General features: G+C 44.9%; 1 protein-coding gene, 1 long non-coding RNA gene and 2 pseudogenes across 2 annotated transcripts in view; 3 read left to right on the forward strand and 1 right to left on the reverse strand.

Moving 5' to 3' along the window:
• Positions 1–5,993: 5,993 nt before the first annotated feature.
• On the forward strand, positions 5,994–7,202 carry LOC142656279 (UDP-glucuronosyltransferase 1A1 pseudogene; annotated as a pseudogene).
• A 7,146-nt stretch (positions 7,203–14,348) lies between these two features.
• On the reverse strand, positions 14,349–42,891 carry LOC142655442 (uncharacterized). Its single transcript, XR_012849491.1, has 3 exons — positions 42,841–42,891; positions 17,728–17,856; positions 14,349–14,402 (listed from the first exon to the last, which is right to left on the reverse strand). It is a non-coding gene; the product is annotated as an uncharacterized LOC142655442 (long non-coding RNA).
• Positions 42,892–49,024: 6,133 nt separating this feature from the next.
• Positions 49,025–49,918, forward strand: LOC142656576 (UDP-glucuronosyltransferase 1A1 pseudogene; annotated as a pseudogene).
• A 7,853-nt stretch (positions 49,919–57,771) lies between these two features.
• The window catches only part of LOC142655441 (UDP-glucuronosyltransferase 1A1-like), a 10,852-nt gene continuing 9,962 nt past the window's right edge, over positions 57,772–58,661 (forward strand). Inside the window, exon 1 of the mRNA XM_075829595.1 lies at positions 57,772–58,661. Within this exon, the coding sequence (XP_075685710.1) occupies positions 57,801–58,661 (861 nt within the window). The 5' untranslated portion in view covers positions 57,772–57,800.

A 58,661-nucleotide genomic window follows, 5' to 3' on the forward strand; every position in this document is an offset into this window, starting at 1 on the left:
TTCATTCACACAAGTAGACCCCACAGGGGTTTATCATATTTTTAGACAGTCCAGTTTTCTTCTGAAAGTTTCTTGAATAAGATGGAACAAAATAAAATCAGCGCTTTTTTAGCAAATGCGTCAGTTTAGGCTAGCATTTTTCACACACGGTATAGACCACGGACAAAATTCATCTCCTTTCACATTCTTCCACTTCTCCCGTGAATGGGGATACCAAATATGTGTGCCTTATTCACTGTGCGGGCATGTGCCAGGGCTTGGCATAAAAGGAGGCTTTTTGGCCTTTTCGGTCCAGGAATTTTGCATTTGATTTTATAGCCGCATACTGTTTTCTGGGGGGCCTAATGCTGCTGAAACATTAGAAACACCCCATAAATTACTTCATTCACACAAGTAGACCCCACAAGGTTTCCTTCAAGGGGTTTATCATATTTTTAGACAGTCCAGTTTTCTTCTGAAAGTTTCTTGAATAAGATGGAACAAAATAAAATCAGCGCTTTTTTAGCAAATGCGTCAGTTTAGGCTAGCATTTTTCACACACGGTATAGACCATGGACAAAATTTATCTCCTTTCACATTCTTCCACTTCTCCCGTGAATGGGGATACCAAATATGTGTGCTTTATTCACTGTGCGGGCATGTGCCAGGGCCTGGCATAAAAGGAGGCTTTTTGGCCTTTTCGGTCCAGGAATTTTGCATTTGATTTTATAGCCGCATACTGTTTTCTGGGGGACGTAATGCTGCTGAAACATTAGAAACACCCCATAAATGACTTCATTCACACAAGTAGACCCCACAAGGTTTCCTTCAAGGGGTTTATCATATTTTTAGACAGTCCAGTTTTCTTCTGAAAGTTTCCTGAATAAGATGGAACAAAATAAAATTAGCTTTTTTTTCACAAATGCGTCAGTTTATGCTAGCTTTTTCACGCACAGAATGGACCACGGACAAAATTCATCCCATTTCACATTCTTCCACTTCTCCCGTGCATGGGGATACCAAATATGTGTGCTTTATTCACGGGCATGTGCCAGGGCTTGGCATAAAAGGAGGCTTTTTGGCCTTTTCGGTCCAGGAATTCTGCATTTGATTTTATAGCCGCATACTGTTTTCTGGGGGGCCTAATGCTGCTGAAAGATTAGAAACACCCCATAAATGACGTCAGTCACACAAGTAGACTCCACAAGGTTTTCTTCAAGGGGTTTATCATATTTTTAGACAGTCCAGTTTTCTTCTGAAAGTTTCTTGAATAAGATGGATCAAAATAAAATTAGCAATTTTTTGCAAATGCGTCAGTTTATACCAGCATTTTTCACACACAGTATAGACCACGGCCAAAATTAATCTCCTTTCACATTCTGCCACTTCTCCTGTGCATGGGGATACCAAATATGTGGGCCTTATTATCACATAGAGAAGTAGGAGGGCGGACGATAGAAGAAGCTTATTTCACAAATCGCTTTTTTTTTCAAAGCTGGTTTTACAAAACTCAACAGAGTTTCTATAACACTTCCAAAATATTTGCTCTTGAAACAGAAATCCCAAAATATTCATCTAGGGGTATAATGGGAATTTATTTTTGGGGTTTTCTAAAATAAGAAATTGCAGGTTTATGCAAATGGAGTTATTCAGCAGATGAACTTTAGCAAACATGACATCCACTCCCCACCCATTCCCTCCCTCACCCTTGGAGTAAAATCAGGGGAAAAATAAAAAAGTAATGTAGGGCAAATATATTTTCAACGAATTAACTAAAATCTAATAATGCAGAACAGTGTGGTATTTTTTAAAACATGGCTCAATGCACAGGCCTGGTTGCGAGGGACATGATGGACAGAAATATCGGGAATCTTTGCGGTGCCCGTCTTTTCTGCAGACGCGGCACTTTTTCTGGGGGTTGCTTCTGGTTGGTGTTGGGGGAATCCGACTGATGAAGTGTCTTTCAGTCAGTCGCGTGACATCCTCAGACTGGGGGCATTCTCGGGTGTCCTGAACATCAAAAATGAGGCCTTCAATAATTTTCTCCTGGAAATCCAGGTATGTGTCTCTGCCTCTGTTTTTTTTGTAGAGCACACATGAGTTGTGGATGGCCACCTGTAACAAATAAATGGCCACTTTTTTGTACTAGGTTTTTGTTTTTCACTTTACTAAATAGGGCTGTAAAACCTGGTCGCTTAAATCCACCCCCCCCATGTACTTGTTATATTCGGACACGCTCACTGGTTTGTGCTTGTCCGATGTTGCCCCTCTTTCCCTCACTACTATTGTTCCTGCGGTATGAATCGTGCTTAGCACATACACGTCTTTGCGATCCCTGAACTTGACCGCCAGCAATTCCTCAGATGCATAAGCACAGGAGTCCCCCTTTACCATGCGCTTCCCCACTAATTGCTGTGGAAAACTAATTCGGTTTTTGCGCATGGTACCACATGCCCCAGTCCTTGCAGCATGCAAATGCCTAAACAGGGGCACACTCGAATAAAAATTGTCGCAGTACAGGTGGTACCCCTTGTGAAGCAGAGGCTGCATTATCTCCCACACAATTTTGCTGCTGGTGGAAAGATCAGGGGGGCATCCAGGAACATTTATTGAGCGGTCCCGCCCTTCATAAATCCTGAAGGCGGTGGTATATCCTGACCCGCTTTCGCACAGTTTATAAAGCTTAACGCCATATCTTGCCCTTTTGGAAGGTAGATATTGGCGAAAGCTAAGTCTGCCATGGAGGTTGAGGAGGGATTCGTCCACACTTACATTCTGCTCAGGGGTGTAGAGTTGCAGAAATAAATTATTCAGGGAATTTATTAGCGGTCTTATTTTGAACAACCGATCCCGGTTTGCATCGGTACTTGGGGGGGCCTGTGCGTTGTCATTGAAGTGGAGAAACCTCATTATTGTCTCATAACGAGACCTGGTCATTACTGCAGAATATACTGGGGTGGCTTGGGCGGGTCTTGTTGACCAGTAAGACCCAATGGAGGGCTTTTTGACAATACCCATATTTAGGGTGAGCCCCAAAAATTTTTTAATTCCTGCAAATTGGTGGGTGTCCAATCTCTGGCATGGGTGGATGAAGGTTTCTGCCTTATATATTGAGTGGCATATAAATTTGTTTAGTGGATAATCTGATTTAGGATGTCGTCCGTTATAAATAAATAGTAATCCATTTGGACAAAATTTGTATTGTTCACGGTTATGCCAGGAGTGGCAGTAAATCCGTGGATTCTAGGCCCAAAAGATGGGGCAGGAGCCCATACAAGAGCCTGGACTGGAGGGACCAGGCTGTCCCGTGCTACAGCGCTACTTGGCCCTGCGCTTTCATGTTCTGCAGTTTCAACTGCATCAGGGACAACGTCCCCTGAAGATGAACCTGAAATGACGCTGTCATCGTCACTGCCCAAAACAGTTTCCATCTCTGACGCCATCTCTGATGCGGTCTCCGACTCAGACCACAGCATGGCGTATGCCTCCTCGGCGCTAAACAACTTCCTCGCCATAACGTCACTAAGGGCGGGTTCACACATAGCGGAATTTCACTTAAATTCCGCTGCGGACACTCCGCAGCGTTAATCCGCAGCGGAGCCGTTTCTCCATTGACTTTCACTTTAATTTAGCAGTGTTCGTTTACACGATGCGTACAATTCCGCTGCGGAGCATAGGCTGCGGAGCGGAATTTGGTGTCCGCAGCATGCTCTGTCTGTTGCGGAGCAGTGGCGGACTGGTTGCGGACTCATGGCGGAATTTCTCCATTGACTTCAATGGAGAGTCAAAATTCCGCAATGAAGTCCGCAGATGTTATGTGTGCTACGGAGCGTATTGTTTTTACTACCATGACATTTCTTCATTCTGGCTGGACCTATGTATTTCTAGGTCTACAGCCAGACTGAGGAAGTCAATGGGGCTCCCGTAATGACGGGAGCGTTGCTAGGAGACGTCTGTAAATAGTCACTGTCCAGGGTGCTGAAAGAGTTACGCGATCGGCAGTAACTGTTTCTGCACCCGGGACAGTGACTACCGATCTCAATATACATGTATCTGTAAAAAAAAATATAAGTTCATACTTACCGAGAACTCCCTGCGTCTGTCTACAGTCCGGCCTCCCAGGATGACGTTCCAGTGTAAGTGACGGCTGCAGCCAATCACAGGCCAAGCACAGGCTGCAGCGGTCACATGGACTGGAGCGTCATCCAGGGAGGTCGGGCTGGATGCCGAAAGAGGGACGCGTCACCAAGACAACGGGCGGTAAGTATGAATTTCTTTGACTTTCACTAGGGAAAGTGCTGTCCCTTCTCTCTATCCTGCACTGAATAGGGAGAAGAGAAGCACTTTTCCTGCAGTCCGCAGCGGCCAGTCCGCATCAATTTTCTGCACATTTTGTGCAGATCCGCTGCAGAATCTGCAACGCAGATTCTGTGCGGCATTGATGCGGACAGTTGCGGAGGAATTCCGCCATGTGTGGTCATGCCCTAACACTAACTAAACAAATTATATTTATTTTTTATAAAACACACAAACTAACTGGTATGTATATATATCTACACTACCGCTAACAAAAAAATAAACCGCTATTGCTATATATATTATATATATGTGGATATATATATAATTATATACTCCCTACCTGCCTATTCTAATAGAATAAAAGAAAGAAAGGTAGATAGATAGATAGAAAAAAATATAGATGGATAGATAGATTGTATAGATAGATAGAAATCTATCTATACAGAGAATGTTTTACAGTGTAACACTTTTTTTTCACAGTATTCTTCTGGCAGCAATTCTCTCGAGTCTCTTCTTCTCCTCAAACTGAAACAATGTTTGAGGAGAAGAAAACAGGCAGGAGATTTGCTGCCAGAAAAGTTAAAATAAAACAAATGTGGTCGCTGTGATAGGTTTTCACAGAGACCACATGTTCAGGGACCATCAGATTGGTCCCTGATACTCTGCCCAGTGCCCAGAGCTGTTGGTAACAGCGTGGGCACAGGGCAGTGTGCACGCGATCGCGTGCACACTGTTTTATACACAGAAATGCATGTGATCGCTGTGATTGGTTGTCACAGCGATCACATGTTCAGGGACCAAAAGATTGGCCCCTGACATTCTGCCCAGTGCCCATGGCTGTTAGCAACAGCCAGGGCATAGAGCTGTGTGCACGCGATCGCGCGTGCACAGTCTCTGAAGTGCCGCCGTAATTAGTCTATACGGCGGACTTCAGAGACCCTGACCGCTGGCCGTATAAATACAGCCAGCGGTCGGGAACCTGTTAAAATAAGCTCTGCATATGCCTCTCCTTACCATCCTTGGTACAGCTATATTTCTTAATATAGTAGCTACATGGTTACTATTATGCCCGGAACTTTTATTGGCTTCTGAAGTTCAGTGAAGTTCACAAAACTACTGTTAATATGTATGTGATTTCCAGGAATGGACGAGTGCCAAGAGGACTAATCACAATTGTACTTATTACCAGATATGACTCAGCATTGTATATTTGACATGAGACCTGATTCTTACATGAAACACTGTATTAAAATCAATGCATAAATAATTACCCCAGACAAAGTCTTTATTCTTGCTCAGGATTGAATACCCGTTGTCCTGGGTGTAGACCACCACAAATGTAGAGAAAATTAGGTACTAGAGGATTACAACTATAATAAGGGGCAGTGACTTACATTTATGACCTTAATAGCTGAGGCTGGGATTCCATAGGGTATTTTTATGGTGTTTTTCTTGCAATTCTGGCGATTGTTTTTAATGTGCTACACCTCTAAAAGCCACACGTCAAAAAACTGCGTTGCAAAACTGTGATGATTTGCAGTAAAACACATGCGGTTTTTCCAATGCGTTTTTTTTCAGCAATTAAGAAGCACATAAAACTTGTAACAAACTTCTATAAAAACGCAGTTAAACCTCCTGTGGAATCCCAGCCTAATACAAATAGTAGAAGTCTTTAGTTGAGAGCTCAGAGTGCAGTGTCCTGTTATATGGCTCTGTGACGTAGTACAGGCTGTTACAGATTAAAGTACAAATGTGTAAACGCCTATTGCAGAAAAGTTTTTTCTTTGCTCAGATACGAAGAAAGGACATGGCTCAAATGCAACTCTCTTTATTTTTCACGACTACTATTGTGTTGTTTACTTCTGGACATGTGGGATTTGTTAATGCTGGGACATTTCTTGTGGTGCCCGTAGATGGCAGCCACTGGCTCAGCATGCGCCCTGTGGTAGATATATTAACACAGAAAGGACATCATGCTGTAGTTCTTGTACCAGATATTAACATACATCTTCAGACATCTCAAGACTGTGAAGTAAAGTTTTACCCAGTATCTTACACATTTGAACAACTACAGGACAGTTTCTTTTCTTTCGCATATGAGGTCTTCACTCAAAGACCTTTTCTGGAGAAGTTCTTAATGCTCCAAAAAAAGATGAAAAAAGGAAGTGCCCTTATGATAGACGCTTGTAATCGACTGTTGAACAATTCTCAGCTAATCCAGTCCTTAGAGGCGATGACTTTTGATGCTGTCTTTACAGATCCTGTGCTTCCCTGTGGTCAGATACTTGCTGAGCATTTGTCTGTGCCCTCTGTTTTTTTCTTGCGTGGCTTACCCTGCAATCTGGATGCTAAAGCTTCTCAGTGTCCAATACCATTATCATATGTGCCAAGGATGATTACCAGCTTGACGGATCATATGAGTTTTCCTCAGCGGGTGAAGAATTTCTTCTTTGACCTAACTGAAAATTTTATGTGTAATATGATTTACTCTCCCTATGAGCAGCTGGTCACTAAGTATCTTAAGAGGGATGTTAGTTTGAAAGAAATTCTCAGCCATGCTGCCATTTGGCTGGTGAGAATGGATTTTGTCTTCGACTTTCCAAAGCCAGCGATGCCCAACATGATCTTCATAGGAGGAATCAACTGTGCTCAAAAAAAGCTTCTAAATCAGGTGCAAATTTATCATTTGTCTGTATCTAGAATATATGCACAGTCGATTGTTTGGGCATTATTATGTTTACATTTTTTAATGGTTTATATTTTGTTCTTTTATGATTCATGACTGCTATACATGGACTTCTGTGCCTGCCTTATCACTGCGCCAAAAAAGGCATCAAGATCTGATAACGTGTTTTCCAAATAGAAGATGTGACAGAATGTCACATTTATGTAACAATAATTCCAGTGCAAAAAACAAAAATAAAATTGTGCCATTAAAACTACCTCAAAGTTCACAGTGTGTTTATACATATATTGTGGGTTGAGCACCGTCCGCAGCAGGTGTCAGCTGTATAATATAGCTGACACACTGCTGCAACAATTTGATTAATAATTACTTTGATCACAGCCATGTGACTCCTCATATGCTATGGTCAATAGCAACTATGGCATCTAAGTGGTTATACTGAGGGAGAGGGCTCCCTCTGTCACCCCATGGGTGCCCCCATAAAGTGATTGTGTGGGTGCCAATGAGTTGCCACTGCATCCAGAGGCCTAAAGAAGGCCCCCAGGTCTGCCATGTGTGTATGCCTATGTATGCCTGTATGGTGGAGGCAGGACCTAATAGGCTACCTGTCCATTTTACACTGACAGGCATAATACACTGAAATACAGAAGTTATGCAGAGTATTATGTAAGCGATCCAACGACCGCATGTCCAAGTCTCATAGTGGGACTAAAAAAAAAAGGTAAACAAAGTTAAATACAAAACAAAAATCCAAAGTAAAAAAAGAAAATCACATTCTTTTTTCCCCACGTATAAAATGCTTTATTATGGGAAAAATGAAAATATCTAAAAAAAAAAACTGCATATAAATACTATAGCCACAATAGAAAAGACTTTAAATAGAAAAAAAATGGCTAAATTGCAGTGTTTTGTTCACCCCCCCCCGCCCAAAAATAGCAATAAATATTAATCAATACTGGTACCCAAAATGGTACTAACGAAAACTACAACTAAACAAAGACAAAACATGGCTTTTATAATGTGGGGACACAAAAACAAATGATTTTTGTTTTAAAAAGAGTTTTTATTATGCAAAAGGGCTAAAACATAAAACAAACTATACAAATTTGTCATTACAGTAATCATACTGACCTGCAAAATAAAGTTAACATAATTTATATCACACAGTGAACACGAATTAAACAAAACACCAAAAACTTTTGCAGAATTGCTGTTTTTTTCCATCCCCTCTCCCAAAATAAAAACTTAATAAAAGTTTTTCAATGCAAAATCGTGCCATTAAAAATATAACTTGTCTTGCGAAAGATGAGGCTTGTCTTGCTGAGGCTGGGATTCCATAGGGTATTTTTATGGTGTTTTTCTTGCAATTCTGTTGATTGTTTTTAATGTGCTACACCTTTAAAAGCCACACGTCCAAAAACTGCATTGCAAAACCGTGATGATTTGCAGTAAAACACATGCGGGTTTTCCAATGCGTTTTTTTCAGCAATTAAGTAGCACATGAAAGTCGTAACAAACTTCAATAAAAACGCAGTTAAACCTCCTGTGGAATCCCAGCCTAATACAAATAGTAGAAGTCTTTAGTTGAGAGCTCAGAGTGCAGTGTCCTGTTATATGGCTCTGTGACGTAGTACAGGCTGTTACAGATTAGAGTACAAATGTGTAAACGCCTATTGCAGAAAAGTTGTTTTTTTGCTCAGATACGAAGAAAGGACATGGCTCAAATGCAACTCTCTTTATTTTTCACGACTACTATTGTGTTGTTTACTTCTGGACATGTGGGATTTGTTAATGCTGGGACATTTCTTGTGGTGCCCGTAGATGGCAGCCACTGGCTCAGCATGCGCCCTGTGGTAGATATATTAACACAGAAAGGACATCATGCTGTAGTTCTTGCACCAGATATTAACATGCATCTTCAGACATCTCAAGACTGTGAAGTAAAGTTTTACCCAGTATCTTACACATTTGAACAACTACAGGACAGTTTCTTTTCTTTCGCATATGAGGTCTTCACTCAAAGACCTTTTCTGGAGAAGTTCTTAATGCTCCAAAAAAAGATGAAAAAAGGAAGTGCCCTTATGATAGACGCTTGTACTCGACTGTTGAACAATTCTCAGCTAATCCAGTCCTTAGAGGCGATGACTTTTGATGCTGTCTTTACAGATCCTATGCTTCCCTGTGGTCAGATACTTGCTGAGCATTTGTCTGTGCCCTCTGTTTTTTTCTTGCGTGGCTTACCCTGCAATCTGGATGCTAAAGCTTCTCAGTGTCCAATACCATTATCATATGTGCCAAGGATGATTACCAGCTTGACGGATCATATGAGTTTTCCTCAGCGGGTGAAGAATTTCTTCTTTGACCTAACTGAAAATGTTATGTGTAATATACTTTACTCTCCCTATTAGCAGCTGGTCACTGAGTATCTTAAGAGGGATGTTAGTTTGAAAGAAATTCTCAGCCATGCTGCCATTTGGCTGGTGAGAATGGATTTTGTCTTCGACTTTCCAAAGCCAGCGATGCCCAACATGATCTTCATAGGAGGAATCAACTGTGCTCAAAAAAAGCTTCTAAATCAGGTGCAAATTTATCATTTGTCTGTATCTAGAATATATGCACAGTCGATTGTTTGGGCATTATTATGTTTACATTTTTTAATGGTTTATATTTTGTTCTTTTATGATTCATGACTGCTATATATGGACTTCTGTGCCTGCCTTATCACTGCGCCAAAAAAGGCATCAAGATCTGATAACGTGTTTTCCAAATAGAAGATGTGACAAAATGTCACATTTATGTAACAATAATTCCAGTGCAAAAAACAAAAATAAAATTGTGCCATTAAAGCTACCTCAAAGTTCACAGTGTGTTTATACATATATTGTGGGTTGAGCACCGTCCGTAGCAGGTGTCAGCTGTATAATATAGCTGACACACTGCTGCAACAATTTGATTAATAATTACTTTGATCACAGCCATGTGACTCCTCATATGCTATGGTCAATAGCAACTATGGCATCTAAGTGGTTATACTGAGGGAGAGGGCTCCCTCTGTCACCCCATGGGTGCCCCCATAAAGTGATTGTGTGGGTGCCAATGAGTTGCCACTGCATCCAGAGGCCTAAAGAAGGCCCCCAGGTCTGCCATGTGTGTATGCCTATGTATGCCTGTATGGTGGAGGCAGGACCTAATAGGCTACCTGTCCATTTTACACTGACAGGCATAATACACTGAAATACAGAAGTTATGCAGAGTATTATGTAAGCGATTCAATGACTGCATGTCCAACTCTCATAGTGGGACTAAAAAAAAAAAAGATAAATAAAGTTAAATACAAAACAAAAATCCAAAGTAAAAAAGAAAATTACATGCTTTTATTCCCACGTATAAAATGCTTTATTATGGAAAAAATTAAAATATAAAAAAAAAACCAAACTGCATATAAATGGTATAGCCACAATAGTAAAGACTTTAAATAGAAAAAAAAAGGCTAAATTACAGTGTTTTGTTCAGCCCCGCCCAAAAATAGCAATAAATATTAATCAATACTGGTACCCAAAATGGTACTAACGAAAACTACAACAAAACAAAGACAAAACATGGCTTTTAGAATGTGGGGACACAAAAACATTTATTTTTTAAAAAGTGTTTTTATTATGTAAAAGGGCTAAAACATAAAACAAACTATACAAATTTGTCATTGGCGTAATCATGCTGACCTGCAAAATAAAGTTAACATAATTTATATCACACAGTGAACACGATTTAAACAAAACCCCAAAAACTTTTGCAGAATTGCTGTTTCTTTCCATCCCCTCTCCCAAAATAATAACTTAATAAAGGTTTTTCAATGCAAAATGGTGCCATTAAAAATATAACTTGTCTTGCGAAAGATGAGGGTTACATCAATTGAAACATTCAAAAGTTATGGCTCTCTCACACGCAGGGTGTAAACAAATTTGCAACCAATTTTCTTTATTGTTCCAATACATTCAAAATAGAAAATAAAGCAACTTTGCAAAAAGTTTTGATTAAAAATCTTTTACAATTTTGTGCAAACATCTACTAGACAGACCTGTGTCTACATGGTTATAAACTATAAACAATCTCTGTGTGTAGTCTAAGGCCCAGTTCATACAGATTTTTTTTGGCGCTGATTCTGATGCGGAAACCACGTCGGAATCAGTGCCAAAAAACATCCGAAACCGCCTCCCATTGATGTCAATGGGAGGCGGAGGCATTTTTTTTCCCGAGCTGCTCGCGGGGAGAGAAAAGCGGCATGACCTTTAATGCCGCGGTTCCGCCTCTGACCTCCCATTGAAATCAGTGGGAGGCAGAAAAAGCATTTTTCGCTGCATTCTTTGCCCGTGCCCATTGACGGGCAAAAAATGCAGCAGAAAACCGCGGCAGGAAAGTGCAGGCAGGTCAAAATCTCCCTCAAAATACTCTGTGTGAACAGGGCCTTAGGGTCCTTTTACACCCGCCAATTTTGGTCATCACAACGAACACCGACCAACGAGACAGCTCGTAGACCTGCGCTTGTTTCCTCCTTTCACATTTCCATTATGTTGACAGCACATCTTCCTGTTTACACATCGACAACGATAATATTTTCTGCTGCATAAACGACACGATCAGCCGATGAACGAGCATTTGCTCGTTCATCGGCTGATCGTTGCCATATTTACACTGGGTAATGATAGGGAATGAGCATTCATATGAATACTCGTTTGCCTGATCATTGGCCCGTGTAAAGGGGCCTTTATTCTGCAGTCTTCTTGCTAACTTACATACAGTGGGAGAGGGGGTAGATGGAAGAGAGTAACACATGACTAAAGGATCAGGCTACACTCCGGGTTCGTTTGTAGTCTGTAACCATGGAGACACATATGGCAGTATAAGATCTGTAAACACAAAATGGTAGATTTTATTTTAGGCAATACTATTTGGAAAGTTGCTTATGTTATCATCAAAGGTAGACTACATCACAAACGCAAAAGATATTTGCATTACCTTTTTCACTCTTTTCAACATACACAAAAGATATACAAGAATCTAAATCTTGACTGAAACTGACGTTGCTTTAAAATACAATTAATCCTTTTAAAGGTAACCATGGAGCATTTATCTTACTCTATCTCATATGTGATAAATTGCTGTTAGAGAAGGGAGTGTTCCATGTTTGAGTCATTCATGTACACTACGTACTATTAAAATCGTTTTTTTTTGCCTTACTGGAAACTAAACTTGTAAGAAAGCATTTACAATTGATTCTGAGAACAAGGTTAGCTGGACTTGCCAAGTACTTGGAAATGGCACGGATTTTCTCTTCTAATGTGGGTCTTTGGATCTACGTGGTGTTGAGTCTCCCTGCTCTTGTGAAGTGTGGAAATTTACTAGTAATTGCCCAGGATCCTGATATCTGGCTGGACATGCGTAGCATGGTGGAGAAAATACAACAAAAAGGACACAACGTAGTGTTGGTCATACCCAAGAACAACCTGATCATGGATTCCCCAGAAGGGCTCAGTGTCAAAATGTTCTCAGCTCCTTTTCTGGAGCCTGGACTTAATATGTATATGGAACATATATTCGATCAGTCTCAGATGGGCAGCTTGCTGAGTGCTATAAGTACAGAATCCAGAAGGATGACTTACATAGCATCTGTCCTTTCCCATACTTGTTTGCATCTACTAGATGATAATGTTTTGATTCATTCCTTGCAAAAGAGCATTTTTGATGTTGCTATAATGGATCCATTCTTTCCTTGTGGTCCAATTCTTGCAGAACAACTTCACCTGCCATCTATTTATTTTCTGCGAAAGTTACCTTGTGGTTGGGGTAACATGGCCACTAGGTGTCCAGACATCAATTACTACAACATAAATTATGTACATGGTGTTTTGCAGCGTATTAAGAGTCTGCTTCTTCATTGGATAGAATACATAGCTTGCCAACAAATTGAAAAAGAATATACAAAACTGGCCTCACAATACCTACATAAAGAAGTAACATTATTTGAGCTGTTTAGCCGGGCTGAGGTCTTTTTCTATAAATATGATTATGTTCTTGAGCCTTCTAAACCACTTATGCCAAGCATGATATTTATTGGAGGACATAGCTGTGCTCTGAAGCAGAAGTTAAACAAGGTGAGTCGAATTATATGTTTTTTTCATCCTGAAGTCATTTCCCATGTGTATAAGCCAATGAAGCTCTTCTGTGCTTCAGATTGTGTACAAAATACATCGCAAGCCATGTGGTGAAAATTTAATTTTAACAGTGGTTGATATTGCATGTACGCAAAAGTCTTATCTTCCTCAAGTCTAGGAGAATATTTCTAGTTTAATAAATGAAACTGCATCAAATTTGCATCTGTGAATACAGCCTTATTGTGGTAAGTCCAAAAGTCCCCCAGCAGCAGTGAAAATGCAAGAATTGTCATAGCCTTATTCAATTAATTATAAATTCATGTTTGATTGCAATTAACTCCGGTGTCCCATTTCCCCCATATCCAGTTTTTCATTGATATCCCCAATTTTTTTGTCTGGAAATTGTCTCCATTTCCCCCATGTCCAGAAAGATTAAATTGTATATGGTCGGCCAGTTTAAAGGGGTATTCCCATCTCAGAGATTTATGCCAAATCCATGGGATATGCCATAAATATCTGATTCCACATTTGGGACCCAAATAAATGCTACCAACCTTATTATAGCTACCTGTGAGAACTTTCTCAAGAATCAAACTCTCATCAAGCATTAGGAGAAAGGGCAATTTTGATTCTATGCAGAGTGATCCTGTTTTCCCATGTGGAGAAATGATTGCTGAACAATTTGTTATTTCTTCTGTATTTTTCATGCGAGCAGCTCTATTTTCAGTGGATCAGGAAGCAGCTCAATCTCCTAGCCCACCTTCCTGTGCCCAGATTCTTCACTACCTATACTGACCCGATGGCCTTCAGCCAAATAATGATAAACCTACTACTAAGATCAATTGAATCTATTACCTGTAATGTATTCTATGCTACATTTGTTTACATTGCATATGAATTTCTGCACAGGGATGTCACCATTTTGGACCTTTTCAGTCGTACTAAGATATTACTTTTTTAATTGCCTGTTATGCCAAATATGATTTTTATTGGAGGCATCAACTGTGCCAACAAGAATCTTCTTAACCAGGTAAAAAAAAGCTATGCTAATTGTGTTACTCCGAGCCGCCCAATCTTGTTCTGCTTGCAATTTCCTTAAGAGATTTTTTTAGTTTAACTAGACCAGTGTTTTCCAGTAGTAGAATATGAGAAGTTCAATATTTTTTTTACATATTTATTACATAGAGTTCATACAAAATATGTTAGTTACGTTATAAAGATATTATGTGCCTTACCTTTGATTCTTGGAGGAAAAAGAAACATAGGAGCATTCTATTTACACATGAAATCTGTTTTTGATGAAAGACAAGACAATAATTTAGATTTAATCCCAAGTGAACACCATAGTGACTTTTAAAAATACTTGACTATACCGCTAAAGTAGTAGTAGTAGCAGCACATCAGACTTATTCAGCATTATTTAAAGAAAAACTGTCATGAGAATATGCTTTCCTATTTGCATGCAGAGCTATTATTAAAATGTATTCAGAAAATATTGTGTTATTTGTATAATAGCCAATATCTAAGAATACAGTGGACACATAGTTCTGAGTCCACTGTATATATGAGCCTAGCTCTCACCCCCCCCCCTCACTAATGATTGTTGGCCGTGATGTGTAGTATATATACTGTACATCAATGGCTGCGCGCCATAGAAAGGAAAGAGTTAAAACATTCTTATTAGTTGAATGAGCCCAGTAACATCCCCACCACTAAGTTCACACTGTGCGCTTTTGTTGCAGTTCTTCACATGCATTTTTTTATTTTGTTTGATGAGCTCCCAATGAGAGACTTGGCAAAATATCAAGAGGGGCCCCAAATTTAAAAATAACGTACCAACAACTTAGTTACATTCAGTCAATTCGGTAAATGAAAACAAATATGCATTTGCTATCGCTGTAACCGTATTGACCCACAGAAAAAAAGTTAACATGTCATTTTTACCGCACGGTGATCGCTGTAAAAACAAATCCCCCCAAAAATGGAGGAATCACAGTTTTTTTTCACATTCCACCCACAAAGAATGTTTTGCCAGTTTCCCAGTGCATTATATAGTACAATAAATGGTACCACGAAAATCTACAACTCGTCCCACAACAAACAAGTTCTCATACGGCTAAATCGATGGTAAAATATAAAAGTTATAGCTTTTGGAAGGTGGGGAGGAAAAAACAAAAGTGAAAATCTGAAAAATGGCTGCGGAGGGAAGGGATTAATCAGGTCCCCTATTCACATTCACTGGTCTGCAGAACACCAACCACTTCTCTTCCATTACTTTACTCTGGCTGCATAGTATTAGTGCAGTAATATACTAGTATATTCATTCCATAGATAATATATGTCACAATAACAGAGAGTTTTTAAAAAAAATATTCAGACCCCAGACCAGACAACTGCTGCAGCCAGGCCATATAGTACTTAAAGGGGTTGTTCTAGCACGGGCAACTAATGACCTATCCACAGGATGGGTCATCAGTATATGTTCATGGGGTTCCGACACCCAGACCCCGCACTGATCAACTGTTACGGCTGCCTCCGGTCACCGGATGTTATGCAGTGTACGGAACCAGTGCAGATGGCTCCGTACACTGCACAGCGGCCGTGCTGCAGAACTGCAAATCTGCTCCTGTTCACTTAAATAGGAGCAGAGCTGCAGTACTGCAGCTCAGCCGCTATTCTGTGTCCGGAGCCATCTGCTGTGCCCGGAGGCAGTCAGAGCAGCTGATCGATGCAGGGTCCGGGTGTCAGACCCCCACGACCATATACTGATGACCTATCCCGTGGATAGATTATCAGTTGTCCGTGCCCGAACAACCCCTTTAAGGCCTTGTTCACATCAGCATCGGGCTTCCATTTATGGGTTCCATTAGACCTTTCCGTCGGAGGAACCGATGAATGGAAAGCCAAACAGAAACCATAGCTTTAGTTGCAAATGGTTTCAATTTGTCCCTGTTCCATAAGGTTTCCATTCTTTTTAGTGGAAACAATAGCGTAGTCGACCGCGCTATTGTTTCCGCTAAGAAAAGGAAACCTTACGGGATGGAAACCAACTGCAACGAACGCATTACCATTGAAATCAATGGTAATGCAAACGGAAGCTATGGTTTCCGTTTGGCTTTCCGTTTATGGGCACCCCCGATGGAAAGGTCTAACGTAACCCATAAACGGAAGCCCAATGCAAATGTAAACGAGATCTAAGAATATATATGCAGCTCTCAGTCTTTAGCACTATATGGCCTGGCTCCATAGTATTATTGCAAAAACATGTATTCAGATTCTGTATGAATGTAGCACACTGCCATAGAATATTATCTCCAAGGTCTGATATTTTTATTTTATTTTGTGGTCAAAGTGACTTAAATCTGGGGTTTGATTGTGAGCAAGGTGGAAAGTCATAGGATATGTGTATGCTACACACATATTATGTGTACCTCCTCCTTGCTCAGAATCAAACCCCAGATTTAAGTTACTTTGTCCACAAAATAAAATAAATAAATCAGACCTTGGAGATAATATTCTATGGCAGTATGCTGCTGCTTATGTATAAATGTACCTCCTCCACTCCTGCTTGCTATACTCCCTCTGGGCGCCAGTTCACTGTGTCCTGACGCTGCCCAGCGTACACGACGTCGTGATGCTGACAGCGTCAGGAAGACCTAGTGTGCGTGCCAGGACTCGGAGGAGACATTCAGGGAGAGAGTCTCTCCCATAAAATCAGCACAGAGGAGTGCTGCGCCGCTGGATTGCCGATATTATCAGTGATAATATCGGCGATCCGGCAGTGCTCCACGATGCTGATTCTTTGGTAGAGATTCTCTACCTGACAGTTACTGCTTTTCATCTACCCGCCCGCTTAATTTCACGGACGGGCAGATGACCAGCAATGCTAATGGAGTGGGCCCCTTTAGGGATGGGGGCCCTGGGCAATTACCCAGTTTGCCCCCCCCCCCCAACGCCGGCCCAGTGTAAATCTAGCCTACCTTTTTGCAGGGCGTGGATTTTTTAATTCTATCATTTTTAAAACCCTTAGTTTAGAGGCAACAATGAACAGCGGCCATCAATTTATTAGTGATAGGGAGTTCAGGGGGAACTGGACTTATTAATACAGTGGAATGCTGTGAGAAAACATATATAAATATAGAACTCGACACTCGTATAACTTGCTTTTTGCAGAGGCGTAGCTAGGTTCTCCAGCACCCGGGGCAAAGATTCAGTTTGGCGCCCCCCCCCCCCAACCTCTTTCCCGACATCTCCTTCCCCCTCGCCGTGTTTGTTTTCTCTACCAATCGACGTGTCATTTCTTTTTATGTAACGCGAGCATAAAATTATTTGTACATTTCACAAGCAATATGGTTCTATACACAACACCAGAACCAAGCTCAGTACATATATACAGTCCCAGAACAAATACAGCTCAATTTAGTGCAACCCCTGCCGTATAGGTTTGTACGGCGTAAAACTACAGCTCCCAGCATGGCCCGAACAATGGTAAGGATATGCTGGGAGATGCCGTTTCACAAAAAATAAATCCTATCATAATCATCTCGCTGCAGATCATACAGTGACTACATTACTGATTAGAGGCAGAGTGAACATTTACATTGAGTGACTCACCGGTGACGTCTCAGATTCTGGTTCTTTTTCTCCATTTGGTCCAGACCTCTATGACGACTTCTCCCGGTCCATTTCTGCAGTTTGCCGCTCACATGTCTTCAGCTTCTCACTTTTCCAACATTTCTGCACCTATAAATAAATATAAAGTTATCATTATACCACACACTACGCCCCTAAATATAATAGCGCCATACACTGCACATCTAATTATAATAGCACCATACACCGTGTCCCATACACACACACACACACACACACACACACACACACTGTGCCCCCTGTAGATAGTGCCTGCCATAGAGCCCCCTGTAGATAGTGCCTGCCATAGAGCCCCTGTAGATAGTGCCCCCATATAGACCACCCCTGTATAGTGTCCCACAAATAACTCCCCCTATAGTGCTCTACAGATAGCCCACCCCTGTATATAGCCCCCTGTAGATATAGCCCACCCCTGTATATAGAGCTCTACAGATAGCCCAACCATGTATGTAGCCCCCCTGTAGATATAGCCCACCCATGTATATAGTGCTCTACATATAGTGTTTCACAGATAGCCCACCCCTGTATATAGCCCCCCCTTGTACATATAGTCCACGCCTGTATATAGTGCTCCACTAGATAGTCCACCCCTGTATATAGGCCTCCACAGATAGCCCACCCCTGTATATACTATATACAAGGGTGGGCTATCTGTGGAGCACTATATACAGGGGTGGACTATATGTACAAGGGGGCTATATACAGGGGTGGGCTTTCTGTGGAGCACTATAGGAGGAGCTATTTGTGGGATACTATATACAGGGGTGGGCTATATCTACAGGGGGACCATATCTACAGGGGGACCATATCTACAGGGGGACCATATCTACAGGGGTGGGCTATACACAGGGGGGCTATATCTACAGGGGTGGGCTATAGACAGGGGGGCTATATCTACAGGGGTGGGCTATACATAGGGGGGCTATATCTACAGGGGGCTATATCTACAGGGCGACTATATACTGGGGTGGGCTATCTATGGAGCACCATATACAGGGGGCTATATACTATATAGCCCACCCCTGTATATGGTGCTCTATAGACAGCCCACTCCAGTATATAGCCCCCCTGTAGATATAGTCCCCCTGTATATATCCCCCCTGTAGATATAGTCCCCCTGTATATAGCCCCCCTGTAGATATAGTCCCCCTGTATATAGCCCCCCTGTAGATATAGTCCCCCTGTATATAGCCCAGCAGATATAGTCCCCCTATATATAGCCCCCCTGTAGATATAGTCCCCCTGTATATAGCCCAGCAGATATAGTCCCCCTGTATATAGCCCCCCTGTAGATATAGTCCCCCTGTATATAGCCCAGCCCTGTAGATATAGTCCCCCTGTATATAGCCCCCCTGTAGATATAGTCCCCCTGTATATAGCCCAGAAGATATAGTCCCCCTGTATATAGCCCAGCAGATATAGTCCCCCTGTATATAGCCCAGCAGATATAGTCCCCCTGTATATAGCCTCCCTGTAGATATAGTCCCCCTGTATATAGCCCAGCAGATATAGTCCCCCTGTATATAGCCCAGCAGATATAGTCCCCCTGTATATAGCCCAGCAGATATAGTCCCCCTGTATATAGCCCAGCCCTGTAGATATAGTCCCCCTGTATATAGCCCAGCAGATATAGTCCCCCTATATATAGCCCCCCTGTAGATATAGTCCCCCTGTATATAGCCCAGCAGATATAGTCCCCCTGTATATAGCCCCCCTGTAGATATAGTCCCCCTGTATATAGCCCAGCCCTGTAGATATAGTCCCCCTGTATATAGCCCCCCTGTAGATATAGTCCCCCTGTATATAGCCCAGAAGATATAGTCCCCCTGTATATAGCCCAGCAGATATAGTCCCCCTGTATATAGCCCAGCAGATATAGTCCCCCTGTATATAGCCTCCCTGTAGATATAGTCCCCCTGTATATAGCCCAGCAGATATAGTCCCCCTGTATATAGCCCAGCAGATATAGTCCCCCTGTATATAGCCCAGCAGATATAGCCCCCCTGTATATAGCCCAGCAGATATAGTCCCCCTGTATATAGTGCTCTACATATAGTGTTTCACAGATAGCCCACCCCTGTATATAGCCCCCCCCCTTGTACATATAGTCCACCCCTGTATATAGTGCTCCACTAGATAGTCCACCCCTGTATATAGGCCTCCACAGATAGCCCACCCCTGTATATACTATATACAAGGGTGGGCTATCTGTGGAGCACTATATACAGGGGTGGACTATATGTACAAGGGGGCTATATACAGGGGTGGGCTTTCTGTGGAGCACTATAGGAGGAGCTATTTGTGGGATACTATATACAGGGGTGGGCTATATCTACAGGGGGACCATATCTACAGGGGGACCATATCTACAGGGGGACCATATCTACAGGGGTGGGCTATACACAGGGGGGCTATATCTACAGGGGTGGGCTATAGACAGGGGGGCTATATCTACAGGGGTGGGCTATACATAGGGGGGCTATATCTACAGTGGGCTATATCTACAGGGCGACTATATACTGGGGTGGGCTATCTATGGAGCACCATATACAGGGGGCTATATACTATATAGCCCACCCCTGTATATGGTGCTCTATAGACAGCCCACTCCAGTATATAGCCCCCCTGTAGATATAGTCCCCCTGTATATATCCCCCCTGTAGATATAGTCCCCCTGTATATAGCCCCCCTGTAGATATAGTCCCCCTGTATATAGCCCCCCTGTAGATATAGTCCCCCTGTATATAGCCCAGCAGATATAGTCCCCCTGTATATAGCCCAGCCCTGTAGATATAGTCCCCCTGTATATAGCCCAGCAGATATAGTCCCCCTATATATAGCCCCCCTGTAGATATAGTCCCCCTGTATATAGCCCAGCAGATATAGTCCCCCTGTATATAGCCCCCCTGTAGATATAGTCCCCCTGTATATAGCCCAGCCCTGTAGATATAGTCCCCCTGTATATAGCCCCCCTGTAGATATAGTCCCCCTGTATATAGCCCAGAAGATATAGTCCCCCTGTATATAGCCCAGCAGATATAGTCCCCCTGTATATAGCCCAGCAGATATAGTCCCCCTGTATATAGCCTCCCTGTAGATATAGTCCCCCTGTATATAGCCCAGCAGATATAGTCCCCCTGTATATAGCCCAGCAGATATAGTCCCCCTGTATATAGCCCAGCAGATATAGTCCCCCTGTATATAGCCCAGCAGATATAGTCCCCCTGTATATAGCCTCCCTGTAGATATAGTCCCCCTGTATATAGCCCAGCAGATATAGTCCCCCTGTATATAGCCCAGCAGATATAGTCCCCCTGTATATAGCCCAGCAGATATAGTCCCCCTGTATATAGCCTCCCTGTAGATATAGTCCCCCTGTATATAGTCCAGCAGATATAGTCCCCCTGTATATATAGTCCCCCTGTATATAGCCCCCCTGTAGCTATAGTCCCCTTGTATATAGCCCAGCAGATATAGTCCCCCTGTATATAGCCCAGCCCTGTAGATATAGTCCCCCTGTATATAGCCCAGCCCTGTAGATAGACACCCCCGTAGATAAAGTCCCCCGTGTAGACAAAGTCCCCCCGCAGATACAGCCACACGTCTATTACAATTTAAAAAAAAATTCAAACTCACCTTATTCCCGCTCCCACGCCGTCCGGCAGCCATGGAGACCTGCGCTCTTCTGCGCAGGTCTCCTGGGGGTTGAACGCGGCGTCTATGAAAGGCGCTGATTGGCTGGGCAGGATGACTTTCCCTGCCAGTCAGTCAGCGCCTTTCATCGACGGAAGCGTCACTGGTACAAAAGGTACCAGTCGCTTCATTCGTGGAGAGGCGCTGAATGGCCGGGCACGGAACGTACCCGGTCATTCATTGCTTCTAATTGTACCTGTGTCCTTGCGACACAGGTACAATTATAGTGCAGGAAGAGGGGGCGCTGGCGCCCCCCTCTGAACAGCGCCCGGGGCACATGCCCCGCTTGCCCCCCCCTAGCTACGCCCCTGCTTTTTGAATATCGTTTTATTTATAGCAATCTATAAATAGTACATATTACATTTCGGGCTGTTAATCAGACTTTTTTACGACAATCTGTTGAGAATAAACAAAGTAAGCCCAGCGTAATGTAGGCGCAGCCGTAATGAAGGAAGCGCATGACTAGGTGTTTGGGAGTTCTAGGCTATTATGTTCTAGGTATTATGTTTTAGGCTATATTTATAGGGATTGGAGGGTTATGTGAAAGGGGCATGGGGCAAAATGTATCTATATATGGTGGGTGGAGAATAAAGTATATAAGTCCATGCGGGGAAGAGGCAGCCCTCTTTCCCGCTGGACAACAGGAGAAAGTTTTGTCCTGTTATTATATTTAAAAGACAAATATACAGATTAATATTTTCTACTTACCTGATGGAAGCGGCGATGGAGACAACGATGGCCAGGATCCGGGATGCAGCGGTGCAGCACGGCGTGGGATGGCTGGATGCGCTGATTGCCGGGGCTCTCCCTCCGGTTCCAGCGGCTGGAGAGGAGAGTGAGGGACGCAGCAGCGGGCGTTCCGGGCCTCAGGAGAGGCCTTCTTCTGCAGATGCACCTCGGTCTGGTCGGCGCCGAGGGAGCCCCTCCAGGGACCCTCCTCCTCCTGCTGGTCCGGAGCTGCACCCTGGCGACGGTCCGCGGAGGTCTGGGAGGAATCCCATCAGGCGGGCTAGATCGGAGGTGACAGGAGGGGGGGCCGCGGCGGCCATCTTCCTCCCTCCTGTCTCAAACAACGACGCCGGAAGTGGAGGCGGGACCGGATGCGCGCGCAAGACCGGATGCGCGCACAAGACCGGATGTGCGCGCGGGACCGGATGCGCGCGCATCACAGGAAGTGACGGCTTTCTCCGGCGCCGATGCTCCAGGTGCCGGAGGAGCTCTGCATGCTGACGTCCGGACTGCAAGACCGACACATAGGAAGAGGCGAGCGGCCTCTGGATGGGGAGCGAGATCGCCTCCTGCAGGAGCAGGGAGGCGTGTGACAGCGACAGCGACCGGAAGGACACGGGCAGCTTCGGTGAGTGACGCCGGGCCCCATCCGGACGAGGGGGGGCAGCGGTCTGCAAGACAAGCGGCGACAAGAAGATTTGTGTTTGACAGCCCTGCAGAAGGACTGGATCGGCAGGGCTGTCAGGCTGATGTCGCGCCACCAGCGGGTGGCAGGATCGTGGCTGGATATGTCGCGCCACCAGCGGGTGGCAGGACCGTGGACGGGCCGCGTTCTGCTGGGCCTGGAGCTTCATCAACAAGAAGTGTGCGGAGCTACGGGGAGCGTGGGGTGCAGGAGCACCACTCCCCAGGATCGTCACGACCGACGCCTGGATTATCTGGAGTGATGGACGCGTCCGCTGGGAGGTCACCTCAGGGACGTACGGGTGAGTTTACCACGGATGTGGTGCCGGGGATGTGTGGGGGGGATGTGGGGGGGATGTTGTCAATGTCACAGATGCAATTGTTGTTTAGAGGGATGCAGGAGTATTTTATGAGAACTGTGCCAGGCGTAGAGCAGTCGCCAGCGAGGGTATGGGGCGCTACTAGTGAGGCGTCTGCTAGTGCGGTAGGGAGTGCAGTTGCTAACGAGGCGATTTCTGGTGCGGCTGCGGCAGGGATTGCGGGTGTTAGCGACGTGGCGCCGGTTGTGGGTGCCGTAGTGGCGGTGGAAAAAGCGGTGGATGCGGCGGCTAGTACAGTTAAGAAAGTGGTGGAGGATGTGCGTTTGGCGGATGCGGCAAAAGGCGAGGTTTATGTGTGCTTTGAGGGCCCGCTGGGGGCGCATTTGAAGGTGGAAATTAGGGAAAAGATCTGGAAAGATGAATATGTGGAGATTTTTTCTTTGCTGCCATTAGAAAAGTTTAATTTGGACCGGTGGAAACCGGATGAAAGTAAGAAGGAGGAGGAGGAGCGGCGGCGGTATCGCTTGATTCCTCGGACTTTTGCGAATTGGTTACAGGCCTTCGCTATATTGGCTAGTGTGGTGGGTGAGAAGGCGCCGGAGAACTGTTCGGCGTTATTTTGTTATATGGATTCGGTAGGGGAGGCGTATCGTGTATACGGCGGTAACGCTTGGTTGCGGTATGACGAACAGTTTCGTCAACGGAAGTCGGTGCGCCCGTCATTGCGATGGGACCACAAAGATATCAGTTTGTGGATGCGGCTGATGTCTGCGCCAAAACAGGGTCAGCAGCCCTTTCGGGATACGGCCGGCGGTCAGGGGTCAGCAGCGGGTCGGTCAGGATCCTCAGGAAAGGGGTGTTGCTGGCAGTACAATGAGGGGCATTGCAAGTTTGGCCCAGACTGTAGATATAAGCACGAGTGCTCCGGTTGCGGAGGCGCCCATGGTTTGTCCAGATGCTTCAAGAAGCATAAGGGCAGGCAGGGAGATGCTGAGCAGAAGAGGGGCGACGCCGGTGAGGGTGGAAAGGATGCTCCCGTTTTTAAGGGGCTATCCAAATAAGAAAGTGGCGGAGTTGTTGTGGTTAGGTTTTTCAGTAGGTTTTCGGATTCCTTGTACGTCAGCTGGACGTGATGGGGTAGTCCGTAATTTGTCGTCTGCTTTGGCGCGGCCTGATCTGGTTACGGATAAGCTGCTGAAGGAGGTGGCGTTGGGCCGCATGGCGGGTCCGTTTTCCTGCCCGCCTGTTCAGAATTTGCGGGTTTCCCCGTTAGGTTTGGTTCCAAAAAAGGAGGCGAATAAATTCCGCCTTATTCATCACTTGTCTTATCCGGAAGGCGAGTCGGTGAATGACGGCATTGATCCGGCATTGTGCGCGGTCAGTTACACTAACTTTGATGCGGCGGTTGTTTGGGTTCGGAAATACGGGAAGGGCTCTCTGTTAGCAAAAACTGACATTGAGGCCGCTTTTCGTTTATTGCCGGTGCATCCGGATAGTTTTTGTTTGCTGGGATGTTATTGGCAGGAGGAATATTTTGTAGATTGTTGCCTCCCGATGGGCTGCTCCATTTCATGCGCTTATTTTGAGATGTTTAGCACGTTTTTGGAGTGGGTGGTCCGTCGGGAGGCGCAGGTGAAATCTGCCCTGCATTATCTGGATGATTTCCTGTTTATCGGGCCGCCGGGTACCTATGTGTGTGCAGGATTGTTACATACTATGGAGAGAGTGGCAATGGATTTTGGGGTACCTCTGGCGCCTGAAAAAACTGAGGGACCCACGACGGTCATTAAGTTTTTGGGAATCATGATTGATTCAGATAATATGGAGTGTCGCTTGCCTGATGATAAGTTGCTGGAGATGAGAGAGTTGGTGGCGAGTGCGCTGCGCAGGAAGAAGATACAATTGCGGGACTTGCAATCCTTGTTGGGGCATTTGAATTTTGCTTGTAGGATTATGCCCATGGGGCGGGTGTTTTGCAGGCGATTGGCGAGTGCTACCGCAGGGGTGCATTCCCCTCATCATTTCATTAGGTTGTCGGCGGAGTTGAAAGCTGATTTGTTGGTGTGGGGGGAGTTTTTGCAGAGCTACAATGGGCGGTTGGTGCTCATGTATCAGCCGGTGTCTAGTGTGGACTTGGAGCTGTATACTGATGCATCAGGTGCTTGTGGATTTGGGGCTTATTTCCAGGGGCAGTGGTGTGCAGGAGTTTGGCCTGATACATGGCATGAATGTGGTTTTGTCCGTAACTTGGCTCTGCTGGAATTGTTCCCGATTGTGGTGGCGGCGGAGTTGTGGGGGGATTGCCTGCGGGACCGGAGAGTGCGTTTCGTATGTGACAATCTGGGTGTGGTTCAGGCTGTTAATGCGCAGACAGCTAATTCTCCGCCAGTCGTGCGACTATTGCGACATTTAGTTTTGAGAGGTTTGATGTTGAATGCGCATTTTGTGGCAGTGCATATTCCTGGGGTGCTGAATTCTGTGGCTGATTCCCTTTCTCGTCAACAGTGGGACAGGTTTTGTCTGCTGGCGCCGGGGGCGGAGTCTCATGGCCTGCCGTGTCCAGAGCATCTGTGGAAGGTGGTGTGACAATGGCGATGTCGCTCGTGGAAAGGTCGGTTAGTGCGGTTACGTGGCAGAGGTACAGTGCCGTATGGCAGGTATGGGAGGCGTTGTTGGATAATGCGCAGGCAGGTATTGCAGATCGGCAGGCGTGTTTGTTGTATTTTATAGGAAATGCGTACAGTGAGGGGGCATCTGCAGCAACGGTTGCTCGGAGTTTGTCGGCCTTGGCTTTTTGGTTTAAGAAGAAAGGTGAGGAGGACGTGACTAAGTCCTTTCTGGTTCGGCAGGCAATGAAGGGTTTCAGGAGGGGTTCCGCAGTTAGGGATCTCAGGAAGCCGGTGTCATTTGAGCTGTTGGTAGCGATTTGTGATTTGTTGAGGGAGGTTTGTGTTTCAGCATTTGAAGTGCGGCTATTTACACTGGCCTTTTCTTTGGCTTTCTTTGGGGCGTTCCGGATATCGGAGTTGGTGTCGGCCAGTAAGAGTGTGGCAGGGGGTTTATTGTACGCGGATGTGGATTTGGATGGCTCCTGCCTTTCTTGTTTGCTTCGTAGATCTAAGACAGATCAGGAGGGGAGAGGTTTTGTGGTGCGTTTGTATGAGTTACCAGGGTCGCGGGTGTGCCCGGTCCGCTGTTTTCGGGAGTTTGTCGCAGTGAGGCCTGAGGGGCCGGAGTCCTTGTTGGTTCATGCAGATGGGTTGTCTCTGTCAAAATTCCAGTTTTCACAGGTGTTCAAAAAATGCATCCTGTTGTCTGGCAGAGGTGGAGCAGGTTTTAGCTCTCATTCCTTTAGAATTGGTGCAGCTACGGAAGCAGCTCGGTGGGGTTTATCCCCGGCGATGGTTAAGAAGATCGGTAGGTGGGAGTCAGACAGATATAGGTTGTATGTGCGGCCTCACTTGCTTTGAGGCGGTGGTGATAAGATGTGCTGGAGGTGGATATGGAGTAGTTACGTTGCTGTTTTGTGTTGTTTTAGGTGCAGGTCCCTGCTTGATTTGGATCATGGGGCACTCCTACGTGCACTGGGGAGGTGTGTGTGCAGATGTTCGTCCGGCCGGACGACAGTTGGGCCTGGATCACGCAGAGGTGCAGGTCAGATGGTTGGGCCTGCGGGGCATGCTGTGGTGTAGGCTGTTACCGGAGGTACAATTTTATGCAGGTTTGGACAGGGCACCTGATATTTTAGTGGTGCACCTTGGCGGCAATGATTTGGGCATTCGGTCGTCCAGGGATTTAGTGAGGGATGTGAAGATCGACCTTTTGCGGTTGTGGTCGGCGTTCCCAGGAGTGGTGATTGTATGGTCGGATATTGTGGCTCGCAAGGTGTGGCGGCAGGCACGTTCCGTACATAGCCTGAATAAAGCGCGAGCAAAGGTCAACAAGGTAGTTGGCAGGTTTGTGGCACGCAATGGCGGTGTTGTGGTGCAGCATAAGGAGTTGGAGGGTAGAGAGGTAGGTTTCCTCAGGGCGGATGGTGTTCACTTAAACAAGGTGGGTCTTGATATGTGGACCCTGGACATCAAGGAGGGCATGGAAAAAGCCCTGCAGTTGTGGAGGGACAATCATGTGTAAGGGGTCACACATGATTGTCGTGGCGGTAGGAGGAGGGGTCTTTGGAGGCACGTAATGGTAAGAAGGAGAAGCAACAATGGAGATTGTTGGAAGAGAACTCGGGGCGTTTAACCCGGGATAGTATTGGAGGGGCTGGGGAGTGGTTACCCAGCTCATATATATTCCTGATGGGCAGGGTCCCCAGGAAGGGAGAGAGAGGTCTTGGACATGGTTGGTGCCCTCGGGTCAGGTGCAGAACGGCTGTAGGGTAAGAGGTCCAGACCTAATAAGGAAACGATGGAGTTTAATGATTGAAGTGCCTTCAAGGATCCTTTATCTGGAGTTGGGAAATAGAGCAGGATGTTATCATGGAGTTATGATGTGTTTATGGTTATGCTCTTTTATCAGAAAAAAGGTGTGTTTAATAAAAGGCTGCTGTGGCCTTTACACCAAAATTCATGTGTGGTCTCTTATTGGGGTTTGGGGGGTGTAAGGTCGTAGATAGCGGAAGCATCAAACATACCTTAAGTCAAGTAAGCCCAGCGTAATGTAGGCGCAGCCGTAATGAAGGAAGCGCATGACTAGGTGTTTGGGAGTTCTAGGCTATTATGTTCTAGGTATTATGTTTTAGGCTATATTTATAGGGATTGGAGGGTTATGTGAAAGGGGCATGGGGCAAAATGTATCTATATATGGTGGGTGGAGAATAAAGTATATAAGTCCATGCGGGGAAGAGGCAGCCCTCTTTCCCGCTGGACAACAGGAGAAAGTTTTGTCCCGCCCGCCCTCCCAGTATTTTTCTCCTGTTTATGGGAATTTGTCGGTTGGGGTTTTGTTTTTTTTGTCACAGTAGCGGTGGCGGTAGGAGGAGGGGTCTTTGGAGGCACGTAATGGTAAGAAGGAGAAGCAACAATGGAGATTGTTGGAAGAGAACTCGGGGCGTTTAACCCGGGATAGTATTGGAGGGGCTGGGGAGTGGTTACCCAGCTCATATATATTCCTGATGGGCAGGGTCCCCAGGAAGGGAGAGAGAGGTCTTGGACATGGTTGGTGCCCTCGGGTCAGGTGCAGAACGGCTGTAGGGTAAGAGGTCCAGACCTAATAAGGAAACGATGGAGTTTAATGATTGAAGTGCCTTCAAGGATCCTATATCTGGAGTTGGGAAATAGAGCAGGATGTTATCATGGAGTTATGATGTGTTTATGGTTATGCTCTTTTATCAGAAAAAAGGTGTGTTTAATAAATGGCTGCTGTGGCCTTTACACCAAAATTCATGTGTGGTCTCTTATTGGGGTTTGGGGGGTGTAAGGTCGTAGATAGCGGAAGCATCAAACATACCTTAAGTCATGTATTTTGCTATAGTATTCTTATAACATTCATAGAGAGTAAAAAACTTGAAGCAAACAATTACACTCATGTTTATACATTCAATAAAATCAATTGTATTGTGACTATGCGAACAAAGAGGAAAAAGCGTATAAGGACCTTCTCTGGATATCGCTATGGTGTATATCCACCACCCTAGAGGAACAATGGAGCTACGTCACTTTAAAAAAATGACTTTACATGCATTAGTTCATGCTCATAAATCGATGGCCCTTTTATGAAATAACAGTTGCAATACAATAAAGAGTATCATAAGTATGTAGATCTGAAATCTCAGTAAGTAGCGATTAAAAAATAAATCACTACGAAAGCGATTTTGAAGAGATTTTCAAGATACTCAATGCATTCCTATGGACAGCGATTTATCATGGCGATTTTTTTCTAGTGATATAATTAGCTGTAGCCTAAGGCCTCATGCACACGACCGTGTTTTTGCGGCCGCAATTCCCCCGAAAATCCACGGGAGAATTGCGGCCCCATTCTTTTCTATGGGGCCGTGCACACGACCGTAGTTTTTGCGGTCCGTGCACGGCCCGGGAGCCCGGACCGCAGAAAGAACGGGCATGTCTTATTACGGCCCGGTTCTGCGGTCCGGGCTCATTGAAAACAATGGCCGCGGCCATGTGCATGTGCGGGCGGCCTGCGGCTGACAGTCCGCTGACAGTCCGCAGCCGGCCGACCCGAAAATCACGGCCGTGCACACGGCTACGGTCGTGTGCATGAGGCCTAATTCATTCCTAACGACAGTGATTTATCGCTCACTACAACACAAAGTCGAGTTCTAGCCCCAACCTAAAATATTGAACTAATTGACTAATCCTTTACTTCATGTGCACTCTCCCCTAGAACAATCCTGGCCATATCATCAGCAATGGTGAACTCTGTTCCCTGCAGAGATCTGAGATAACCTTTGCCTGAAGGTTCATGTGAGTTCCTGACTATGATAGTGGTTAAAGAATTAACTTTTTTCTCAATCTCACAATGAGATACCGCTATATCCAGGTCATAGTATCATATAGTAACTGCTTCACCGATGATGATTTATAATCTGGAATACATATAATATGCCCTAGGGACCTCACATTGTCAAGTCTGTTATTTTTTTTCATCATGAGAGATAATTTTTAGTTAAATTGTTGTTTGGCCAAAACCTACCCACGACCCCAATAACAGTTGTGGCACAAACAAGCAGCTGCACCTCTGGCACTGTTTATCCACCAGGATTGGCCAAGAAAAATCCATTCTGTCCTTTAAAGTAAATGAGGAAAATATCACCAAAAGGAAGAGAGGAGGCTGGCGATTGAAAATACTGCAGCAGTACCTATAATTTACCACAGTACTGGAGCAGAAATTGCAAGGGACAAAATTGTACTAGACAGACTGTACCCACTAAATAAAGTGATTGCAATGCACTTCCCTCCCCGTTAGCGCCACTGTAAACTTCTTCCTCCTGGCCGACGCTGATTCTTTTCTCCGAGGTCAGCTTCTGGTGACCTCCCACGCTGCCGATGCTCTGACCTGGGTCCTACAGTGCCAAATCATACTACCTAGTGTAGCGTCAATGGCCGGGGGCCGTCGGGTTTACTCACCTCCCGACGCCCGCAGCCATGGATCTGTGAGCGCTGGTCTCCGTCTCCCTCCTAGGAGATGCCAGCGCTCACTTCCGCTCCGTTCGGCTGGGTCCCGTAGGGTGCGGGCGCACGCTCGCGCCCGGCCTTAAAGGGCCAGCGCGCGCAATTAGGAAATTGTCATCACTATCAACTGCCACGATTTCCTGGTCTATAAGAAGGCCCCTGGCCTTCTAATCCTTGCCTGAGCGTTGTTAGTCTTTCCCAGTCTGTCTCGCAATGGTCCCTTTGTGTCTCCCGTTCCAGCTGTTACCCGTGCCCTGTTACCGTTCCTGTATTCCGTATTGTTCTAGTTCCTGTGCCTACCAGCGTTGGAGTGTCATCTGCCACGTCAAGTGTCTTCTGCCACGTCAAGTGTCATTTGCCACGTCAAGTGTCATCTGCCTGGTCAAGTGTCATCTGCCACGCCAAGTGTCATCTGCCACGTCAAGTGTCTTCTGCCACGTCTTCTTCGTTAAAAAGAGAGATGGATCTCTCTGACCCTGCATTGACTACCGTGGTCTCAATCAGATCACGGTCAAGAACAAATACCCGTTGCCACTCATTTCCGAGCTATTTGATCGCATATGAGGAGCCCAAATTTTTTCCAAGCTAGATCTGCGGGGGGCCTATAATCTAGTTTATCTCGATGATATTCTAATTTTCTCCCCAGATCTGATGACCCATCGGAGGCATGTTCGTCAAGTTCTTCTGCGACTAAGAGAGAATCGCTTGTATGCCAAGTTAGAGAAATGGACCTTTGAAAAGAGGTCTTTGCCCTTCCTGGGCTATGTCATCTCGGATCAAGGCCTTAAAATGGACCCTGAGAAATTAAAGTCTGTCCTGTAATGCCCACGTCCTCAAGGCCTAAGGGCCATACAGCGGTTCCTGGGTTTCGCCAATTTCTACCGGCAGTTTATTCTGAACTTTTCTTCTCTGACAGCCCCCATCTCTACCCTTACCAAGAAGGGTGTGAACGCCAAGGTATGGACTCCAGAGGCAGAGTCCGCATTCATTAGCCTCAAGAAAGCCTACACTTCAGCTTCAATCCTCCATCACCCTGACGTATCTCGGCAGTTCTCACTAGAAGTGGACGCTTCCTCTGTTGGTGCAGGCACACTTCTGTTCCAGAGGAGCTCCAAAGGAAAGGCAGTTGTATGTGGCTACTATTCAAGACTGTTTTCTTCTGCTGAGCGCAATTACTCCATTGGAGATCGGGAGCTACTGGCTATCAAATTGGCCCTGGAGGAGTGGAGACATCTTCTGGAGGGCGCTGCTCACCCCATCCTGATCTTCACCGACCACAAGAACCTCACCTACCTTCAGTCCGCTCAAAGACTGAATCCTCGTCAAGCCAGGTGGTCACTGTTCTTCACCCGTTTCCAATTTCTGCTCCACTACCGTCCCGCTGACAAGAATGTGAGGGCCGATGCCCTGTCCAGATCATTTGAGACGGAAGACACGGTGGAGTCCCTTCAGACGATCATAGACCCATCCTGCGTTGTCACTGCCAATCCTCTGCAGCTTAGAAATATCCCTCCGGGGAGAACTTTTGTTCGGTTGGCAGACAGAAAAAGAATTCTCCGCTGGGGACACAGTTCTAAACTAGCTGGGCATGCCGGTGTCCGTAAAACCCAAGGCCTGATTGCTCGTCACTTTTGGTGGCCCACGCTACCTAAGGATGTTCTGGACTTTGTCTCTGCTTGCACGGTCTGTGCCTCTAATAAAGCGACTCACTCCAAGCCTGCCGGCCTGCTTCAACCTCTGCCTGTACCCAGTGCCCCCTGGCAGCACATCGCTATGGACTTCGTCACAGACCTTCCACTCTTAGCAGGATACAACACCATCTGGGTGGTGGTGGACCGGTTCTCTAAGATGGCACATTTTATCCCGCTGACCGGCCTACCCTCTGCTCCCCGACTGGCGAGTCTCTTCATTCAGCACATCTTTCGCTTGCATGGCTTGCCTCTTCACATTGTGTCCGACCGGGGGGTTCAGTTTACCTCTAAGTTCTGGAGAGCCCTCTGTAAACTCCTGGATGTGAGTTTGGACTTTTCCTCTGCCTATCACCCCCAGTCCAATGGGCAAGTTGAGAGGATCAACCAGATCATGGAAAATTATCTCCGCCACTTCATCTCTTCACAGCACGATAACTGGGTACAGCTTCTTCCATGGGCCGAGTTTTCTTACAACAACCACACAAGTGAGTCCACCACTTCCAATCTGTTTCACATTGTGTACAGTCAACATCCCAGAGTTCCTCTTCCTGTATCAACTTCATCTCAGGTACCCGCTGCTGACTCTGCATATGGGGACTTCCTGCAAATCTGGCAACAGACCCGGTCCTCTATTTTGCTGGCGGTGGATCGCATGAAGCGAAAGGCAAATACCAAGAGAAGAGAGCCGCCTCAGTATCTTCCTGGGACTAAAGTCTGGTTGTCCTCTCGGAACATTCGCTTGAGGGTGCCTTCATACAAGTTTGCTCCCAGGTTCCTTGGTCCTTTCGAGATCCTGCAACAAATTAACCCTGTCTCCTATAAGCTGCGGCTGCCTCCTACCCTCAGAATCCCTAACTCCTTCCATGTGTCCCTCCTGAAACCAGTGGTCCTGAACCGCTACAGCAAGACTTCTAGTTCCACAGTTGCTCCCAGCGGTCCTTTTGATGTATTCGAGGTAAAGGAGATCCTGGACTGCAAAAGGGTAGGAGGAAGGACTTTCTATTTGGTGGACTGGAGAGGGTTTGGTCCTGAGGAGAGGTCCTGGGAGCCAGAAGAGAACCTCAGCGCCTCTGCTCTTATTAAAAAGTTCCTCTCTCACTCTGGCCCCAAGAAGAGGGGGCATAAGAGGGGGGATACTGTATCGTCCATGGCCGCGGGCCGTCGGGTTTACTCACCTCCCGACGCCCGCAGCCATGGATCTGTGAGCGCTGGTCTCCGTCTCCCTCCTAGGAGATGCCAGCGCTCACTTCCGCTCCGTTCGGCTGGGTCCCGTAGGGTGCGCGCGCACGCTCGCGCCCGGCCTTAAAGGGCCAGCGCGCGCAATTAGGAAATCGTCATCACTATCAACTGCCATGATTTCCTGATCTATAAGAAGGCCCCTGGCCTTCTAATCCTTGCCTGAGCGTTGTTAGTCTTTCCCAGTCTGTCTCGCAATGGTCCCTTTGTGTCTCCCGTTCCAGCTGTTACCCGTGCCCTGTTACCGTTCCTGTATTCCGTATTGTTCTAGTTCCTGTGCCTACCAGCGTTGGAGTGTCATCTGCCACGTCAAGTGTCTTCTGCCACGTCAAGTGTCATTTGCCACGTCAAATGTCATCTGCCATGTCAAGTGTCATCTGCCACGCCAAGTGTCATCTGCCACGTCAAGTGTCTTCTGCCACGTCTTCTTCGTTAAAAAGAGAGATGGATCTCTCCGACCCTGCATTGACTACCGTGGTCTCAATCAGATCACGGTCAAGAACAAATACCCGTTGCCACTCATTTCCGAGCTACTTGATCGCATACGAGGAGCCCAAATTTTTTCCAAGCTAGATCTGCGGGGGGCCTATAATCTAATCTGGATTCGCCGGGGTGACGAATGGAAGACGGCATTTAACACCCGCGATGGGCACTACGAATACCTAGTGATGCCCTTCGGACTGTGTAACGCTCCCGCAGTATTTCAGGAGTTCGTTAATGCTATCTTCCGAGATCTCCTCTATATGTGTGTTGTAGTTTATCTCGATGATATTCTAATTTTCTCCCCAGATCTGATGATCCATCGGAGGCATGTTCGTCAAGTTCTTCTGCGACTAAGAGAGAATCGCTTGTATGCCAAGTTAGAGAAATGCACCTTTGAAAAGAGGTCTTTGCCCTTCCTGGGCTATGTCATCTCGGATCAAGGCCTTAAGATGGACCCTGAGAAATTAAAGTCTGTCCTGGAATGCCCACGTCCTCAAGGCCTAAGGGCCATACAGCGGTTCCTGGGTTTCGCCAATTTCTACCGGCAGTTTATTCCGAACTTTTCTTCTCTGACAGCCCCCATCTCTACCCTTACCAAGAAGGGTGTGAACGCCAAGGTATGGACTCCAGAGGCAGAGTCCGCATTCATTAGCCTCAAGAAAGCCTTCACTTCAGCTTCAATCCTCCATCACCCTGACGTATCTCGGCAGTTCTCACTAGAAGTGGACGCTTCCTCTGTTGGTGCAGGCGCACTTCTGTTCCAGAGGAGCTCCAAAGGAAAGGCAGTTGTATGTGGCTACTATTCAAGACTGTTTTCTTCTGCTGAGCGCAATTACTCCATTGGAGATCGGGAGCTACTGGCTATCAAATTGGCCCTGGAGGAGTGGAGACATCTTCTGGAGGGCGCTGCTCACCCCATCCTGATCTTCACCGACCACAAGAACCTCACCTACCTTCAGTCCGCTCAAAGACTGAATCCTCGTCAAGCCAGGTGGTCACTGTTCTTCACCCGTTTCCAATTTCTGCTCCACTACCGTCCCGCTGACAAGAATGTGAGGGCCGATGCCCTGTCCAGATCATTTGAGACGGAAGACATGGTGGAGTCCCTTCAGACGATCATAGACCCATCCTGCGTTGTCACCGCCAATCCTCTGCAGCTTAGAAATATCCCTCCGGGGAGAACTTTTGTTCGGTTGGCAGACAGAAAAAGAATTCTCCGATGCCATTTGCTTCCGGCTCCAACTACTGCATACCGTTCAAAACATCCGGCGCCCGGAGACAGCCGGAGCAGCTGATCGGTGCAGGGTCCGGCTGTCCAGTGGATAGGTCATCAGTTGTCCGATAGTGGAACACCCCTTTAAGGCCTTGTATTGACTACCGCAGCTAATTGAAACCACAGTAAAGAACAAATACCCTATGCCATTAATTTCTGACCATTTGCAAGGAGCCAAGATTTTCACCAAGTTAGATTGACGGGGTGCTTACAATTTGATTCGTATCCAGGAAGGAGATGAATGGAAAACCACATTTAACACAAGAGATGGTTATGCCTTGGTCTCAGTTATGCTCCTGCTGTCTTTCAAGAACTAGTTGATGTCATATTCATTGATCTCCTATACAGCCACGTTGTGGTTTATGGATGACATTCTCGTTTTCTCCCCAGATCTCTACACTTATCGTAAGCAAATATGTCTAGTCTTGCAACGTCTAAGAAAGAATCATCTTTATGCCAAGCCTGAAAAAATTATTTTCGAGAGATCCAGTCTGCCTTTAATTGGATATATTATCTCTGATCAGGTACTTCAAATGGATCAAGCTAAATTGACCTCTACGCCGAAGTCAGCTTCTAGCGGCCTCCGTCACCATCGACGCTCTGCTCTGGGTCCTAGTGTGCGCACTGACTCTCTCTCTTAAAGGGCCAGCGTGGGCCAAAATAATCCACCTAGCTTTTTCTGGGTATAAACGGCCCTCCCCTCCCTGTGCTCCTTGCCAGAGCAATTTTGCCAAAGATTGTCTAGTGTTTATCTGCTATTCCTTTGTTGGAATTCCTGTTTTTGACCTCTGCCTGTATCATTTGATCCTTGCCTGCCATCTACACTGACCTCTTGCTAGTGACCCGTGACAAACCTATGTCCCCTGCCCTGACCTCTGGCTTGACGAACCTTGCTCCCTACCCTGAACTTTCCCGACACCTGACTACACTTACTGTACGTGAGTTGCACTCCATTCTAACATTGGCCATCACAAAGGGAGACTACTCTGGGTGTAGCAACCTTGTGTTCCCCTGCAGCAAAGTCCAGATCCCTATATAGGTTAAAGAGTGAAAGCCAGTGGTTTCATTAGACTCCGCTCCCCGGTTTAGCCCTACGTCAAATCTCTTGGTGACAAAGTGGGTTCACACTTCTTTTTTCTGTCTCCGTGACTGATTCATCCCATGGTCCCCGTGACAGTGATAAAATAAAAATATGGTTATTATGATGTGATTGGTTTTTATTTTAGATCATATGATGGTATAAGAGTTCAAACATTGATAGCTGTGATTTCCTTTTACCTGAAGTTTATATTTGTGTGGTTTTGTCTTACTGTCTTTGTGTGCAAGAATATAGTGACAGGTTGCTCTGCACAAGACATTCAGGCATATACATATCTGCTGGAAAGTGGGGGCTGCTTACTTACATCTTAGTGAATGTAACTTAGACATTATTATGAAGATTAAGCAATACATGTTCAGATATTATGACAAATAGCTATAAGTATCCCTCACCTAAGTTATACGAAATAATTCCCACTGTTTGGACATTTCTACAAAATAACCAAGGTAGACGCAGCCGCCAACATCCTCTTATAAGATGATTTCACCTAAAACACTTTCATGACATTTTAATCAGATATTTCTTGGAAGTGTAAGGCTATGTTCACACGGATTTTAAATATAAGGACTTACCAGGTTGGGTTGCAAGTTAGGCGCCATTAACAAGTGTCCAAGCGCCTCATTGTATATAAGTAACATAGCAAACTTCATTACATCATAGAAGACTTAGGGTATGTTCACACGGCCTATTTACGGACGTAATTCGGGCGTTTTTGCCCCGAATTACGTCTGAAAATAGCGCCTCAATAGCGCTGACAAACATCTGCCCATTGAAAGCAATGGGCAGACGTTTGTCTGTTCACACGAGGCGTATATTTACGCGCCGCTGTCAAATGACGGCGCGTAAATAGACGCCCGCGTAGAAGAAGTGACCTGTCAGGGTATGTTCACACGGCCTATTTACGGACGTAAATCGGGCGTTTTTGCCCCGAATTACGCTCGAAAATAGCGCCTCAATAGCTCTGACAAACATCTGCCCATTGAAAGCAATGGGCAGACGTTTGTCTGTTCACACGAGGCGTATATTTACGCGCCGCTGTCAAATGACGGCGCGTAAATTGACGCCCGCGTAGAAGAAGTGACCTGTCACTTCTTTGGCCGTAATTGGAGCCGCTATTCATTGACTCCAATGAATAGCAGCGCTAATTACGGCCGTAATTGACGCGGCGTTCAAGCGCCTGCACATGCCGGTACGGCTGAAATTACGGGGATGTTTTCAGGCTGAAACATCCCCGTAATTTCAGCCGTTACGGACCCCCGCCGTGTGAACATACCCTCACTTCTTTGGCCGTAATTGGAGCCGCTATTCATTGACTCCAATGAATAGCAGCGCTAATTACGGCCGTATTTGACGCGGCGTTCAAGCGCCTGCACATGCCGGTACGGCTGAAATTACGGGGATGTTTTCAGGCTGAAACATCCCCGTAATTTCAGCCGTTACGGACCCCCGCCGTGTGAACATACCCTCAGAGAAAAAGAAGTCATTACGCCACAGGTATGATAAAAAATGAACAAATTTTATTAGGACATACAATACAAAATACTGATATATAAAATTCAAAGGAGAGTCCGAAAAAAGAAACGCAGTGTGGTGGCTTCAAGAAAAATAGAACTTGGGGTATCAAGCCCACCAAAACAGAGTTCCCTGGCAGTAGTTCACTGTCTGATATGGATCACAGGTAACACAGTCTAGATAATATGATACGAGCGTAACTGCAACTTAATGATGACAGCAAAGTTATAAAAATTACAAAGAGAGAGAAAGTCACTCAATGACCATATGTTTCAAAGATTGCCCAAATACAAAAAATTACATAGTCAGTTTACGCTTTAAATAATAGGAGTAGACCAGGACCAAAGTGTCGTAATCAGAACAGAGTTGCCAGAAAGAGAGTCAGGTGTGCATAGCCTGTATAGATCGCAATAGATCTGTATGTAGCATAAAGGATATTAAAGAGGCTCTGTCACCAGATTTTGCAACCCCTATCTGCTATTGCAGCAGATAGGCGCTGCAATGTAGATTACAGTAACGTTTTTATTTTTAAAAAACGAGCATTTTTGGCCAAGTTATGACCATTTTTGTATTTATGCAAATGAGGCTTGAAAAAGTACAACTGGGCTGTTTACAGTAAAAGTACAACTGGGCGTGTATTATGTGTGTACATCGCGGCGTTTTTACTTCTTTAACTAGCTGGTCGTTAGGAATGGGAGTGTATGATGCTGACGAATCAGCATCATCCAATTCTGTTCGTTAACACCCAGCTTCTGGCAGTGCAGACACACAGCGTGTTCTCGAGAGATCACGCTGTGACGTCACTCACTTCCTGCCCCAGGTCCTGCATCGTGTCGGCCACATCGGCACCAGAGGCTACAGTTGATTCTGCAGCAGCATCAGCGTTTGCAGGTAAGTAGCTACATCGACTTACCTGCAAACGCCGATGCTGCTGCAGAATCAATTGTAGCCTCTGGTGCCGATGTGTCCTCGCTCGTCCGACACGATGCAGGACCTGGGGCAGGAAGTGAGTGACGACACTGCGTGATCTCTCGAGAACACGCTGTGTCTGAACTGCCAGAAGCTGGGCGTTCTGAAGAGAAGTGGATGATACTTCTCGTCAGAACGCCCAGCTAGTAAAAGAAGTAAAAACGCCCCGATGTACGCACATAATACACGCCCAGTTGGACTTTTACTTTAAACACGCCCAGTTGGACTTTAGCAAGCCTCATTTGCATAAATACAAAAATGGTCATAACTTGGCCAAAAATGCTCGTTTTTTAAAAATAAAAACGTTACTCTTATCTACATTGCAGCGCCGATCTGCTGCAATAGCAGATAGGGGTTGCAAAATCTGGTGACAGAGCCTCTTTAAGATAGGCTTACCCATAAAGATGAACGTTGTAGTGGCCCCACACTGCAGCCTGAAATGGTAGCGCCCCAACGCATGTTTCGCCAATCTAGCTTCCTCAAGGGGTAGTGTGTTGGGTACTGACATTGTCATGCTTTTTATATGATTAAGTTAATGATGATTATAGGGCTCCGGTGTCCGTCCTCCAGTTTCCGGTCTACGGCGCATTCGCGGGAATCTGACTTGAGCGGCAAAATCCCTGCTTTCTGTCGTCAGGCTCGCAGTGCGCCTGCGTGCTCCCGAGGACTCGTGTCCATGGAAACAAGGCAGGCACAGTGCGAGCATAGAGACGACAGAGAGCCAGGGCGAGGCTCCCAGATTCAATCGCAGCATGCGCAACCCCGGGACGCAAGGAGGTATTGAGATAAATATAAAGACATAGTCTGTGCTTGGGCTATAAGTGTAACTAAAAATATAAAAGTTATGATGTTGTGTTGCTTCCTAAAGAAAATGAAGAAGAAAAGATAAATGAAAGAAGGGAGAGGGGAGGGGAAGGAAGTGAAACGAAAAAAGAAATAGAAAGGAGCCAGAAAAAAACTAAACGAAAAAAGGGAAAAAGAAGGAAAAAAGAAGTAGAAAGTGAAGGGAGAAAAAATGAAAAAGAGAAAGAATCGCGGGACGCGAAAAGACCACGTAAGTGCAAGTGTTCAGAGATACATAACCAACAATTAATTGTGACAATTTTGTAAAGGTACATGTTATGAGACACAGATGTATAAAAATATATCATACAGTAAAATATAGTGATACTAGAAAGTGCTAGTACCGTGATAAGTAAAAAAGCTACTAAATTATTGTAAAACACATAAATATCAAGTGAAATAAGAAGATCATGAATAACATGAATCGAAGACGCATATAAATAAATATATATATTGCGATAATTGAACCACAAAAACAAACAAACAAAAAGCAAAAAAACAAAAAAACATAATAATAATAAACAAATTTAAAAGAAATATGCATCATTTTAATATAAAGCTATTGGGAAGCAAAAAATCACAAAAAGTAATATCTTACTATTTAACAAACTGATAATAGATAAGAAATACAAAAATAGACTATAAGATACACTATAGACCAATATAATAAATATAGTAGAACTCTTCTTGTCCGTGGTAGTTAATCGATACATCGGAGATGTAGTTACATGGTATATCGAAAGGACAGCAAGTTGGAATCACCCGATCTAAACATGACAATACAGAAAGAGCAGGCATTAATAACAGTTAAAAACACTTAAAATTTAAGGGGAAATTGATGTGAAAGAGATTTGCTAAATGAGTCACGTAGTATTCAGAGAGGCAACAAAAATGCTACAAAAAGGCAGAGAAACTTAGATTTTCATTGAGACCGTGAGGGGTCATGGTACCCAATGTAATAATCCACCTGCACTCTTTTTGTGCAAGTATCTTTTTGACATCTCCACCTCTGACACCGCAATGTATCCGGTCAATACCTCTTACACGGAAGGTTCTGGGATCACATCCATGTTTTAATTTAAAATGTCTTGGGATGGTTTTTAAGGTCGTCAGGTCAACTACGTCTTTTGCTGCAGATATGTCCCGTACATGTTCTCTCACCCGCAGTCTTAATTGCCTGGAGGTTAGACCCACATAAACCTTAGGGCAATCACATGTGGCATAATATATCACGTGAGTGGTACTACACGAGATATATTGCAAAATTTTGAAGCGTCTATCCGTCTTGACAGAGTCAAAAGTTGTGGTCCAGCCCTACCTCCACATCCTCAAATGACAGCAAGAAGAAGCAGGAATTTGAAGGATATCCTTATACAGAGCCACTATGTCCCCAAACGAAAGAACCCCTTCTCGGCTAGAGGCCCGGTCCAAGGCTGTTTTCCTTGTGGTGACTGCATAGCGTGTCCGAATATCCTGCGGACCACAACTTTTGACTCTGTCAAGACGGATAGACGCTTCAAAATTTTGCAATATATCTCGTGTAGTACCACTCACGTGATATATTATGCCACATGTGATTGCCCTAAGGTTTATGTGGGTCTAACCTCCAGGCAATTAAGACTGCGGGTGAGAGAACATGTACGGGACATATCTGCAGCAAAAGACGTAGTTGACCTGACGACCTTAAAAACCATCCCAAGACAATTTAAATTAAAACATGGATGTGATCCCAGAACCTTCCGTGTAAGAGGTATTGACCGGATACATTGCGGTGTCAGAGGTGGAGATGTCAAAAAGATACTTGCACAAAAAGAGTGCAGGTGGATTATTACATTGGGTACCATGACCCCTCACGGTCTCAATGAAAATCTAAGTTTCTCTGCCTTTTTGTAGCATTTTTGTTGCCTCTCTGAATACTACGTGACTCATTTAGCAAATCTCTTTCACATCAATTTCCCCTTAAATTTTAAGTGTTTTTAACTGTTATTAATGCCTGCTCTTTCTGTATTGTCATGTTTAGATCGGGTGATTCCAACTTGCTGTCCTTTCGATATACCATGTAACTACATCTCCGATGTATCGATTAACTACCACGGACAAGAAGAGTTCTACTATATTTATTATATTGGTCTATAGTGTATCTTATAGTCTATTTTTGTATTTCTTATCTATTATCAGTTTGTTAAATAGTAAGATATTACTTTTTGTGATTTTTTGCTTCCCAATAGCTTTATATTAAAATGATGCATATTTCTTTTAAATTTGTTTATTATTATTATGTTTTTTTGTTTTTTTGCTTTTTGTTTGTTTGTTTTTGTGGTTCACTTATCGCAATATATATATTTATTTATATGCGTCTTCGATTCATGTTATTCATGATCTTCTTATTTCACTTGATATTTATGTGTTTTACAATAATTTAGTAGCTTTTTTACTTATCACGGTACTAGCACTTTCTAGTATCACTATATTTTACTGTATGATATATTTTTATACATCTGTGTGTCATAAGATGTACCTTTACAAAATTGTCACAATTAATTGTTGGTTATGTATCTCTGTACACTTGCACTTACGTTGTCTTTTCGCGTCCCGCGATTCTTTCTCTTTTTCATTTTTTCTCCCTTCAGTTTCTTCTTCTTTTTTCCTTCTTTTTCCCTTTTTTCGGTTCGTTTTTTTCTGGCTCCTTTCTATTTCTTTTTTCGTTTCACTTCCTTCCCCTCCCCTCTCCCTTCTTTCATTTATCTTTTCTTCTTCATTTTCTTTAGGAAGCAACACAACATCATAACTTTTATATTTTTAGTTACACTTATAGCCCAAGCACAGACTATGTCTTTATATTTATCTCAATACCTCCTTGCGTCCCGGGGTTGCGCATGCTGCGAGTGAATCTGGGAGCCTCGCCCTAGCTCTCTGTCGTCTCTACGCTCGCACTGTGCCTGCCTTGTTTCCATGGACACGCGTCCTCGGGAGCACGCAGGCGCACTGCGAGCGTGACGACAGATAGCAGGGATCTCGCGGCTCAAGTCAGATTCCCGCGCATGCGCCGTAGACCGGAACTGGAGGACGGACACCGGAGCCCTATAATCATCATTAACTTAATCATATAAAAAGCATGACAATGTCAGTACCCAACACACTACCCCCTGAGGAAGCTAGATTGCCGAAACGCGCGTCGGGGCGCTACCCAGTGGCGTAACTACCACTGTAGCAGCCGTAGCGGCTGCTACGGGGCCCGCAGCATGAGGGGGCCCGTGCCGCCCGCCGGCACGAGCCGCTATGGCTGCTACAGTGCGACGCCACTGAAGGGCAACAAGAGAAACTGTCAGGTGATCGTGCATCACTGACAGCTGAGAACCTCTCACACTACGAGAGGCTCTGGATCACGTCAGCGGCTCATATCACTCACACAGCCCGGGAGCTTCATTCTCCTGCTGCCTGTCGCTCCTCCCGTCCTCGGCAGTGTGGAGGATTGACACTCAGTGGCTGCAGCGCATCGGTGACGGCACTGATAACTAAGTCAGTGCGTTCCTCGTGCTCACAGCTGCTCCAGCTCCTATACAAGGGAGAAGGCAGCTTAATGTGACATGACCTAAAACTCTATAACTCAATGTCACTTTGTGTCTATAATAACATAGACACAAATAAGGGTCTAAGCATGTTTCAACTAATATAAAAGGGAGACATTCAGACATTGATACTATCTTCCCTTGCAACCTGCACTGATACTCTTGGCAGAAATATTTATTGGTTGTTTTACACTAATTCACTGCCAGATAGCAACATTGAATAACATACAATTTATGAGGCAAATTGTGTCCTTTAACCCCTTCCCCCTGCTGGCATTCTGGGCCCTAATGTCCAAGCCATTTTTTAGATTTTTCCATTGTCACATTCGAAGAGCTGTAACTTTTTTATTTTTGCGTCGGCATAGCTGTATAAGGTCTTGTTTTTTGCGGGACGACTTGCACTTTTTATTGGTACCATTTGAGAGTAGATGCGACTTTTTGATCACTTTTTATCACATTTTTTTTAAGTCAGGATTAACAGAAAACAGCAATTTTTCCATTGTTTTTTATTTTATTTTTTACGGCGTTCACAGTGCGGGTTAAATAATGTAACAGCTTTATAGTCGGGGTCGTTACGGACGCGGCGATACCAAATATGTGTAACTTTTCTGCTTTATTGTAGTTTTTTTAATAGTAAAGCATTTTGTAAGGGGAAAAGCTGGGTTTTTCATTTTTTTTCTTCACTTTTTTTTTTAAATTAACTTTATTAAACTTTTTTTTCTTTTTTACTAGTCCCACTAGGGGACTTCCCTATCCTCCGATCGCTATTATAATACACTGCAATACTTTTGTATTGCAGTGTATTACTGCCTGTCCGTTTAAAACGGACAGGCATCTGCTAGGTCATGCCTGCGGCATGATCTAGCAGGCATTCGCTGCAGGCAGACCTGGGGGTCTTTATTAGACCCCCGGCTGCCATAGAAGACACAGACACTCGGCGATTTTATCGCCGGGTGTCAGTGAGATGAGAGGGAGCTCCCTCCCTCTCTGCAAAACCATTCAGATGCGGTGCTCGCTATTGTGCACCGCATCTGAAGGGTTAAACAGGTGAGATCGATACTAATATCGATCTCACCCGGCAGAGCAGGGACGCCCCCAGCCCTCAGCTGCTTCTGGCAGCTGAGAGCAGGGAGATTTCACGGCTCCCTGCTCTGTTTACTTTATTCTACAGCAGCGACGTAGTTTGGCGGCGCTCTAGAATAAAGCCCACTAATGGCCGCCGTAAAAAGACGTATCGGCGGTCATTAAGGGGTTAATAGTGTAGGATTGGGGGTCATCTGCACTACAATACAATTGGACCTGCGTTGGATAATTTTAAATATTCATAATATTTGTTTATAAATAAAGTAGTTTTTTTTTCCAATTCTTCAATTGAACCACAAGTCTTTCCCTTATTTCCCCTTCCACAATTAATACTTGTTCCTACAAAAGACATGCATTCCCTATCCACAGGACAGGGGATACATGTGGGATCGCTGGGACGCCCAGCGATAAGGAGAACAGGGGACCGAAAGTCCCTTGAAGTTCTCCATGACAGACCTCGGATTTCCGGAGTCTGTCGGCAGCTCCATAGAAATGACTTGTGCACCGGTCACGCTTGTGCGCATGCATGCATGCAAAGGAGCTTTCATTTTTATTGAACTGCGCAGACCCCGGAAGTCCGAGGTTTGTCATGGAAGAACTTTGGGGGACTTTCGGTCCCCCGGTCTCCTTATCGCTGCCAGCGGTCACACATGTATCCCCTATCCTGTGGATAGGGAGTGCATGTCTTTTGTAGGACAAACTACAGGCCGTTTTTTTTGGGGGGGGGGGGGGTTGGGGACTGCATGGCGTTATCTACAGGGGAGTTTAGGGCTGCATGGCGTTATCTACAGGGGGGGGGGGGCTGTATGCCATTATCTACAGGGGAGGGCTGTATGGCGTTATCTACAAGGGGGCTGTATGATGTTATCTACAAGGGGCTGTATGGTGCTATCTATAGGGGGCGCTGTGTGGCGGAATCTATAGGGATGCACTATCTACAAGGGGGGGGTTGTGTGATACCCAGGGGAGGGGGGGCCCCAGTCAAAAGTTTGCTATGGGGCCCAGTCTTTCCTAGTTACGCCCCTGGCGCTACCATTTCAGGCTGCAGTGTGGGGCCACTACAACGTTCATCTTTATGGGTAAGCATACCTTAATATCCTTTATGCTACATACAGATCTATTGCGATCTATACAGGCTATGCACACCTGACTCTCTTTCTGGCAACTCTGTTCTGATTACGACACTTTGATCCTGGTCTACTCCTATTATTTAAAGCGTAAACTGACTATGTAATTTTTTGTATTTGGGCAATCTTTGAAACATATGGTCATTGAGTGACTTTCTCTCTCTTTGTAATTTTTATAACTTTGCTGTCATCATTAAGTTGCAGTTACGCTCGTATCATATTATCTAGACTGTGTTACCTGTGATCCATATCAGACAGTGAACTACTGCCAGGGAACTCTGTTTTGGTGGGCTTGATACCCCAATTTCTATTTTTCTTGAAGCCACCACACTGCGTTTCTTTTTTCGGACTCTCCTTTGAATTTTATATATCAGTATTTTGTATTGTATGTCCTAATAAAATTTGTTCATTTTTTATCATACCTGTGGCGTAATGACTTCTTTTTCTCTAAGTGTTCTATGTTCACACGGAGTATTTTGCCGAGTTTTTTGACGCGGAAACCGCGTCGCAAAACTCGTCAAAAACGGCCCTAAAATGCCTCCCATTGATTTCAATGGGAGGCGTTGGCGTCTTTTTCCCGCGAGCAGTAAAACTGCCTCACGGGAAAAAGAAGCGACATTCCCTATCTTCGGGCGTTTATGCCTCTGAACTCCCATTGACTTCAATGGGAGGCAGAGAAAGCGTATTTCGCGGTGTTTTATGCCCGCGGCGCTCAATGGCTGCGGGCAAAAAACGGCGCGAAAATCGGTGTGCAGGGAGAGGAAAATCTGCCTCAAACTTCCAAACGGAATTTTGAGGCAGATATTCCTCCTGCAAAATACTCCGTGTGAACATAGCCTAAATGGGAAGGATTTAAAGGGAATGTCTCATATATTTAATTTTAGTTTAGTTGGAGAATAAACGGTCTCAGAGATTTCTAAAAATAAAAAAGTAATAACTGCTGGGATGCTGAACAAAACACTTATTTGGGTCCTTACGGTCAAAGATGGCTAGGTCTTCAAGGGGCTAAAGATTATTTTTTTTACCAGAAAAACGTTTATGACAAGCAGTGGCGGATTAAGAAGACCATGGGCCCTGGGCTGTTACCCAAACTTGGCCCCCCCTTCTCCACCACCACCCTGCCGCGCCGTAACTATTGCTAACACTACCTAAACACTAGTACACAAAGTAGGCACATTATGCACAAAGTACACACAGTACACAAAGTACGCACATTATGCACAAAGTACGCACATTATGCACAAAGTACACAAAGTAGGCACATTATGCACAAAGTACGCAAGTACGCACATTATGCACAAAGTACACAAAGTAGGCACATTATGCACAAAGTACGCACATTATGCACAAAGTACGCACAAAGTACGCACATTATGCACAAAGTACGCACAGTACACACATTATGCACAAAGTACGCACAGTACAAAGTACGCACATTATGCACAAAGTACGCACAGTACACAAAGTACACACATTATGCACAAAGTACACAAAGTAGGCACATTATACACAAAGTATGCATAGTACACAAAGTACACACGAGTATGCACATTATACACAAAGTAGGCACATTATACACGAGTATGCACATTATACACAAAGTACACCTTGTAAACACATGAATATGGACATTAAACATACATGAATATGGACATTAAACATACATGAATATGGACATTAAACACACATGAATATGGACATTAAACACACATGAATATGGACATTAAACACACATGCACTTACCTTTTATGTCTTCACTGCAGCTCTTCTCCTGCTCACAGAACAGAGCCCGCCGACAGTCTCCCCTCCCCATGTCCCGACAGCTAGCAGCAGAGGAGAGATGTTTAGAGCAGGGAAGGGGGGCTGGAGGGGGAGCTTCTAAAGCAGCACAGACCACGGCTGCTAAGTAGGAGCGAAGCTCCCCTCGCCTGACAGGTGCGGTCCTGGCACCGGGGCTCCCTCCGGTGCTAGCGACGCCACTGGGCATGAGGGGGTTCGCCCTAATGATAATCCGCCACTGATGACAAGTCTTCAAAGTGTAAATGTTGAGGATTTAAAAACTTAAAACCACTACTGAGCTTGACTCAGATATTTCTATGAGGACATATTCAATGATCATATGGAAATGTGTTATAATAAGTGTAATAATATTCATGTGAATAGCTCCATAGGCTAGCAATGTCTCCATATTCTGTGCCCTGCAAATATGTAGCTAATGAGGAAAGAACATACGATTATGTGATTGTGAATTAATTTAATTGGAGATTAGCAGCACATCTCCATTGATAACAGGAATGGGAATGCCTCGTTGTCTAGACAAGTGTTAGACCCATACTACACACACTGTTATAACATGACTGACATCTCTTAAAAGTACTTCAGGGGAAAACCGCTTTTCACAAGGACAGCAGTGTATATCTGGCATCCATCTTGTAGCCTAAAGAATCCATTTTGTGATTAAGAAGTCATGTTGCTTTAAGCGAATATATCCACACCAGCATTGTCTGAAACAATTTTGTGTTTGTTCCTGAGCTGCATGTTTAGTCATTCTTGTTCTAAAGGCGCATTAAACCAGTGGCAGATCCCCATAGGTCCGTTACGGGCGGCCACCCGGGACCCAAAGCTCCTGGGGGGTCCATGGCCGCCCAAAGACCACATCGTAGTTTTTTCAAATTTTTGCTGGGAACCGTGAAAAAACAGCGACCAAACTGAAGGCCCCTGGAATCAATTGTAGCCGCGTCCAAAGGACATTGCTGGCAAGGCAAGAGAACCGTCGGTTCCTTTCCCCACCATTCGGACATTTTTTTATGCAGGCGGCGGGATGATATCGGCGCGTTGACATCATTGCGTATAAGGGGGCTGTGTGTGATGCTATCTACAGGTGGTATGTGTGGCGCTAGCTACAGGGGTGTGAGTGTGGCACTATCTACAAGGGCTGTATGTGGCGCTATCTGTAGGAGCTGTGTGTGGCGCTATACTGGGGGCACTTTGTGGTGCTTTACAGTGTTTGACACAATTATATTCAGGCTTTGGTACTATTTTATTCAGGGGCGCAGTGTATGGTGCTACTATATTTAGGGGCACAGTGTGTGGCACCATGAGAATTCTATCTTCGTTTATTATTCGTTTATAGGCTTCTTAATCTGCCACTGCATTACTGTATCTCCATATGGAGGTTTTTTTCTGTTAAACTTTTGTCGTAATCACAGAGAAAAGAAAACCAGTGGCTTGCTCCATCACATGCCTTATTATATAGATACTTTTCCCCCATAGGACTCCATGAGCCACCATACAGCCTTCTCCATGAGGCCTTATACTTTTCCCTCTCTTGAGGATTCCCGCCTGGTTTTGACTAAAAAAAATTATCGAGAGTTTGTAGACTCTGTCTGATGACCCACAAGTTATTTTTATTTGTGAAGGCCTTTATACGGGTCAGGTAAGGACAATTCAACTATAGCATCAGCTGCAAGAGAGAGGTGAGAGTATGTACTGTATATATCAGGAATATCCCTTAATCCATCTTGGGTCTGGGGTGGAGTTAGTTTTTTGTTTACATTTGCTGTGTTGCCCCCCAGCTACAGAATGACTGCTCTTCTGGAATGTTTTTGCAGTAACGCTGCCAAAAACACTTTCTTTGGAATTTTTAGAATGTTTTCTCTCCTTGCAGGAGCTTGTCAACCTTTGCATTTTACTGTTGTGTTATCATTAAAAACAAACAGTGAAACAAAATGAAAAGCCTTCCCACTGCAAGTACACACCTTTCTTGTTAGATTTCTCTAGTAGAAAGCTTTGTGCTATAGACCAAACAGCAGATATGAGTGGGCAGTTTTGTCATTCCTGGGATGCATATATTTTATTTTTCCTGATTACTTTCAATTTTTCAGAAAGTGGTAGACTGCTTGTGGTGCTACAAGAAGGAAGCCACTGGCTCAGCATGCAAGGTTTGGTAGATAGCTTGTTCCAAAGAGGTCACCAAATTGTTGTGATCGCTCCCGAAACAAATCTCATTGACAAAACTTTGGGTTATGAAGTGCAAACCTACTATGTGCCTCTCTGTAAAGAAAATATGGAAGACCTTGTTAAGCAAGTGAGTCAAGAAGTGTTCGAACATAAGACAATTCCTCAGAAGGTACAGCTAGTATACAAAAGAATAACAGATGTAACAAGTTGGCTTCTAACTTCCTGCAAGAACATTCTTCAGAATGAAACACTCTTCCAATATTTGGAAAAAGGCAAATTTGATGCCATACTGAGTGATCCAGTGTTTCCATGTGGTGAGATAATTGCTGAATACCTCTCTATCCCTTCTGTGTTCTTCATGAGTGGCACTTCTGTTGGGATAGAACAAGTAGCAGGTCAGTCTCCTGGCCCACCTTCTTATGTACCCAAATTATTTACCACTTACACAGATCGCGTGACCTTCATTCAGAGACTGAAAAAAAATTTTGTAAGGCTTTTTGACTGTGTAATATTTGATATATTGTACTCTCCTTATGCCAAAGTGGCCTCAGAGTTCTTGAGACGAGATGTCAGTGTTATGGACCTTTACAGAAGAGCTTCAATTTGGCTTCTTAAATATGACTTTGTCTTTGAGTTTTCCAAGCCTGTTATGCCCAATATGGTTTTTATAGGAGGCATCAACTGTGCCAATACGAAACTGCTAAACCAGGTAAAAATTGTCTTTGTTGTCAAAGTTTCAGCATTGTAAGTATGTGTTCTTGGGATGATAGAAAAGGACATACAAGATTCATCATCCAAAAAAGATACAATTCAGTAGAGTAGGATGTAAGTAGCTATGTAAATTTTCTCTGCAATTGACATACAAGAGTAACAACAGCAAATGTGAATTACAGTGCAGGAAATCTCTGGCTTTTGCGCTACATGGGAATATGACATGGTAGCCATTGCCAAATGTAATATTATAAAGAAGAATATAGCATATTATGCAGCAGTATGGTGTTGCATGAAGCTTTAATGAAGTATTATAGTATTAGGTTGCTAAATTATGAGTCCATTTAGAGAAAGATTAAGGGGGCACTATCATCAGAAAGTGTCATTATTTTTTAATTTATTTTGTCGTGTTCACATGTGTGCAGACCAAGTCAGGGACAGGGAGGGCTTCTGCCATAGCCAGTTGCCTTATAGTCAAAGATGGGTCTGATTTCAGGTTTCTGGATGAAGGATAGATTATGTCCTGACACAAAAAAAAGTGGTAATGCCCTATGTACATTTCTTCTGTTCTTGCACAAAGTGAACTAAAGTACATGGGACCTAGACAACACACTAATTAGAGAAAATACACCAAAAACAGCCTAGTAATTCATTCCTTAATATTCTTCTCTCCTTCAACCCTATCCTGTCTCACATTGCAATCAAAATTATGAGAAATATGTTAAGAATGATTCTATTAAATATCTGTTCTTGTTTTTCTGAATTTTCATTTACTTAATGGTGGTGCCAGAGGAAAGAAGTCATTGGCTAAGCACGCATAGTTTATTGAAAAAGTTGTATAAAAAGGTTACCAGAGTCTACTTTGTGCAAGGACACTATTGCATTAATGGTGGCAAATTACTGGTGGTGGTGTCATAGGAAGTCATTGACATGCGTAGTTTGGTTGAAAAGTTGTATGAAAGAGCTCACTAGATAGTGGTGGTTGTTGTTCTAGACCCAGCTTTCACTTATATGATGTGGATGATTATACAATAAGAACATAGAGCTTGCCTTTCCATAAAGAATTTAACGAATCACAGCTCAAATTCACAAGCAAACAAGTTTTTGTTCAAACATCTTTCATAAAGAAGGTAGTTAACTTGTACAAAGGATTATCTAATCCAACCAGTTGCATACAAACATCATGCAGGTACCTTCTTCAGAATTGACTATCATCCAGAAATTGGAAAAAAAAAAGTGAAATTTGATGCCATGTTGAGTGATCCTGTGTTTCCTTGTGGTGAAATAGTAGCTGAACACCATACCTTCTGTTTCCTTCATGCGTAAAGCTCCTTTTGGAATGGAACAGGAGGCTTCTAAGCATGGCCGGCCTTAGATACGTTCGACCAGTGCGGTCGCACAGTGCGTCAGCCGCCACACTGCAAGAGGGGCGCCAGCGGGTGTGTGTATCCCCGCGCCATTGCAACTACCAGTGGGTCAGGTGCCACTCGCTAACTGCACCCATGGCCGGCCTTAGGCAGTCGACTTTCCGCCCGGGCACTTCTTCACTTAGTGGCCGTCGTTACCGCTGTATCTCCCTGCTCTGCTCTGCTCTGCTATCTACTAGCGCCACTGTATCTCCCTGAAGGAGCGGAATCCCCGTGTGGCCGGGGATTCCGCTCCTGGAGCGCTGCTTGATGTCTCTGTCCATATATGGACAGTGACATCAGGGGAAGCTCCTGAAGAAGAATCCCCGGTCACAGCGTTGTAGACGCTATGACCGGGGATTCCACTCCATGAGAAGCCAATGATGTCATGGACACAGACGACAGGAGCTTCTCCTGGAGTGGAATCGACGGTCACAGCATCGGCAACGCTGTGGACGGGGATTCCGCTTCAGGAGTTTCCCCTGATGTCACTGTCCATATATGGACAGAGACATCAAGGAACGCTCCAGGAGTGGAATCCCCGGCCACACGGGGATTCCGCTCCTTCAGGGAGATACAGTGGCGCTATCTATACTGGAAGGGGGGGGGGGGTTGCTATCTACAAGGGGGCTGTGGGCTGTGTGGCACTACCTACAAAAAAGGACAACTGTGCAGGAGCACACAAAATACCCAGCTTTCCCGGCTATCAAATAAATGTGTGGAAATAAACTAAGATATAACTTTTATTTAATCTAGCTAAAAGGATTAATCCTTTAGCTAGACTAAATAAAACTTATATCTTAGGTTATTTCCACACATTTATTTGATAGCCGGGAAAGCTGGGTATTTTGTGTGCTCCTGCACAGTTGTCCTTTTTTGAATGTCTATTGCCCGCCAGCTATCAGGGTCATTTCGTAGTCCTTGCACTACCTACAAGGGAGCTGTGGGCAGTGTGGCACTACCTACCAGGGGGCTGTGTGGCACTAAACCAGGGAGCTGTGGGCTGTGTGGCACTACCAACCAGGGGGCTGTGGGCTGTGTGGCACTGCCAACCAGGGGGCTGTGTGACACTACCAACCAGGGGGCTGTGGGCCACTACCAACCAGGGGACTGTGGGCCACTACCAACCAGGTGGCTGTGTGGCACTCCCTCTCAGGGGGCTGTGCGGCACTCCCTACCAGGGGTCTGTGCAGCACTCCATAGCAGGGGGCTGTGTGGCACTCCCTACAGGGGGCTGTGTGGCACTCCCTACAGGGGGCTGTGTGGCACTCCCTACAGGGGGCTGTGTGGCGCACTCTACAGGGGGCTGTGTGGCGCTCTATACAGGGGGCTGTGTGGCGCTATCTACAAGGGGGCTGTGTGGCGCTATCTACAAGGGGGCTGTGTGGCGCTACCTACAAGGGGGCTGTATTGCGCTACCTACAAGGGGGCTGTGTGGCGCTACCTACAAGGGGGCTGTCTGGCGCTACCTACAAGGGGGCTGCGTGGTGCTACCCACAAGGGGCTGTTTGGCGCTACCTAAAAGGGGCTGTGTGGTGCTACCTACAGGGGGAATCTGTGAGTGGTGGGCTGATGGTCATTTTGCTGTGAGTGGTGGGCTGATGGTCATTTTACTGTGAGTGGGGGGCTGATGGTCATTTTTCTGTGAGTGGGGGGCTGATGGTCATTTTTCTGTGAGTGGGGGGCTGATGGTCTTCAAGTGGTTTCTGCCTCTGACCTCCAATTGAAATTAATAGGAGATAGTAAATACCCGCGTCGCCCGTTTGGAGCTTTTGTTCCTGCGTCTTTTGCATTTGCTTCAACAGCTTTAGAAAAAACACAAAAAAAAGGTCACACAACACTGTCAGTTGCTGAAGGAATTTTGAGGCAGATTTTTTTTGCCTTACAAAAAACGTGTGTGAACGTACCATACGAGTGTAGTGCTTGTTCTTAGCCGTTTTCTGTCTTTCTCGAAACAATTTTTGGTAGGGGGGTCCTGAGGATTTTATTTTTTCATTGATGCCTCGAGTCCGAAAAGGTTGGGAAACTCTGTTCTAGACTACAGGATCCCGTCATAGAGCAGCTCAGTTCGTCATGGGAACGGGGACTAGGTGAGTACAATTTTTATTTTTGTTTGGGGGCACTATCTACAAGGGGGAGGTGGGGGGCTGTATGGCACTGTCGACAAGGGGGGGGTGGTGGGGGGGCTGTATGGCACAATCTACAAAAAGGAGGTGGGGGATTATGGCACTGTCTACAGGGAGGCTATATGGCAAAATCTACAGGGGGCACTATACTGTGTGGGGGCCACTGAGCAGACATTATACTGTGTAGGGGTACTAGAGGTGGAATAATACTGTGGGCACAATTAGAGGACAAAATACTGCATCCTTGAAGGGGTTGTAATATATTATATTATTAAATATTATTATTATACTGTATGGGGGCACTAAAGGGGCATTATAATTCTTTTATGGGGCATTTTTTTTTCATGATGGGGTGAGGTGCCGAAAGATCATTTCGCACAGGGCGCCATCTATCCTAGGGCCGGCTCTGCTTCTAAGACTCCTAGCCCTCCTTCATCTGTACCAAGATTGTTCCCCACTTACACTGACCACATGAACTTCAGCTAAAGGACGACGAATGTTCTTCTTAGTTTATTTTATCATCTGTTTAACTCCCCTTATACTAGAGTGGTCTCAGAATTCCTAAAAAGAGATGTCAGTGGTGTGGACCTTTTCAGTCGTGCTTGAATTTGCCAGACCTATAGTGCCAAACATATTTTTTTTATTGGAGGTATCAACGTGGTCAAGGGGAAATGCCTTGCCAATGGTACCAACCAGGGGGCTGTGTGGCACTCCCTCTCAGGGGGCTGTGCGGCACTCCCTACCAGGGGTCTGTGCAGCACTCCATAGCAGGGGGCTGTGTGGCACTCCCTACAGGGGGCTGTGTGGCACTCCCTACAGGGGGCTGTGTGGCACTCCCTACAGGGGGCTGTGTGGCGCACTCTACAGGGGGCTGTGTGGCGCTCTATACAGGGGGCTGTGTGGCACTATCTACAAGGGGGCTGTGTGGCGCTATCTACAAGGGGGCTGTGTGGCGCTACCTACAAGGGGGCTGTATTGCGCTACCTACAAGGGGGCTGTGTGGCGCTACCTACAAGGGGGCTGTCTGGCGCTACCTACAAGGGGGCTGCGTGGTGCTACCTACAATGGGCTGTGTGGCGTTACCCACAAGGGGGCTGTGTGGCACTACCCACAAGGGGCTGTTTGGCGCTACCTAAAAGGGGCTGTGTGGTGCTACCTACAGGGGGAATCTGTGAGTGGTGGGCTGGTGGTCATTTTGCTGTGAGTGGTGGGCTGATGGTCATTTTACTGTGAGTGGGGGGCTGATGGTCATTTTTCTGTGAGTGGGGGGCTGATGGTCATTTTTCTGTGAGTGGGGGGCTGATGGTCTTCAAGTGGTTTCTGCCTCTGACCTCCAATTGAAATTAATAGGAGATAGTAAATACCCGCGTCGCCCGTTTGGAGCTTTTGTTCCTGCGTCTTTTGCATTTGCTTCAACAGCTTTAGAAAAAACACAAAAAAAAGGTCACACAACACTGTCAGTTGCTGAAGGAATTTTGAGGCAGATTTTTTTTGCCTTACAAAAAACGTGTGTGAACGTACCATACGAGTGTAGTGCTTGTTCTTAGCCGTTTTCTGTCTTTCTCGAAACAATTTTTGGTAGGGGGGTCCTGAGGATTTTATTTTTTCATTGATGCCTCGAGTCCGAAAAGGTTGGGAAACTCTGTTCTAGACTACAGGATCCCGTCATGGAGCAGCTCAGTTCGTCATGGGAACGGGGACTAGGTGAGTACAATTTTTATTTTTGTTTGGGGGCACTATCTACAAGGGGGAGGTGGGGGGCTGTATGGCACTGTCGACAAGGGGGGGGTGGGGGGGCTGTATGGCACGATCTACAAAAAGGAGGTGGGGGATTATGGCACTGTCTACAGGGAGGCTATATGGCAAAATCTACAGGGGGCACTATACTGTGTGGGGGCCACTGAGCAGACATTATACTGTGTAGGGGTACTAGAGGTGGAATAATACTGTGGGCACAATTAGAGGACAAAATACTGCATCCTTGAAGGGGTTGTAATATATTATATTATTAAATATTATTATTATACTGTATGGGGGCACTAAAGGGGCATTATAATTTTTTTATGGGGCATTTTTTTTTCATGATGGGGTGAGGTGCCGAAAGATTATTTCGCACAGGGCGCCATCTATCCTAGGGCCGGCTCTGCTTCTAAGACCCCTAGCCCTCCTTCATCTGTACCAAGATTGTTTCCCACTTACACTGACCACATGAACTTCAGCTAAAGGACGACGAATGTTCTTCTTAGTTTATTTTATCATCTGTTTAACTCCCCTTATACTAGAGTGGTCTCAGAATTCCTAAAAAGAGATGTCAGTGGTGTGGACCTTTTCAGTCGTGCTTGAATTTGCCAGACCTATAGTGCCAAACATATTTTTTTTATTGGAGGTATCAACGTGGTCAAGGGGAAATGCCTTGGCAATGTTAGTCATTACATTAAGTGTTTTTGGTAAACGTAACTTTATTAGTATCATTTTATTGACAAACTGACAAATATCATTAACATTCATGTAATTTCTGGAAACAAGTTTTTCCACTGCGCACAAGAACGCATTAGACAAACTGCAGCAAAATGTTAATATGGCCTAATGCCGTTTTGCGGTCTCACACATATTTAAGCAGAGAATAAGACTCCGATCTTTATTTATACATTCTTACTGCTTCTCCTCTTCAAATAATAGAAATAACATTCACTGTCTCTGTACAATGGGTTCCTCAGGTACAAGTTTACATGATGAGAAATACAAACAAAATAAATATTGCAATAGCATTTAGACATTTAGATGTCATTCAAGTAAATAAATAAAAAAAAATTCAATTTAAGTATACACAGGGTGTAGTTCAGGTTTTATATCCCGCATACAATGAAGCATACATCAAGCAAATTCAGCTTCTTCTTCGGCCATCCTAAGTAACCGGTAGGTTTGAACACATTGGTGGGACCAGTGCAAAGGTTTCATGAGTTGGCCCCCCCTCCTTACGATGTCTATACATTCATTTGAGCACCAAAAAACCAATTACAACTATTTAGTAGTGCAATAAATAGTTTGACCCGATGTGAGCAAAGGCAACTTAGGTTTGGATGTGCTAGAAGAGAAGCTTCCGATTCTCAGAAAACATCAATCACTGGAAGAAACATGTCGCAACTTAAATTTTCTTTGCAAAATTTTTTTGCAAAGAAATGACTTCTTCCAGCCACGACTCGATCATGCCATTGAAAACAATATATGGTGACCCAAACAATAATAGTGGTCCAGACGGTGATAGCGCAAGTATCATAGTAAGTGCATAGCAAAAGTACCCCGGTTTGTGCATCTCACAGTAATAGTACCCACTTTAGGCCCCACACACTAGTAGTGCCCCCTTTTAGGCCCCACATAGTAATATTACCCCCTTTTAGCCCCACACAGTAACATTGCACTCTTTGTGCCCCACACAGAGCAATAATGCCTATTTGTTTGCTCCCGACAAACAGAATTAATGGCCCCTTTTGTGCTTCCCACAGTAATATAAATGTAATTGTAAAAAATCCCTTTCCCATGATGAGCAGAGTGGCTGGGTCCTCTTCCAGCCTGCACCGTGAGACCACAGATGGCTGGTCTGCCGACATCTTGTGTGGCCAGGCGCAGGGGCTGCATTGTCATCTCTGCATTGCTCCGCCTGCCCCGGGCTCAGCAGCTTGTGGCCTTCTACAGAGAATGTCAGGGCAGGGAACTGATGACTCCCCACTCCGCCATAGTTTTCAACTGTATCCTGAGGAAGCGGATACAATTAAAAGTGGTGCTGCCACCAGGGGGCCCAGTGTGAGAGCACTGTTTGCCCTATTTCACAGCGATCCTGATTAGTAGTCTTGATGGTCACTACTCTCAGGTGGAACAAAGTCAGAACCTAAAGTAAACATAATGTTCAGTAGCCAAGGCGGATGTGTGTTATTTGAACGAGTGGGTTGAAATATGAAATATTCACTCCTTGGAGAGAGAAGCTCCTGAGCTCAATGTCCAGTCTCACTTTGATAAACCACAATTTCAGAAGTGTAGTGGAAAGTCTCATGGCATTTATTCATGAAGATAAGGATCAAAAAAATTGTGACAAATATAAATACAATTTTATATACGTGCCCAATGAGATAATCCACTTTCTCACTCCTCACAAACCTGGCTGTAAGACAACTCGCTGAAACAGAAGCCTTCCCCCACTACTCTGTGTGCAATAGATCAGGAATGTTAAGACCCACCAACCATGGTTTATTTAGTAAATAAATTTACGTCACCACCCCCTCAGACAGGTAACTTAATAGCAAATTGTTTCACAATAGGTTGAAGGTCATCACATCCCACACAGTATACGAATAGTTATTTAGTAACAGCTGAAAAGTCTGAAATCTTTCCTATGGAGCTAAAGAAGACTGGATCTGTGTCTTTATTGCTTCTTCTTTTGGGTCTGGCATCCCTCCCCTGTTCTAATGCTGGAAATCTGCTGGTAATACCCATGGATGGGAGCCACTGGATCAGTATGGTACCACTAATTGAGAAACTAGGACAGCAAGGCCATCAGATTGTGGTGCTGGTTCCAGAAAGCAACCTGCATATAAAACCTTCAACCAATTACATCTTGAAGACATACCCAGTACCGTATACAACAGAGCAACTTAGGGACCATATGTCAAGATCGGCTAATAATTTTTTTGCTGAGCTTCCCACAGTAAAGCGGATAGTGAAAGCCTTTGAAAGAATAACTAATATCAGCAGAGTCCTATATACAACATGCCAGCATCTACTCAAAAATGAAGGAGTAATTGGTTACTTGAAGGGTCAAGTATTTGATGCTGCCTTACTATCTCCTATTTCTCCATGTGGACATATTATAGTTGAACATCTAGGACTTCCCTCTGTGAATTTTTTGAAGAGTCTTCCATGTGGCATTGACCAGCAGGCTACACAGTGCCCAAGTCCTACTTCTTATGTACCCAGATTCTTCACCATATACACTGACCATATGAGCTTCCCTCAAAGGATAAGGAATATACTTCTTTGGATATCTGATAGCTTTCTTTGTAGGTTTCTTTATAATGACTATGGACGCTTGGCTTCGGAGTTCCTGCAAAAAGAGGTTTCCTTGGTAGACCTCTACAGCCAAACATCTATATGGCTCATGAAGTATGATTTTGTGTTTGAATTCATTAGACCCGTAATGCCCAATATGGTCTTCATAGGAGGCATCAACTGTTTTAATAGAAAAAAGCTTTCACAT

This window comes from Rhinoderma darwinii, chromosome 6 (assembly GCF_050947455.1).
Source record: "Rhinoderma darwinii isolate aRhiDar2 chromosome 6, aRhiDar2.hap1, whole genome shotgun sequence".
NCBI classification, from domain to species: domain Eukaryota; kingdom Metazoa; phylum Chordata; class Amphibia; order Anura; family Rhinodermatidae; genus Rhinoderma; species Rhinoderma darwinii.